The following is a 72,089-nucleotide window of genomic DNA, read 5'->3' as shown; positions in this document are numbered from 1 at the left end:
AAATGAGCGATATAAAATGTATGCATTATCATTCGCATTAAATAGAAATAGTCTCCATTGTGAATATTCTGAAATATATATATATGCATTCGTCATTGCATTCGTCTGCTGCTATCCTCACCACTCGATCCGAACTTGCTCCGTCTTGTTACTCTTCCCCATCGCACAACATCTTTGACATCGCAGATTCTTCTTATTTCAGAGTTTCTTATTCTCCCGCGAAGTGTTAGGTTAGAAGACTCTACGACCCATCGCAGGCCTAACACTTCGCGACAGAATAATTCTTCTATAATGGTGCATAGAGCACTGCATTATATCAATGTACCTAGTGTTTTCTTGGTGGATAATTACATTACGCAGTATGAGCATTTAATATGTTTTTAGAGACATATGTTTTTTTTTCTCTACAGACACACATATATTGATGATATAAAACTTACAGTTTATATAAGTTTTCTTGGCCGTATTTTTTTTAATTCAGGCAAGACGATCGATCCTTCGCTTTGGGTACCAGTTCAAGGTGATATAAAAAAAATCAGAGTAAAAATTTACAGACCGCCCTGGGAATCGAATCCAGAATTTAAAGCATGGTGGCCAAAATAAATAATAACTAAACTGTGTACGTGATCTTTGATTTCGTAGCAATATAACCCATTGAACAAATAATAATAATAATAATAATGTTGGATAATTTACATAGCGCAATTTTCGTAAAAAAAAACTACCTCAAGGGCGCCAAAGTGTTATGCTTGTATGTAAATTACAAAGAGATGTATGTAAATTGTAAAGAAATTGTGTAATAAATAATTTGAAATTACTTTTTTCATTGGATAGTATCAATAGAAAACAATTTTTTGTCAACACCTGTTATCAATTAAAACATGTGTAATTTTTCATAATTCTTAGTAAATTTAACATTAAAAATACTGAGAAATATACAGTAGAAGTTCTAATAACGAGCACCACCCGTAACAAATAATTCGCATAGCGAGCAAAAATTTATGTTAAAAAGTTGCTCCCTTAACGAGTGACATTTCGTAAAACGAGTTACAGAGATAGCGAAGTCCCTTTTCCACGACATTTACTTGTGAGCCGGGACTTCCAAGCCAGTCAAAACAAGAAATGTTTCGCTTAACGAGTGTTTGGATTAACGAGTAAGATTCTGGAACGAATTATGCGCGTTATGAGAGGTTCCACTGTATTATAATATATGGCATGTATTTCCTAAGGTATATTAAAAGTGTTCACTGTGAACTGTGTAATCGTGCTGTATAAAAAATAGAAACTCAGTCACGTAGAAGGTGCTTGTATATATACTCGTAGGTACGTATATTCTCAGAACCGTTTACACGAGGCAGTGATAATGTATAGTGCACTTTTTATGCTCCATACAAGACTGGCAATTATCTCTTTACAATTTTGCTCTAACCAATTTCTTAAACAGCACTCCACAATAGATTGCTCAACGAATTATATGCATAGTCGAGAAAAATACCATATCAATAGTTACGTTACCCGAAAAATAAGGTGAAATCATGATACAATAAAAACATATTTAATATTGTTATAAAAAACATTAGAATTTGATTTTTCAACTAGACATTACTTATAAAATATCTTATACTAATTACGCTGTGTCACTCCAATATAGAGACTAAGCCCTTGTCCTTGGAGAGGGACATTGTTACTCAACGATTATTGATTGTTATTAAGGATATAATAGTCTTATTTTTTATACTGTTTCATTATGTATTTTTTGTTTCAATTCCACAAGTATTTTTTTTCGGCATTTTTTTGTAGTTTTTTTTTTCAATTTTCTTTTAAATACACAGGGAAAGTTATTAAAATATTTGATTCCTTCTTCTTGGTATTGTATTTTATAATTCTAAAATTACTTTTATACACGAAAAAATGCTTTTTTAATGGTTTCTACATTGGTGACTTGAAATTTTTAAAATAATGTTTATTTTGGTCAAGTTTCATGACAGCTACTAAAATACTGTATATACACAAGCATCTTTAAATTGAGCATATTAGAAATGTGTGCTATCGCTTTTCTTTCTTATTTATTTAATAAGATTGAGCCATAGCAGCGCGTGACCGGGTACAATTAGTATTAATTGAAAGTATTTTTACCTGATTTTCCTGTAGATATCTATTTGAAATACGCCGGGATAAAATCTCGAATCACAACTAAATTGTTAAATTTAAGACATATAAACTAAATATACTATAAATCCTTGTACATAATAAGCAAGGAGAATTTTCAAGGCAAAGCAAATAAATTAAATAAAAATTAAAACAAATAAACAAACAAACAAATAAAAAACAAATAAATTAAATAAAAATTAATTTTGAAAAAATAAACCAGTTCTTAAAATAATACGAATTGCTACGAAAACTTCATGGTATTCAATGACCATTGAACATTCGTATGGCGTTCATACGAATCATACTTAAACCATAACTCACAAATAAGCAAAACTGTCACCTCAAAACCTTGAGCAGTTACGTATATTGAAAAAGTCGAGTGCGCCTCAAAACGGATCGAAGTGACAATAAAAAAACGAATCATATTCGAAAGGAAACGTGATAGAATATTTAATGACTTATTAATAGCGAAGTCATACGCGAGAGAAGTGATATTCCGTGACTAGAAAATCTATCGTACATAGTACTGAACTGAACACATTAGTATAATACATGGGTAGCAAACATTTTCAGTAGCCGGGCCAAATTTTAGAAATGAGATTTCCTACCGGGCTGTTAAACAAAAGTTATTTTATAAGGAACTTTTTGCTTATTTACACGTTAAGCCTCATTTAATGTTATACTTTTTCAAGATAAAAACAGAATCATTTGCGTATCAGGCATGTTGGCTTTGTTTTAAATTCCACGAAAAAATAGTTACTCTGTTACTCTTCGCTTTTTTAGTCAAACGTCTTTACTACTTGACGCCATTATGGGTCTTGAAATTGTCAGGATAGTGAAATAATCCAATATATGGGATATGATACGAACTACGAACGATGGAATGTTCTTTTAGTGGTTTTGTATAGACCTAAAGGAAAAATGTGTCATTTACTCCGCGGGCCGCAGGTTGTCCACCCTTGCATTAGTACTTGCGTTGTGTTACAATGTAGCGCTACTTTCATTTGAATCGCTAGAAATGTTGAAGAAATATTGGAACATTGCTTTGCTATTTTTATTAATTCACCACAATTCAATTTTCAATTCAATTTTATTCTAATTATCGTCCGATCTGAAATCTTCTTCTCCAGTTATAAACTCATATGAACTATTGTCAGCAATATTGTAACATATGACTGCAACATAACGAAAATAAAATAAAATTTGCTTCCAGCAAACACATTACAGCCTTTAGCGAATTCGGAAGAATCAAGAGTAAGTTTGAGGCCAAATACTTATGTACATGTCGTTTTTCAAGGGGTTTTTGCTCGAAGTTTCTAAAGCTGTTTTTTTTCAACTATTGTTGTTTTTCGCCTTTCATTTTTGTACATCTTTGGTTGTTTACAAAATATGGACATTATTTCTCATACAAGTCGCTACTTTGATGCGAAATAAACCCATCTTTTTGAAATACAAATTTTCACAGTTTTTATCTACATAAACATATATTTTTATGCACTTATAAGATTCATTCGGTCGACATTTCCTAAAACTTCACGTCATTTTACAAAAATTCGCTATAAATATAATAAATGAAATGAAATAATATAAGTAATAAATATTATAAAATAAAATAAATTTATCTATAAAAAATATAATAAATAAGGGTAATTTTGCATTTAGGCAACCAAATGAGACTATACCATTTGATCCAATTTTCTTTTTTTTCGTTCATTAATAAAACTTCCCCCAATTACATTCTCCTGTTAGGTCCACAACTTTCAGTTGTGTGTATAATTCTCATGTAAAAAACGCTGCTTCTTTTCTGAACAACGGTAGGTACTAAATTCTTCAAATGACTTTTTTATTATCAGAGATTGGATTGGAGTCCATATAATTATATTGTTATAATAATAAATAATAATGAATTGTTATTTACAGGATATTAAAAATTTTCATTTTATTCGTTTCCTTGATTATCATTAATCTGGAATGGAATACATAAGTAATATGTATATATTATTTGAGGGGTAGTCTATGTGAGTGTTGCTAAGGACTTACCCCATAGCAGTAGTCCTCGTATCCAGAAACAGGAAGTGAGAATCCCGACAGGCTGGCTGAGTCGTAAGGGCGGACGGCGGCGTACGGCGCCATGGGGTTACGGGACACACATTGCCCCATAAGAAGTTACTCCGGCCCTGAAAACACATGAAAATGCAATAATTTCACTTTTCAAAAACAACTAAAAAATTGCGTTTTTTCCCGACTGAAATGATTTCATGATTTCAATTATACTATTTTAGTTTTTTTAACTACGATGTTTTTTTGGTGATGAAGAGAAGTATAGAGTTGGTAAAAGAAGGATGAAAGTAGACTAAATGTAGGAGAAGAAGAAAATTGATATCTAATCATAAAGAAAGGAGAGTGTATACTGGGAACAGAGTAAATGGTGGACTGGAATCAGCTATAGCAAATAAAAACCTAACAGCGAAAGCTTAACTGGCAGTGTACATTGGAGTCCTAGTTCTAATTCTAATGTGTGAAAGTGAAGCGTCGAGTTGGCAAAAGATGGATGGAAGTGAACTTTGTCTGCAGCCGCTCTAAACAATAAATTAGTGCTACAGTGGTACCACCATCTCATGTTTTTAAGCCAGGATATGCGTTACTACAAACATATACAATTTTAAGAAGAATAATAAGGTCATGATCAAGTATTTTAGATATGTACTTGAAAGTGGTCAGGTCAAGAGTCGGAATAATCGGCGGGTAACATGTAAGATGTATGATTTTAGCTACGCATTTATTCAACAAAATTGATTTAAAGTTGAGAAAATAAAACTGATTTTCTATTGTTGCTGATAAGTACTTATATCGTACAATTGCAATCAAGTTGGTTGGTCGATTCTAGACATTTGGCAAACTTTCAGATCGTCTGGCAGATTGCAGTACTTGCCATGGCTTCACGATCCGTGAACATGGGAGTTTATATAGCAGCATACCGCATTATCATTGCACTACAAACTGCCTTCTCTCTCCAGAGATGCCATTTACTCATAACCAAACAAACCGTGTTTTTACAAAGTTATGTATAATCTTTGAAACTAGTGTTATTCAGGCACGATCAGGTATGCCAAATACTTGAAAGCGGTCAGGTTAGGAGTAGAAATCTTCAGGGTCTATAGAAAAATGAAGAAGAAAAAGAAAAAGATTTACACGGATGCAACAAATATATCAAAATTATGAGTCACACATTACTGAGCGCCGCACAGCGTTTGAGATTAATAACTCCTCCAATGCATCTCTGTTATCTTTTTTAATTAAAAAAATAGTAACATAAACTGGATACATTTATTTAGTTAAGAATTTTAAACGTTTTTTTTTTAATACAGAGACCTACCAAGCCACAATAAGTCAACGTGTTCTTATTCAAACTAGAAATTTATGATGAATATTTTTTTTTAAATTTTATGTTCATAAATTGTACATATTTATTTAAAGAACTATTTTTATTATATTAAAAAAAAATGCATAGCCGACAAGACACACAAGCCACCTTGTGTGTCTTGTTGGTAGAGTTCTTTTTACATTTTTATTTTATTTTTAACCATTTTAACCTAAAATTTTAATACACACAAAAAAGAAAGAAAAATTTAAGAATATAAACTATTTTACAATTTTCATAAAATTAACTGTTGATCATTTACCCATTCCTTTATTTTGCCTTTGTTCCATATTTTATTTTAACCTCTAACATCCGTCGGCAACAAATGAAATATGTTCAGAACGATATATTACAGTGCTCGACTCGCAAATTTATTGTTAATTCTTGGAACAATCTAGAAACAATATTATTTTTTGACATCTCAACAAAGATGAAGAAGAATATGGAAGTCTGGGCTTACAGGGCTTACAGGGCTTACGACCCTCATTGGCTGGTTTTAGTAATCACTTTACACACGTGTAACATTCACCGATTCTACACATGATTGACAACCACACTACTAAAATTCATGGAAGTTCTTTATATATTAACCAATATCGAAGCATTGTTCTTGAATCACTAGAATTTCACTAGAGACATCTATTGGCGAGATGAAAAGAAGCTTTTTATTGAGCAGAAACTCTTTTTTTGTATGTGAGGTCCGAATGCTGGATTAAAATCACATACATGAAAACGCCAGAAAATATCATTTTTAATATTATTATTTGAGCAGTTAATTTATTTACAACATTTTAAGTGTGTCCAAATACTTGTTCACATATCTGGATAAGTTGTATCTAGAAAGAAAACAAAACGCATATTGTTGCCACAGTAAATTTGTCGGAAAAAAGGCGAAAGTCCGCGTTCATTTACAATTTACAATACAAGCTACAAATTAATGTTTTTACTTGTGTTTGCTGGCAATTACACAAGTATGTAATTCATTCTAGAATATATTAGAATTTAAAAATAACTTCTGATGAAGCCATCACCGTGACAAGCCTATGCCCACGTCTTAATTATTAATCCGTATATTTTTAGAAGTATTTGATATTAAAAATCACAATTATTTTAAGAAATCGAGAAAGAGTTTTGAAGTGAAGCTTCTTAGACGGGGATTCGATAATCGAGAGTGAAATTTCAAGGACGCGTCACGTTTATTAGGCACTTTTCGTTACGTGGGAGAGAAGAAAGGTATAACGTAGAGAGACGGAAGAACTTTTTTACACATTTTTGAAATAACAAGGCTAAATACAAATTTGCTATTTGTCCGCCTCCGTAGTGTAATGGTCAGCACGCTCGGCTACCGTTCTGGACGTCCCGGGTTCGATTCCCAAGGGGGGTAAAATAAATATAAGTGATTTTTTCACTGTCATATTTATTCAATATTACCCTGGACTGGTACCTGAAGCGGAGGGCTGATCACCTTTCCTTCATGTGTAAACGATCAAGATAACACTGCGTTTATATGACGCAGTGCCCTATGCACCATTGGGGTGCGGATAAGGGTTTTATTATTATTATTATTAAATACAAAGAGAAAAAATCAGACAGTCGTTTTACAATGTGACATAGTAATTTGTAATTTGTAATTTTCTATATCCCTTACATAGTACAAAAGGGACTAGCACAAAGAGGTTTTGAATTTTTTTTATTTTTAAAAGTTTTTTTTAAAGGTGTGTTGAGTTGGTTTGGCCATGTGAATCGAATGAGTGAAGAAAGAACAGTAAAAACAAATTAAGAAGGCGAATATGGTCGGTAATAGAAGCAGAGGAAGACCGAGGAAAACTTGGCATGGTCAAAAGTATTTAAAAAAGTGTAAGTGGTCTGGAGTCGGAATAATAATTGCGGGAATGTATGAGGAGATGCATGAATGTGGGAGGCGAAGATTGTTTGCAAAGACAGACTGGTGTGGCGTTCTATGCACTCTGCCTAACCCTGCGGGGAAGCAGCGTGATAGTTAAAAAAATCCTGAATCGATTTTTTTTAAAGGAACCCCAACCCATACACCATATTATATTTTTATTTTAGTATATTTTTAACGGTATCGCCTGGAACATATGTATCTACCATGTAAATGTGGAGTTCAGTCTAAAATATTTACATATTTTTTTGTTATGAGCTAAAACTAAGTTACATAATTTATATGTATTTATTTAAACTATATATACTCATATACAGAAAATAAATAAGTACATTAGCGGGCTTATTGCTAAAAAGTAATATCTTCCAACCAACCAAAAACAGACTAGTGACATTGGTCATAACGTTTGATACCATATTTAGCTGTTTGCAATCAGAGGGTAGATAGTGCTTGAACATTAAAAAAATCATAAATTACAAAATGATGATAACGAGGAAGGCAAAGGAAAAAGGGAGTTTAGGGAAGGAGGTAGAGGGAAAAACTACGGAAGGGGATTTGATGGACAGTTAGGAATCTAATGATAGATAGTAATGACTCAGACGTTTCTCAAAAGATATTAGAAAAGGTGCATTACATGAAATTTCTATGGATACTGTTTAAAAAAAAGTATTTTCCAGAATTAAGTATTAAGTGTTTCCCGCCATAGATATACTCGTATTTAGGGATACAGAACTTGTTCATCCAGGGTCATTCAACATTAAGATTCTAATAAGGTCAATAAAAATAATTTCGTACTCACAAAATAAGCACCTTAGAAGGTTTCAGTAGCGCACTAAGACTTCACTATAAGTACTTCATAATTCCTTCAACTTAGGGGAAGCAATGTTTTGGTAAACGCGATGACCTCATGACCTGTGACCCGAGTTACTTATTTATTGTGAATTGAAGGAGGGATAATCAAGCTAGGACACAAAATGCAGAACACTCTTCTAGTGGAACGGAAGCGAGTGTTTGTCATAGGCTATGAAACTTAAAAAGTTGAATCCTGATTAGGGTCATGATAAGCGGTGTTGCATAAGCCATGGCTAGATTTCAGAGTCACTTGGACGTAAGGCAATTTTAAAAAAATACTGGAACAAAAGGTCTGCTGATGACAGTCAACAGTTCGCCTTCTCTTGAGGGGTTCAACGTGGTTTCCTCCCAGCAATAAGCAAATGCTGAGAAGTTCCTGATTGGCCCACACTAGATTATCCCTCTTGTTCCCAACACAGATTCAAATAAAAACATATTGAATTAGTTAGAAGAAACAAAAATCCACTAAATGAGCTACAATCCTTGTACATAATAAATGCAATTCTTATCTTAAAAAAGCACTAGAGATAATTGAAAAGATTAAGAAAAATTCTCTAATGATGGACATGTGGAGCGAATGGATAACGAGAGAATGACTAAAAAAGTGAATTTGGCACATGTGAACAGAACGAGGACAACCGAAAAAGACTCGACACTATAAGATAAAAAGTTTACGTAACTATTATTAGATGTATGGATTTGAAGGAAGCTAGGAGTGTACATATGTACGATATCGCTCACTCCTTTCAACAACGTCATGTATCAAAAATCGTCAATTTTCATTTGTGCATGTTTTCGGAATGCCCAGAAAATGTACTATATCCCAGCAAAAGCGGCATATTTTTAACTTAATATTTACCCGCTACAGGGCAGATAGTCTTGTTTTTGCATTTAGAAGAAAAGGTATTGTTTTTTTTTTTTTAATATACTTAATATTTTTCAAATGGAGAACAAACCTTCAGGTTTATACCTTAAAAGATCCGTTGCTCAGTAAAAAGTTCAATAAGTGCCTTGATATTTATTTTTAATACATGTTATTATATTCTTAAACTTTAAAAACGATCTCCTGAAAAATCAAGTTTTTTGTTATATGACGTTGTTGAAAGGAGTGAGCGATATGTTAGGGAAGAGTGTGGCGTTCCATCCTCTCTTCCTACTCCTTAATGTAACGACGTAATGGTAGTAGTATTGGTAGTCATATTTATTTACTTTTAAATAAATATGTCAAATGATTCGGAAAAACGAAAATACCGACATAATATAGGATACTATTGTTGCAAGTCAAAATCAATGCGTTTTATTTTATATTTACATATGTTAATTGTTCCCGGTCAAAATCTGATGACATTTATTTTGTAAGCTAGTTCTTGCCTATCAAATCAATATTATTTTTAAGGTAATTTTAAAGGTATTAGAGGAAAAGGTATAATATATATGTAACATAAATATAAAAGTGAAAAAAAAATATATAAATGTATATATACATATATATATATATATATATATATATATATATATATATATATATATATATATATATATATATATATATATATATATATATATATATATATATATATATATATATATATATATATATATATATATATATATATATATATATATATATATATATATATATATATATATATATATATATATATATATATATATATATATATATATATATACATATATACATATATACATATATACATATATACATATATACATATATACATATATATATATATATATATATATATATATATATATATATATATATATATATATATATATATATATATTATATATATATATATATATAAATATATAAATATATATATATATATATATGTATATATATATATATATATATATATATATATATATATATATATATATATATATATATTTATATATATATATATATATATATATATATATATATATATATATATATATATATATATTTATATATATATATATATATATATATATATATATATATATATATATATATATATATATATATATATATATATATATATATATAAATATTTATATATATATATATATATATATATATATATATATATATATATATATATATATATATATATATATATATATATATATATATATATATATATATATATATATATATATATATATATATATATATATATATATATATATATATATATATATATATATATATATATATATATATATATATATACCTAATAGGATACAGATGAGGCAAATGAGAAGTTCAAGATGAAAGAAATCACTACTATAAGGGAAAGGAAATGAAGGAGCAATAGTAGATGGAGAAGGAGAATAGCAGCAATGACTAGAGCACTCAGGCTTACATACCCGTACTCATGCAACGCAACTTCGGCATCTTTAATTTGTACTTCAGTAGCTTGAGGAAAACAAAAACGAAAACAAAAACAATATACACGGCTCCCGAAACTAATAGCAATCAAAATAAAATCCTAGGGTTTTCAAAAAATTTTAACGTAATTTTATTTTTTATTCATGCAGTTTATGCTTTATTTCGTGTGTTCAAGTAATGATCAAAGCATAACAAAGTGTGTGAATATAACCAATCGCACACATTTTTGAAGATGATACTTTTATTTACACTAACTATATTTATATCTTACCTTTGTCACAAAGAAATTCTTATACCTGATGAGATGTTTGCACAATTTGATTCACATTTTCCTTGTTTTATAACCATTTGTTTACTTTTATCACCACTCACAAGTTTTAATATTTTTAAACTAAACTACACGCACGGCCTGACGTAAACACACGCAAAACTAAACTGACTAAACTTCAAACTTCCAAACACCGACCACCTGTCACTCGGTTTGTTTGAAATGTGTATGAACCAAGTTACGACAAACGTATGTTTTTCTTATATCTCACATATAAACTTTACACATATAGAAAAAAGAATCAATCAAATCTATATAAATCTATACCTAACACATTAATAACTGTTTCCTTTTTACTCATAGCTTTAAATTTCATTTTATTATTCATTACCATCTCAGTACAGCATACAGCCTTTTCTTCAAAACGCGAGTTAAATTAACAGTATTTTAAAAAAGTACTGAATATATACGCTGTGTTTTTCGTTGTTTATACAAATGAAACGTTTTTTTTTACTAAGATGTAAAAATTACTCTTATATTTATCAAATACTTATTTTGAATGTATCTGTTAATGTTTTTATTTAATGTTTAGTGCCATCTATGGACATCATACTGCAGTTAGCAAAATACTTTTATGCAAATGAGAATCGAGTATGAATCTTACAGGATACATAAAAAATAATACATATATCGCTCACTCCTTTCAAGAACGTCATAAATCAAAATACTTGATTTTTCAGGAGACCGTTTTTAAAGTTTAAAAATATAATTCAATGTTTTAAAAATAAATATCTAGCCACTTATTGAACTTTTTACTACGCAACAGATCTTTTGAGGTTAAACCCGAAGATTTTTTCTCCATTTGAAAAATATTTAGTTTATTGCAAAAAATATTTAAACAATACCTTTTCTACAAAATGCAAAAACAACACTTTCTGCCATGTAGCGGGTAAATATTCAGTTAAAAATATGCTTCTTTTTCTGGGATATAGCACATTTTCTGGGCATTCCGAAAATATGCTCAACTGAAAATTAACGATTTTTGATTTATGACGTTCTTGAAAGGAGTGAGCGATATATGTATAAAAAGTATCCTAAAGTATAAATTTTATTTTTCATTTATTATCTAACCATAACATAAAAAGGTTATTTATAAAAAATAAAATTAAATAATTAAAAATAAAATAAATTACATAAAATATGAGTTAAGTTTTACTAACGTACATTATATAATTAATAAATTAATTCCTTGAACAATCATTATTATTATAATTAAATTACTTTTTTTTAATAAAAGAAACATATTTGCATTTTATTTGATATCTCAATTAAAATTAGGAAGAATATGGAAGCTTCTGTTTTTACAGGACTTACGATGCTTATTTACGGGCCTGTCATAGGCTGGTTAGGTGATCACTTTACACACGTGCAAAATTCACCAATTCTACCCATGATTGACAACCATTTCTTCTTCTTCTTCTTCTAACCCTTATCCGTTTCCAATGGTGCATATGGCACTACATCGTATTTACGCAGTATTATCTTGTTTGTTAACTACATGAAGGCAATATGACCACTCCTGCGCTTCAGTCCAGGGTAATATGAAATAGATATAAGAGCGTAAAATCACAAATATTTATTTTCAACCCTCCTGGGAATCGAACCCGGGACCTCTAGCACACGGTAGCGTAACACGCTAACCATCACACTACGGAATCGGACAACCACCACTCTCAAATTTTTGTAACTCCTAGATATATTGATATGGATATATGAATATAAAGATATTTATTGACACAGAAAAAATGAGTTCACAACAGCCATCTATGTTGGATCGAGAAAAGCTTTTATTAAGCAGAGACTCTTTTAATTTGTATGCAAGATTCGAACCAATATTCACGTATTTGAAAAAAAAATTAAAACATGATTTTCATTTTTTTATGTAGCTTATAATTTTACAAGATAATTTTATTATTAGATTTTTGAGTGTGTCCAAACAGTTGTTCACAAATCAGGATTATCTCCACTTATTTTTATTTATTACATTTTTGATTATTATTCATTACATTTTTGACATCTCAACATATTCATAGTCTTCTTCGTCTAAGTTGACTAACTAACTAACAAACTAACCATCACGCCGCTTCCCCGCAGGGGTAGGCCGAGGGAATCGAACACCACACCACTCTGTCTTTGCAAACATTCTTCGCCTCTTCCACATTCATACATATCTTCATACATACCCGACGATTATTACGACTCCTGACTCAGCCGCTTTCAAGTATTTGATATAGTTGATTGTACCAAGTTTTCCTCGGTCTTCCTCTGCTTCTTTTTCCAACTACACTCACCCCATAAATTTGTTTAACCATTCTTTCCTCACTCATACGTTCCACATGTCCTAACCATCTCAACACACTTATCTTAATTTTATCGATAATGCTTATCTCAGCCTTGCATTCTTTCCTTATTTCACCATTCCAATGATTCATCTTAGTTGAAATATCAAAAATGTAACAAATAACCCCTATGTGGAGATAATTCTGATTTTCAACAAGTATTTGGACACACTCAAAATATTGTCAGTCTCCATATTCGAACTACACATATAAGTATTATTTTTTTTTAATTTCACACATATTGATAGCAAAATCAAAAATGACTATCAATCAAAGCGAGGTTATAATTATTACCTTTGATTAATTTAATTGCATTATTTTAAAGGTTATTGATTATAATATTTATATTTATCTTCTTATCATTTCATACATCTGTTTTTAGTTAAGATATTAATCATCAAATAAGAGTATAAAATGAGACATATTACGACCAACCTGTCAGTACAGTATCTGTGTATTTCTGTAAAATGGTTTCATTTTCCGTATTGGTGATCTTGGCACTTGTCGCCTTCAGTGATGGTAAGTTGATGAAAACATAAAGTTTTTTTTTTTTAATTTAATGCGGTTACAATTTTTTTTAATAAAAGTAAAATATTTGTGTTTTTGTTATTTACAAAAAATACTTAAATTTCTTACTATTTCTGTGAGCCTAAGCGGCTCATTATTAGAAATAGGTATCAAATTGGCTCGAACCAAGAAACTCTCGACTCGACAGTCCGCGCCATTAACCACGGGACCACAACCCGACACTTATTATAATTTTATAATTTTAATTCATGGCCTAGACATTTTTACTTATTTCTTAAAATTAATAACGCAGTTCTCTCTAATAAAGAGACTAAACTCTTGTGCTTGGAGAAGGACTTACACTTATGATTTATTGTTTATGTTTGTTGGTAATATGATTTAATTTTGATATAATTATTTTTTATGTGTGTTTTTTTCTTCGATCAACATGTATATAATTTATTTTTTAACATTTAAATGTATTAATTTTATTTTAAATCTGTAGGAAGGTTTTTAAAGTACTTGGTTTTTATATTTAAAGTTCTGTTGGAATTATTTGGTATTGCGTTTTGGTATTGTAAAGTCATTTTGTTATCTCGATGATGAACTTTCTTTAAAATTTAAGTATTTTTCACCTTAAATAGTTGGAGAATTGCTGTGTACATAAACTGTATTATTTTATTTACTATATCAAACACTGGATTATTCAAGTGATCGCTTAAACCAGCCAAATGCCAGGTCATAAGCTTGTTGAGAAGCAACAAGCTTAATGCAAGTTGGGAAAAGGAGGGATAATCTAGTGTGGGCCAATCAAGAACTTCTCAGCATTTGCTGATCGCTAGGAGGAAACCATGTAAAACTCCTCAGGAGAAGCTGGACTGTCGTCAACAGGCCTTCCGTTCCACTAGAAGAGCGTACGACATTTCATGTCCTAACTTGGTTTATTGTACTAATGTCCTTCACTAGTTTTATCATGTATAATATCACCTCTCATAAGAGTTCCTTATGAATTAACATGGATCCGATGTCGGATTGGTCCTCACCCAGGCTCCTACAACGCACCTCCAGCTGTTGTCTTAGAAAGCTGAATTGAAGTACACTATTCCAACTGCATCCCATCAAACATATTCCAGTCCTATATCTATGAATCCTGAATATAAAACTGATCAACCTACCTTTACATAATCACGATCGTGTTAACAATACGTCGATTTGAAATAGTGTCCTATGCACTTGTGTGTGGATAGGGGTCATAAAATGATAATTAAAATAATAATTTAATTTGATATTGAATGTATCATGCCAGTGGTGCTCAAAGTACACTTGGAAACCAAGCTTGTTATATTACGTGTAGAGCTTAATATATAAAATTATTATATTATGATGGGCAGAAATATTTCAATCAAAATGACTGATAAGTGAACAAAATGAGACTCCTATCATACCAATGTTATGCGATACGCAAATCCTTTTCTGTTGTCATGTTTTGTGGAATATTCGACTAATAATATAATTTGAAATGATAAAATAACAACCACTTGCATAGTTTTTTCTACATATTTATTTATTTGACCAGTGGCCAGGTTTCGTCGTTACCAACACCATCAGACTGGTCTGACGATGTCAGTAAGGACGACACTCGGTCACTGGTCAAATAAAATATTTGTGAAAAAACTTTGTATTATAGTTTTATTTTATTATATAAAATGCAGTTCCACCGAGAAATGTCAGTACGAAACTTATATCTAAAACAATTTGAAATTTGGCGGTCACAAAACGAGTATTGGGTGTTTAAAATATTACTGAAATAAGGTCATTTAATTTAAATTAAAAAGAAAACACTTGTTTTTTACCATTTGAGTTATTATTATATTAAAATAAAAAAGTATTTTCTTTTAAATTTGTGTATGGAATGAATAAAAAAATTATTACCACAAAGTGAATGAAATAAATTAAATAAAAATAAAGAAACTGTAAACCTAATGTTTGATAAAATAATGAAAGTATTGAGAATGTGCAGAAATTGTAAAGTTTATACAAAAATCTACTCATTGTCATTAGAAATTTGATTTATTATTAGATTAAAACCAATATTTTTAGCTTTTCCACTTTTTTAAAAAAGTGGAAAAGCTAAAAATATTGGTTTTAATCTAATAATAAATTAAAAATGCAATTCCATCACGAAGTGTCAGTGGATAATATAAATCTATTAGAAATTTGTGTAAACATACATAGATAAAAGCCTGTCATTTGTATAAAAATAGATGAAAACATAGACACAATGGGTGATGTTAGGAACAACGGTAATTTACTAAAAATATGTTAATTTGAATACAAGAGGATAAGATACAGGGGGTGAGAAACGACCTAATCTCTTATTTTTTTTTAACTTTTCGCAAGAAAGTTGAATTTTAACAACAATTTTTAATACGAGTACATATGAAGTAAATATAATATTTTCTCCTTAAAAAAAACTTGCAAATAATATATGATAAGATCCAAAAACAGCTTGGGATACTGTTGTACGACTACATTATGCAACGAAGAGAAATAACGTCACAGAAAACTCGAAGGTCAAGTGTCTGTTCATAATTTTTGGCCAATAAAGATAAAGATCAACATGTACTTTGTTTAATCAGATAAACATTATTAAATAAATATATCATTTCATCATATTTTGTAATTTTTATAATGATTTCTGATAACTGATGAGTGATAGAAAGTACAAATACCAATTTAATGGTGAAATTCGTCATGTACAGAACGGTGGTCCAGATCTTAATTAACTAAATATTTGATAAATTAATAACTTTTCTTGAATGTTTTTCACAAATACTTTGTGGCACCTTTTATAAACTTTATAAAATAAAACAACACAATATTATGAGTATTTCAATGTTTTAGAATTTAGTACATAAACCCTGATGATGACAAGGTTCTTGTTGACACCGGTTGGATAAAGTGCACCAATCAAAAGTGGTTAAAACAAAGTTGTTTGATTTTATAAAATTAATAATTTTATTCTTAATAGTTTTTAATTATAATATTCTCAATACTATTAATATTTATAGCATTTACTTTGGGGTTAGTCATTTTAACTTATTTATTTTTTAACAAAAGTGTTAATAATATTAGTACATAACCACTCACCGAGATTTTTATGTCTACCGGTTTTGAGACGTACCCGTCTCTTCTTCAGGACAATCACTAACACAGCATGCATACACTACTACCCTTCACCACCATAGCACCTTTACACACTCAAAACTACACAAAATGTCTAACACATGCACCCGAAGACCAACATGCACTATAATTTTCAATACAGACATGCGTTACGAGCCGAGGTTAAGCGTTAAATGTGCAAAAGTTTTAATTGTTGATTTTCTTTATAATTGATTAGCTAACGAGTTCTACAAGGGGCGTATCGTCGGGGGCGGAGTGGCCCCCTCGGGGTTCGCCCCCTTCGCGGTGTCTCTGCGGACTGGCGTCGTCATCAAGAGCCACTTCTGCGGGGGCTCACTCATCACCAACAAGTTCGTGCTGACTGCCGCCCACTGCGTGGATGCTGTATACAATGCTGGAAGCGATGGAGAAGGATCCCTTTCCAGGTACAAGCACGCACACACGCACGCACACACGCACACACACGCGCACATCGCTCACTCCTTTCAAGAACGTCATAAATAAAAAAAACTTGATTTTTCAGGAAAACGTTTTAAAAGTTTAAATTTTTTTTACAATGTATTCAAAATAAATATCCAGCCACTTATTGAACTTTTCACTATTTAACAGATCTTTTTAGGTAAAACCTTAATTTTTTCCTCCATTTGAAAAATATTTAGTATATTTAAAAAAATAATTAAACAATATATTTTCTTCAAAATGCAAAAACAACACCTTCTGCCCTGTAGTGGGTAAATATTAAGTTAAAAATATGCCACTTTTGCTGGGTTATAGTACATTTTCTGGGCATTCCGAAAACATGTACAACTGAAAAATGACGATTTTTGATTTATGACGTTCTTGAAAGGAGTGAGCGACATGCGCGGTACATCCAAACATTATTCACCGATTGCTTTGCAATTTTGACACAACATTGCATTTTAACACACACCTTTTTCATCTACATAAATAAAAATGTAACAGATAGTTACAATATGCATGAAAAAAAAGTTCTAAATATGAATAAATTGTGATTTAAATAAATGTATACAAATAAAAATAAAAATAATAAAAAACTGGTCTGGGTGAATAATAAAAGATAATATTTTTTTTATTTATTTAATATATTTACATTTTTAAGTACAACATAATATATTTTCTAAATATTATTTTTTGACATCTCATCAAAGATGAAGAAGAATATGGAAGTCTGGGCATTTACGGGGCTGACGACCGTCATAGGCTGGTTTAAGTGAACACTTTACACACATGTAACATTCACCAATTCTACCCATTATTGACAACCACACTAGGTACTCAAATTCTTGGAAGTTCAATATATGTATATGAACCAATTTAGAAACCTTGTTCTTGAATCACTAGAACTTCACTAGAGACATCTATTGGTGAGATGTAAAGAAGCTTTTTACTAAGCAGAAACTCTTATATTAGTATGTGAGGTCCGAATCCTGGATTATAATGTTACACGTAAATCGATCACTTAAACCAGCCTCTGACGGTCGTCAGCCCCGTAAATGCCCGGACCTCCATATTCTTCTTCATCTTTAATGAGATGTCAAAAATAATATGAAAATAATTCCTGTAATTGGTGATAATCCAGATTTTGTGAACAATTTGGACACACTCAAAATGTTGTAAATCATTGAATTGTTTAAATCCTTCCAGCTTACTTCAGGTCCTGTCTGGAACACAGAACTACAACGACGGAGGCTTGAGAAGCACCGTAGTCAGGAACTTCACCCATCCCGCATGGGATTCTGACGCTATCAAGAATGACATTGGTGTATTAGAGCTGACAACTGCTCTGAGTCTGGGAGGAAGCACTGCCATTATTTTTCTGAACGCCGAATACATTGACGGAGGTACCGAAGTGACTGCTATTGGATGGGGATACGAATCAGTAAGTATATTATTCTCAATATTATTAATATTTAAGGCATTTACGTTGTGGTTAGTCATAATAACTTTTCATAAGTCAACTTTTATATTTTTTTACATAAATGTTAGTAATACAGTGAAACCTCTATCTATCGTTTTTAAAGGGACCTATTAAAATAAACTATGAATGCGGGATTAAGAAGTCAATACGCAAATAGATACGACCGAGTAAAGATACCGTCCTCCCAATCTGCAAAACCATTCGTAGGCTAAAATTCTAGGAAGAATACATGTTTCAGATGCAAATGTATTTATTTAAAAATAAATACAAACCTGAATAGAATTTTAAAAAATATTTTTGTTTTTTTAACTGTTTTATTTTCGTAAGTCAATAGTATATTTTCGGCTTCTGGTATCGATTACACAAGCTTTCGATAGTTTCCATCCCATACGTTGCCGTTGAATGTAAGAAAATTGGAAATAAGGATTAAAAAAAACAGACAAAATATATGAAATATGCAGCTTAATTTGAACGATAAATGGTGAAAGAGAAACGATCGATGAGGTTAAATTTAGTATGAAATTAAGTCAAGATAGAAGAAATAAAGGACACATCCGGGAAAACGATTATTCGAGTAACAATAGATAGAGGTTTCACTGTATTAGTATATAATAAGTCACCGAGATTTTTATGTCTACCGGTTTCGAGACGTACCACAAACAATAACCCGTCACTACTATAGCACTATTCACACACTTAAAACTACACAAAAATAGTGCAAGTTGGTCTTTGGGTCGACCAAAATCGCATGTGATAAACATTTTGTGTAGTTTTAAGTTTGTGAAAAGTGCTTTGGTAGTGACGGGCAGTATTGTTTGCAAGCTGTGTTAGTGATTGTACTAACGAAGAAACGGGTACGCCTCGAACTCGCCTTTTCACAAGCTTCTACGAGCTTGACTTGCTACTATTCATTATTTACTACCTACAGTAACACCTCGATATAATGGACCTCTATATAACAAACTTTGCATATAATGAACAAAAAATCCTGACAAATGCAAAAAATTTAAAAATGTCCCGTTAATATTATACATGCTTAAATTCCAGCCTGGCCGCATGTAAACTATTTTTAGTGGCAATGATAATCACAAATCATGTCTCATAACATCAAAAGTGCAAACAAAACTTGAATAATTTTTCAAAACAGGATTACCGAAAGCGCGTTAATATCAAACAGCAAAGACACTTCATGGTGAGTGTCTGAAGATAATAAATAGAATTTTGTTTGTATTTTGGGTTATTTATTTATATCTAAATATTATTTATTTACATCTCACCAATAGGTGTCTCTAGTGAAGTTCTAGTGATTCAAGAACAAGGTTTCTAAATTGGTTCATATATTTAGAACTTCCAAGAATTTGAGTAGTGTGGTTGTCAATAATGGGTAGAATTGGTGAATGTTACACGTGTGTAAAGTGGCCACTTAAACCAGCCGATGACAGTCGTCAGCCCCGTAAATGCCCAGACTTCCATATTCTTCTTCATCTTTGATGAGATGTCAAAAAATAATAACTGTATTATAGTTATTTACCGTCTTACTGCGTTTTCGTAATTGAGGGAATTCTCAAGTCAAAGCCAATTGAATAAATGACATGAGATATTAACATATTGCAGTACCCTAACGGCTCCTATACTAACCTACTGAAGTTCCTGGTTACCAACACCCTGAGCCACGAGGAATGTGTGGAGAGAAGGGATGAAGCGGCTCTCACCATTCCTTACTACCCCGAGATCTCCGCTGGAGAACTGTGTACTCTCAAAGAAGTGGGAGAGGCCGTCTGCAGCGTGAGCATACTGTTACCATTTTCTCTTCAGATTTAGCAATCATAATCTAAACTTCACACGATTAAAAAAGAGCTGAATTTTTTACATGAACTGAAGTGAATATTTCTTTAGCGGTAGTTTTAGAGGAGGTATTACATATTTCACATATCGCTCACTCCTTTCAAGAACGTCATATATAAAAAATCCACAATATTCAATTGTGCATGTTTTCGGCATGCCCAGAAAATGTACTATATCCCAGCAAAAGCGGCATATTTTTAACTTAATATTTACATAGCAGAAAGTGTTGTTTTTGCATTTTAAAGAAAATTTATTGTTTAATTATTTTTTTTAAATATACTTAATATTTTCAAATGGAGAAAAAAACCTTCAGGTTTTACCTAAAAAGATCTGTTGCATAGTAAAAAGTTCATTGAGTGGCTAGTAATTTATTTTTAATACATTGTATTATATTTTTGAACTTTAAAAACGAAAAATCTACTGAAATCAAGATTTAATATTTATGAAGTTCTTGATAGGAGTGAGCGATATGTAATAAAGGGTCCGCCAAATAACTTTTTTTTTTGAAAATGCTATAAAAAAAAAACTACTGAATATTTTCTCAAATTTCTTTTTTTATTTATAAGTACAATCCTTCCGGTTAATAATGGAAAATAATTTCATTCAAATGGCTGCCTCGGCTGGCCATGCAGTAGCCTACACGATCGGTCCAATTTTTAAGCACATTATCGATTGTGTGCAGCTGTATTTCACCAATGGCTTCACGAATATTGTCCTTTAAAGCGTCAATTGTCTCTGGCTTGTCGGCGTAACATTTATCTTTGAGGGCACCCCACAAATAATAGTCCAACGGTGTCAAATCGCAGCTCCGAGGTGGCCAAACGACATCAGCTCTGCGGCTGATAATGCGATCTTCAAAAACAGGGCGCAAAACATCGAGTGTAGCTTCGGCTGTGTGGCACGTAGCGTCGTCCTGTTGAAACCAAATGTTGCCAATATCCTCCTCTTCAATTTTTGTGAACAAAAATCCGTTCAACATGGCCCGATAACGATCGCCATTGACTGTAACGGCCACTCCTTGCTCATTTTCAAAGAAAAATGGCCCAATTATGCCTCTGGACCAAAATCCGCACCAAACAGTGACTCGTTTTGGGTGTACCGGCTTTTCAATGTATGCGTGCGGGTTTTCTGTGCCCCAAATACGACAATTTTGCTTGTTTACATACCCGCCAAGATCAAAATGAGCTTCATCCGAAAAGATGATTTTTTTGGCAAAATCGGCATCTTCTGTAAGTCGATCGCAGGCCCACTCAGCGAAGCGAAAACGCATTGGATGGTCAGTTGGCTTCAACTCCTGAACCAATTGGACTTTGTATGGCGTCATACCAAGGTCTTTATGCAAAATTCGTCTCAATGATGTCTCCGAAATGTTCAATTGTTGAGAACGACGGTGAATTGATGTTGATGGCGCTTCACGCACACTTTCTGCCACAACATCGATATTCTCGGGTGTACGCACTGTTTTTGGCTTTTCACGCTTTGGTTTATCGATGAGGATGCCAGTTTCTTTCACTTTTTTCACAAGATAACGAACATACGGAGCTGACGGTGCTTCTCTTCTTCCAAAAACCGTACGCAATTTTCGCACACATTCTGCAACATTACCATGATTTTCAAAGTAATGTCGCAATATTTCCCAGCGTTGTTCAAGCGTATACACAACCATATTCGCTCAGCGGAAGGATAAAACTAATTATCTGTCAAATCAGACATGAGCTAAGTGTTACCATTCACGAAATAAGCACTAGTTGAAAAAAAAAACTTTAGATGGCGGACCCTATAGTTTAAATAGGCAATTATTGCGCCACACCATTATTTGAAAATTGTTTCCAAGTAAAATACATTATTTGATAAATATCTTCCTCCGTCTTTCTACAATAATCTATTATGTGTGAATGTCACTACAATCTCTAGTGTTTTCATTAATCTTTACAATATAACGTTTTAGGTAACAAGGAAGAAATGCTATCTCTTACTTTCTACAGCTATAAAGCATGTGGTAATAAGACCACTAATGTTATCGAAATTGTTATCAGTTATAACATTTTCTCTTAGCACTTTCTTTCGCTTACAAAAAAGTAGTAAGGTGTATGGAAATGCAAAAGTAATTGCACTTTATGCCATAATAATCTTTAAAAATATAGTATTTAAAAGGATATTGAATTATTTAAGATTATCACGACATAAAGTGCAATTTTTGTAATTAATTATCTTACAAAACAAAACCACCAACATACGTCTTGTCATTGTTACACAATCAAGGTTTATTTGAATTTTTCTTATTAATCAAATTTGTTTTCAATGAAAAGATCAATTTAAAATTGAGAACATGTGTGGAATAGCAATTTTTACCATCCATAAAATGTAATTACATATTATCTCATATGGTTATTATATGTATACAATCGCAACATATAGACCGGGATTTTTAAAGCACTTATCTGAGAATGTACTTTTTAATGATTAGTCATATTCCATAACTGATTCTCATTTCAGGGTGATTCTGGAAGCGCTCTCTTTAATGACGGTGGACTTGTCGGTATAGTATCCTGGGGACTGCCGTGTGCCAGGGGAGCTCCCGATGTGTTCACCAGATATTCCGCTTACGACGCATGGGTCGACTCCATCTTGGTTTAATTTATAAAGTAACATCTTAAATTGAATAACCTGCACTGATTAATTATAATAAAAAGATTTTTTGATTTTCTTAAATATTTATTGGTCTTTTATTTGTGATTTTTCGATAATCTGAAGCTACATAGCCTTGTTATAGATTATGCTGTCATCTGCTTCTTTTTGGTGGGTGATTCAGACAATACATATTACTGTTCAATGTTCAAGTTAACACAACGTTTGTGGGAAACGCTTAAAAGCGTCTTTTACGTCAGTACATTAAAGACGATTCGACCAACAGTTGGTAGAGAGTTGGAGACCCTTATGGGCGTTCTATTTGCTTACCTTTGGTAGAGCGTGAGAGACACCAAAAAAACATTGTACAGATCGGAATTGGGTTTGTGATTACTTATGATTAGTATACAGAGGGTCGGGCGAGTCGAGGGTAGTATACTAGACTGAGTATAATTAGGGTCAGGGTTGATGTAAAACCACCTGACAAAAATGTGTTAATAGCTTACACTATACGTAGGTACTTAACAACGTAATTAGTGTTGTCAATAAGCAGAAAATACAATACAAAACTATCAAGTGTTTCATCATAGGACAAGGAGTACCACTTTTTGACAATGTGTACATGTGTAGTTCCCATATCCTTCAAATGCTCACTCTTTCATGTGCGAAATCACAAGCACAACACTAATCAAAACGGTAAAGTGTATATATGTAATGACAAATAATGGCACATCACCGTGAAACCTCTTTGTTTGTCGAATTTAATTATTAATATATGTGTTGTAAAATTAGTCATGTTTTGTACATATATGTAATTTTTATCACAATGTGGCCGCGCAATCAGGTGTTCGACTCAAGCTAACCTCGTAAAGAACAAGAAGCTGGAACAATGTGTGTAGATGTTTTCTCCAATGATGAAAGGTTGTGTAAGAGCTCTATGCGGACTCTCAAATTCAAGAAAATATTGTCTAATAGGGTATTTTCACTCGGGAGGAATATTGGATTGGACATACTTTAATTAAAAACGATTTTGCTAGATTTGCTTTTTGAAATGAGTAAAACATTTTAATGAATTGGCAAAATATTGCATAATTACTCATATGTATGGAAAGTTGGTAGCAATCATGTTAAAACTAGTGTGTACAATACAAATAAATTCTACAGAAACAGGTTCTCTGATTTACATTTTTTCAGGCAAAACAACTTATAACATATCGGACTTGGTGATGTTATGTAATACAGTACATATAAGTGTTTCTTGAAATTAAATACTTTGTATGTCCCTTATTTTTTCAATAATAAAAAAATCTAAATTGCCTGTTAGAGCACTACGCACAATATGGTGTGTATTAGTGGTCCCTAAGGTTTTGATTGATAAGTTCAGGGAGTTTAAAAAAAAATACAATAAATGATATTGGATAAGTTATTTTTTAAATTGAGTGCTACCTCCCTCGCCTTTCGGTTCTATATACATATGTACTATAATGAATTATTAATACAATAAAGATCTTTTGTATTTTTTATTATTCATACACGATGTACCATCTTTTGAGACTGGGAATGGACTTATTGTAGTTCTTATTCGAAAAGCTTTCTGGGACATTTGAGACCAGATTAATGATGAATAAGGTTTCACTATATTATAAGAAATAATAAGACATTTTTATTTATTTATAAAATGATTTATATTTCATAATGCCTCGAATTACTTTGACTTAATGGAATTTCTTTAAGTAGACAGGCCCGATACACTTCGTATGGAATTTCATTTTCATGTATCTTTTAAATAGGAATAGTTCATCAGACATGACGCATTGTTGTCACAGAATATCCAGCATAATTACGGACTAATGCATTCAATACAATATTACTTAATAACACAATAAAGCCTTAAAATTAGGAATCATTCTAATTGTTTAATCTGAAGGTTTCTCCGGTTCCACTTTTGCATTGGTGGCAGCTATGTCCATTTTATCCGAATCCGTGTGTTCATTTCTTTTCAATTCCTCGGTTCTTAAAAATTATAAAGAAAATATGTAAATAACGAGAGAGAAAATTATAATTGAGGTTATTAATTTGAAAAAAGCTTACTTTGCAGACTCCGTCTTTATCTTGAGTTCAGAATCCTCATACAAATTGGTGTGAATCACTGATTGTACTTTTATTTCAATATCCTTAAGTGCATTGAAAAATATTTTTGTGCACATCTGCAAAAAAGGATAACAATTATGAATGAGCAAAATATGATAAAAGTGAACTCTGGCACCTGTCATTGACTGTTCTTTCATGTGATTGACTGTTCTATATGATCCGCAGTAAAACCAAGTCAGACATTCCCACTTTAGGCAATATGTAATGGGAAAACGGTAAGTGTTTATTAAGGTGGAGACTGACCGGAGCATTTCGTCGTAACATAACATCTTAACATCGTAATATCTCTCGCGGCGACCATCAGCGAGCATCCGAAACTATGGATGGAGCACTCGGTTCGCTAACTGCCTGAATGCTTTCATCGTAACATGTTACGTTACGACGAAAAGCTCCCGTCAGTCTTCACCCTAAGGTGTTAGTTGGCAACATTGCGGATGTTACGAGTCTTCCAGATTTTCTTGTAGATTACTTGCATAATCAGCTACCCCAGTACATAATGAGCGGCAAGGACAAAAGTGTTTTTGTGAAAAACACATCCACGTGAATTATATTTACACAGCAAAAATGTCTGTATTTTTATGATTGAACTTTATTGTTTATGTTATAAAAGTCAATCAATTGATCACTTTTCTGTATTAGTCATATTTCCAGGTCAGTTCGGTATTTTGTTTCAATGTATAACGGTGATTAACCACTTAACTGTCAAATTTTGGCGAGAATATTTTCCGGTGCAAGAAATCGTCACCAACAAATCAAAACAAGACTGCCTCCTGGACACTGCTCGGGTTAGTCCATAAAAAAAATACATATTTAAATATATTTGGCTCAAGCAAATCAATACCAGAAGTAAGAATACGATTTTCCCGAGCAGCACTAGGACTCATCATTACAATGCAAACTCCTCGCCAGAGTAACGCTCGGGCTAAACTGGGAACTGGTCAAAGGAAGTAAAAATTCTCGGGGTTGGTAGAAAAGACACTTTCTCCTTTTAGAATGACTTATCAATGAGACACACAAAATTTAAACTTACCGAACTTTTAGTCAGTTGCGATTGTGCCTCTAATAATTTAGACTTGCTCTCGCTCAAGTCAGAGTTGAGTGTGCTGGTGACCTGAGCCGATTTGTTTTGTTTCTCTATCAGTTTAGAATTCTCAGCCTTGAGTTCTACGAGTCGTGTCTCCGTATCGAGACGAGCCTGTTCACTCCTCTTCAACTGGTTCAGTAGTTTCTCAACGTCCAGGAGGCTGCCCTTATAACACACCATAGGATCTAGGAAATGCGATATACAACGTTAACACTTTCTTTGCGGTCTACATGAATAGGCGATTTGATTAACAAGGTTTGAATAAGCTAAAATAGTTGAATCGAAATTTATGAATCATATAAACCTATGTAAATTTCCCCCATCCTTACATCACTCGGGTTTTCACACAAATTTTTAATCATCTGCTCTGAACTTACTATCATTTTCTTCGATTTTGGCCTTTTTCTTGGGTGGTTCGGATGTATAACTTTGTGCCACTTCATCCTTGAACACGGGTAAAAGTCTTTTATTTCCGGCGGCTAATTCCGACAAGTCTGTATCTTGCATTTCTATCGGTACTTCAGGTACTTTCTCCACTTCCATCGCTTCTTCATCTTTAGGCTTGTCGGTGAGATTTCTGGAAAATAAACCGAGGATAAAATAGTGGAAGAGCACTCGTTTCCAATATACACATTGAACTAGCTAACACATTATTTCCGGGAAACGCTTAAAAGCGTCTTTTACATCCTACATATTGGTAGAGTGGGAAACACTTATAAGCGTCATACTTTTGGTAGAGCGCGAGACGCCAAAAAACATTGTACAGATCGGAATATTGAAGAAAAAAATATAAATTTGCATTTATGTTGTTTTCGCCCAACAACAATGCATTAAGAAAATATAAAAATGTATTTTTAATATTAATTTTTTTCAGAATTTTTCCCCATAAACACATTCTTGTAAAATTATTAAGATTTACTTGATCTTCTTCAAATAAACAACTTAAATGATCTGAAAATATGTATTATAAATTCCATTGTTTATAAGGATGGTTGCTTTATTTGATTATGACCATTTTACCTGTAATAGAAAGAGTCCCGGGTGACCACTTTGGCGACGAGTCTCCGTACTTGGGCTCTGGAAAGGTTCAGGCCGAGGGTGTAGAGCAGCTCCTCTATGTCCTTCTCGAAGATGTAGCCGCAGTGGGTGGTGTCAAAGTACACGAAGGACAGCAGCAGCGGGGCATCCTTGGTGACCAGCTTCAGTTTTTCCTTCCTCTCCTTTCTGTCACTGGCAATGGACTTCTTGTCCATGCTGTTCTCATCTTCACCCACCGGCGTCCCTTCCTGTTGATTCAATCAATTTCAAAGATGAAGTTGTCTCTACAATTCCAACACTATAGTTATGAGTAAAAAGTAAATTGTCTGCCTCCGTAGTGTAATCGTCAGCACGCTCGGCTGCCGTACTGGAGGTCCCAGGTTCGATTCCCAGGGGGGATCAAATAAATATAAGTGACCTTTTTACTCTAATACAACCCTGGACTGGTACCTGAAGCGGAGGGCTGATCACCTTGCCTTCGTGCAATTAACGATCAAGTTAACACTGCATCACTACGATATAGTGCCCTATGCACCATTGGGCGCGAATAAGGGTTAAAAAAGAAAAAAAAAAGAAAAAAAGTAAATTTAAAAAAAGCAATAAAATTCAAGCAGTCCCTAATATCTATGATCTGACATTTATAGATATCCGAGAAGTCCACAACACTAAATATATACACAACACTTTGATTGTCATAAACTTGATTTTGTAGTTCAAATTCTAGTAATTTATTATTCTTTAGTAATCCAACATGATTGGTCGCCTATTTTCTTAACCTTTCCGGGAGCATTGTAATTGATGTTCGACTTTCTCTTGGGAGTGGGTTCTTTTAACATAGATTTTTTTTCATGTAATCTATGTATTACGAAGATAGAAATTATGTAAAAAAAACAAAAAAACACCTTGTTGAAATATTTTAAAATTATTGATGTTCGACTTTCTCTTAGGAGTGGGTTCATTCAACATAGAATTTTTTTTCACGCAATCTATGTATTATGACGATAGATATTATGTAAAAAAAAAAAAAAAATACATTGTTGAAATATTTTTTAATTACGACATAATTATATCCACAGACATAATTGCTATACAAGTTACATCATAACAACTAACAGACGGATGTCAGCATTCATTACCCCTTTCCAGTCCCCCAAAATTAAAAAAAAAATCTAGGTAGATAGTTACATTTATATTGGAAAAAAATCTTTTGTCCTCTGCTCCACATACTGTTATAATAGATACGAGTGACAAAAAATGTAAGCTTAGAATTCAAATAAATAATACTAATGATGAAAAAAATGTCAAATAACATCACACATGGGACCTAAAATGTAAGCTTAGAACTCAAATAAATAGTACTAATGATGAAAAAAATGTCAAATAACATCACACATGGGACCTAAGAGGAAAAAATCCATGTCGAAAGAGATTCGACATTGGACCAGTAAGGGTTAACGTCGATACTCCTTTGAGGAAAATTCACACCAACGTTCATTTACGTTCATACTCCCGGCAAGGTTAAACGACCCCATATTTCACGAATTGAAAATTTGTTACTCAGATGAAATATAATTGAAGTTTTACCCTCTTGTCATCTCTCTTCTTGTCGACCTTTTTATCATCTTCGGGCTTCTTATCCGTTTCCTTGCTTTCCCCCCTCTTCTTTGTATCTCCATCTTTCTCCTTCTTCTCGTCTTTATCTTTCTTTTCCTCCTTAGGTTTATCGGGCAGCACATAGAGGGCCTTGTAGATGTTGAATCCGAAATCTCGCATCAACATTTCGTTGAAAAGTTCCGCAAACAATGAAACCTTACAAAACACAAGTCTTTATTACAATTATTACATAGAGTCGTACATGCATTTTATGAAAGTAGTGTTATATAAATTACATAAAAGTATTAACACATTGTAGTCGGGCACTTCGAACAATAGACTCTAGCTTATATCGGGCATTTTTCGCGATTAGCGCAAAAATATATCGCTTTCTTAAAATTGACACAATTTCTAAACCAAATAATATTTTCGATTGAAATTTTCAAAGAAATCATAAATGACATTTGATCATCAAAAACAAATTATAATCATAATTTTTAATTAAGTATTCCGTATTTCACAATTTTAGAAGCATTGTAAACTCTAAAAAATAGTCTTCCCCTCCGAGGTATCATTCCCTATACAATGCTAATATATTTAAATAATAAAATACCAAAGAGTAAACAAAACAGTGCGAGCGGTATGAAAATTAGTCCAATACGTGAAATAACTCAAACTAAACTGGAGATTGAGATTGCATAAAAACATTAGAATTCTGGCGATGCCTTTACAAGCGACACACTAGCCAATCCGGACAAGGCATCTCAAATAACTTCAACAGACTGTCGCCTAGCACCCAGGTAGCAGATTACCTTTCAAGACGTTTTATTTCACGCTGATAACAAACCCGTATATTGCCGTTTCCCGCCGATAACCGACAGTCGACAAAAACGGCATTTGCCGTGTCCCGCAGTTGACCGACAGTCCGCAAAAACGGCAAATGCCGTGTCCCGACGACAACGTGTTAATATCTAAATTATAAATTTTTCCAACTTTTTATAATGAGTACAAAAATATTCTCACTTTTTTTTGTTATTTAAATTTTATGTATTTGATAATTATGGCGGTATAAACAAAAACTAAATTAAGGTTATTTGTGTCCAGTTTTTACCCTATATATGAAACGCCATAAATCATAACAATTACCTTAAACTATCCGAGTTTGGTAAAAAAAAAAAGGGACAATAAGTCTTGATTTTGGTATTTTTGTTTGCGGGAAACGCTTAAAGTGTATTTTACGTACTGTTGGTAGAGAGCAGGAGACGCTTATAAGCGTTCTATTTGCTTACTTTTGGTAGAATGTGAGTTGCCAAAAAACATTATACAGATCGGAATTGGGTTTGTTTTCGAATGGTGAAAAAAGGAAGGAATGCAAAGCTGAGACAAGCATTATCGATAAAATTTAGAAAGGTGTGTTGAGATGGTTTGGACATGTAGAAAGAATGAGTGAGGAAAGAACGGTAAAACAAATTTATGAGGCGACTGTAATTGGAAAAAGGAGCAGAGTAAGACCGAGAAAAACTTGGCACGATCAAGTATGCCAAATACTTGAAAGTGGTCAGGTTAGGAGTCGAAACAATCGGCGGGTATGTATGAGGAGATGCATGAACGTGGAAGAGGCGAAGAATGTTTGCAAGGACAAGGAGTGGTGTGGCGTTCTATTCTCTCTGCCTACCCCTGCGGTAAAGCGGCGTGATGGTTAGTTAGTTTTTTATTGTGTTTAATATACTGTGGGTCGGGCAGCAGACTGTCTGAGCATAATTAGAGTCAGGGTTGATGAATAAACTGCCCAACAACAATGTGTTAACATCGATTTAAACAGAAATAACATAATCTTAAAATGGAGTGTGTTCTTCGCACATTGCTGGAGATGTGACTAACCTCGAAGGAATGCTCTTTAGAATCCTCCTGCCTGTAGTCCAGGAGAAGGGAGAGGGTCATGACGGTGCAGTCGAACTTGCCCGACTTGGCGGTGCGGGAGGGGTGCACCAAGAGGTGGGGGGACTCCGGGATGGAAGCCACAGCCTTCTTTATTTGCTTTTCCTTCTCCAGCAACTTCTGCTTATCTTCATCCTGCGTAAACCAAAGCATTGCAATCTTAATATAGGAGTGAGAAACATCGAAAAACTGTTAAGTTACAACTAAACGTTTTATTTTTTTTATTTTTATATTTTTATTTATTTTGCAGTCACCCAGTGAAAGGATGTTTCTGCCAGTGTCAAGTATTATGTTTATTTACAAACAAAATAATAACAATTAGTACAAAATTTCATAGTTTAAATGCATTTAGCTTTATCATTTTAGAAATATGACTGCAATTCTAGAATTAGGTTCAGTGGGGGGAGATGGATTCCTGTCTGTGTTAAGCTATTTAGAAAGTTCTCCTTCTCTGTTGTGAGCGGATACACATTATCTAGAATGATGTAAAATCAAGACTAATTTATGTTGAGTAATATTGTCTGTCTCCGAGTTGTAATGGTTAGTGTGTTTAGCAACCGTGCTGGTCCCGAGTTTGATTCCCAGGGGGGATGAAAATGAATATAAGTGATTTTACAGTCTAATATTTATTTAATATTATCCTGGACTGGCCACTGAAGCAGAGGAGTGTAATGGACCTGCTATTCGCCTTAGAATTTAGTACATAAATATCCCATAGACTGATAACCGACATAATATTGATTCTATAACAGGTCGAATTCCACTTGTAGCTACGTGCAAGTCATCTTGTGACCATGTTTAATTAGTATCCTTATCAATCTATGGATAGATATATAAACCTGCCACCCACTGTAACACCAGGGACAGTTAAAGACAGTTATCTAAAAGCGATTCACGCCACTCGTTACGGTAGTCAAAAGTTGCAAGCTTACGCAATATCAACTTTGAATAATAAAGTTATTCGTTGCATCCAGTGCGTATTATTGACGCGAGTCCCCCTTCCATTCCTGACAATAGGACCTCAGCGTTCTGGAATTGGTCCCATAGCGCTCCCGTTGCGGACCAATACAGGAGTGATCACCTTCATATAAGTAACGACCAAGATAATGCGTCAATATGATGCAGTGCCCTATGCACAATTCGGTGCGGATAAGGGTTGGAAGAAGAATAATAAAAATTAAAAATAAATAAGTCATGTGAAATGCGGGAAATCAAAAAAACAAACTTATTACTGAATACAATATATTTATGATAGTAAGGGCGTTTGTGCGCTACACTGAATTTTACCGTCCGGCAGTCCGGTTTTGAAAATGAATGCGACTACTACAGTTAAGCTTGATCAAATTTACCAGCAACGTGTTTTTTTTTTAAAGGAATAACCCGCAATGCGTCTATTTTAGATGCTTGTTTGCAGATAGGATAGTAAGGAAAGGGAAGGTAAATGTGAAAAATACATCACAAACACAAAGACCAATTGAAAATAAATCTTTCTTGAATTAATTTTGCAATTGGCGGGAATCTAACCCGCGACGCCAGTTTCGCAGCCGAGCGTCTACCCAACTAGCACCTGTCGACCTTTCACGCACCGATCCGAAGAAAGATGAACCAAAGCACAAGCCAATCATCGTTTTAAAACGCTAACTGATGTGCCGGAGGGTAAAATTCCGTGTAGTGCACAAACGCCCTAAAACAATGTTACCTTGAGTTCTTCCGCTACAATGGGCTCATCTTCTATAGTGATGACCTCGCCGAATTCAGTATCCCCGTCTTCTTCCACTTCCAGTTCCACCCCGGACATATCTTTGGCCTCTTCCCTCGCCAGGACCTTCGTCATCCGAGCTATCAGTTGAGACTTGAGACCTGATGTAATCATTTGAGTGAATATTAAAGAGATGTAAATTATTTACAACATTTTGAGTGTGTCCAAATACTTGTTCACAAAATCTGGATTATCTCCAATTACAGGAGTTAATTTTAAATTATTTTTACATCTCACCAATAGATGTCTCTAGTGAAGTTCTAGTGATTCAAGTACAAGGTTTCTAAATTGGTTCATATATATAGAACTTCCAAGAATTTGAGTAGTGTGGTTGTCAATAATGGGTAGAATTGGTGAATGTTACACGTGTGCAAGATGGCCACTTAAACCAGCCAATGACGGTCATCAGCCCTGTAAATGCCCAGACTTCCATATTCTTCTTCATCTTTGATGAGATGTCAAAAAATAATATGAGAAATGAATACATGAATACAGCCATTGCTGTTAAATTGTTAGTGTTTTTTTATTACATATTAGGGAAACAGAAAAAATCACTCAGTGCCAGGTCTGGACTATTCGGTGGCTATGTGAAAATCCCTTAAGCCAATTCCCTCCCTCAGCTGTGGTATCTGGTGGTATCCTCTAGTGATAGTAACCACTCTAGTCATACGAACATATATGATACGTATGCTATATTATCGCCTGAACACAACAACCCATATCCCGTGTATTCAGGTACAAATTTTTTTTACCACAGAAACGTTGGTGATATGTCATATTGTTCTTCGAACATCAATACGTCTTACGGCGCATTTAGTTTTTCCACACAAATAATCGCCGACTACCTTATTTGCAGAATATGTCAAGATCATGTTGATTGATATATTACATTCAATATAAAATGCATTAGTGAAAATATTCAATACAATATTATTACAAACAAATTTATCTGATAACATCTTATGTTGAGAACCAAAGGCCATAAAAATGGTCATAGATGGGATAATTGTTTGAAAATTTTGTCTGGTGAATTGTTAAGTATTTTTATATGAGAAATCTTATGAAAAAAACCCAATGATTTTTTACCCACTTTTTTAATAACAACCCAAAAGTAGGCTGGTTACTACCCCTTTTTTTTCAGCAAAATTCCCTGAGATTCCCAGAAAACTGTAACCATGACCTTCCAAGCTGATGGTGTAGAATTTTTTTAGTGCTGTGTGCTAATTCAGTGACAATTCATGGACATCTGCTTACTTTCATGGTCAAAGTGATAAACCCAATAAAATCACACAAATTGAAATGTAGGGATGTGTTGAAATAAATTCATGTTAACTGTTGACAATAATATTAATAATGTGACATACAAAAAAAATAATTAAGTAACATGTAAATAACAATGTAATTGATTATAATGATTTACGATAGGTAAAAATATCAATTGTTAATTTTTGCTTCTTTTTATAATTATTTTTCAAATCAGGGCTTTTAAAAATAAAAATAAAACCGCTAGAGGAACCGAAAGTTTGTATGTTTTTAGAATTAGGGGAAAATTAAATGTTGTGAACAAAATGAAAGTAATTGTTGTTCTGAATTGTAATTCGACATTTTCAAAGATTTTAAAGAAAACAAAAAATGCAAAAAGCTCAAAGCCAGTGGTATGATGGAAAATGAGTAAAATTTTCATCAAAAATACATACCTTTGTTGCTTATATTCCTAGCCCATAGTTCCCTTTTGAGATCTTGCACGGACATGACTTTAGGGTCGAGTTCAGAGTACGGTGTGGGCTCTTTCTTGCCAACTTCCGGTACGACAGTTTTTTCCGCCTGAAAACACAAAAAGCGTTGAGAATAGGGCCCGAAGAGAGAGAGACGGTAAAATCATCAAATTCTGCATAAACTGTGGGTTAAGCCAACAAGCGCGAGTTCATTCACAACAGTAAAGAATATAAAAATAAGGTATGATTGGGGGGGCGAAGCGGGTTGAGTAGTTTCTGCCTGCTTGATGCGAGTATGTGGGTGGGCCGGTCCTCGTAAACTGGTCCTGGGAGGTGAATACAAACAGTGAAGGTCAGTGCCTGGTCCGGCGGCGGCTTGGCGGCGGTGTAGAGCGGGCGCAGCGCGTCCCACTCCAGGCGGGTTGGCAGGCAGCTCCACACATCGGGAACATATACCACCACGGTCTCTACGCGCGCCGGCACCACGCGCCCGCGCCGCACGCTCTCCCCGCGCCGGTAGTAGAGCTCCACAAAGCGGTACCTGCGTGATGGGGAAGCAACAATCATTACTGCCGGGCCGCGCCAACACCACTCACTATCCCTACATCGCTACTCTACGACACCGCACCACGTCGGACATAGCCGCAATACCGCTCGTGAAACAGCCCTTACGGCCAACGTTCCCGTAACTCGTGCCGGTACACATTTAGCCGACTGTAATAAACAGATGCTGTAACAAGCTTCCGGGGCGTGCTCTAAGGGGAGCCCCTTTGTGTTCGCTGCCGGATCGCAGCCACCAGTTTTAAACGCGCCCTCAAACCAGCTCGCACACTATTCAATTTGGTTACAGTATCCGCAACATTTAAGTCACAGTTTGCTACACGAGTATCCGCTTTTAGAAAAACAGAAGCGTATCTACAAAAAAAAATTATGACAGATTATGACAATCAATGATCGAAGAAAACACTATTAAACTATTGATGTAGTATCCCCTTATCACAAATAAACATACTTCAGCGCACATCCAAAGTTATATTTCGGCTAATCTGCATAAAGATCCTTTAATTAAATAACAACATTAATTAAAATAAAATTCAGCCTCCATTATAATTATTTTCCAACTAAAATTTCGGAATTCCGTCGCGACATTCAGAATTTCATGACTATCTAATAAATTTAAAATGTCATTAATCGATTCGGCAGTTACTTTGTGGTAAAATCTATCCATTTTTAATACAAGTTTTACCAAGTAAACACCACTATTTATTAAAATCTACTGTGTTTCTACACATGTTTTGATGTATTCCACATGAAACATTGAAAATGATGCGGAATGCATCGAAACACATGTCACAATAGATTTTAAGAAATAAAGGGTATTTACTAAGTAAAACTGGTGACTGGAATCTAATTAAAAGAACGAATAGTAATAAGACACAGTGTAAAAGGAGAAAGGTCCTTACCATTGGGTGCAGTTAGACAAGTCTATTCCGGTATGCGCTTTACAAGTCCTGATGGCAGTTTTGATAAGGACTGTGGGATCCGACTCGGGGTTGGCTCCGTCCATAGAAGGACTCCACGGCCCGCCTATGGCCATTGTCTCGTTCTTCCCTCTCAGCCCGACTAGGAAGTTGATCAGTCTAGTCGGGTGAATGAATTCCCTCTCGTATTGGTCTTTGGTCTTCTCCTCGGTAGTGAGGGCGCAGCATTTGCGATACACTTCTTCCAGAGTGGGCATACTCAATAACATAACCTACAACAAAATTAAATACATTTAACACATTGTTATCGGGACACGTATAAAAACGATTTTTTCCTACTTTTGCGTAGGAAGCGGGAGACATATAAATATATAAAGTTTTTAATCATTTTGTTAGTTGTTAGCGGGACACATATCGCTAACTCCTTTCAAGAACGTCATAAATCAAAAATTGTCAATTTTCAGTTGTGCATGTTTTCGGGATGCCCAGAAAATGTACTATATCCCAGAAAAAGAGGCATATTTTTAACGTTATATTTACCCGCTGCAGACGATTTACAAACAAATTAATAATTTTTGCAAAATATGTAACGCTCCTGGTACTAACTAGCGCACAGATCATCCCGACAACACGAGCGAGATATTTTTTTTATGACAATAGTTCCAGGAGGATATAATTATTTTCTCTATAACTTACTTTGGCACTAAATAAGTAGTCCACATCAGTCGGCTCCAACACCGTGTCGTTGACTATGGGGTTGTCAACCTCCTTGGGCATGACGTGAAAGTAGCAGGGCTTGTTCAGGGAGAAGGGGGAGTTGGGGGGGAAGGCGTCGATCCACCGGAATTGGGTGTTGAAGAAGTCTGACGGGATGTACAGGTTTACGTAGCGTCGCCTTATTTCCAACACATCCGCTTCAGGTCTGAAATGATACATGTATTAATTAAGACAAATTGTCGCTGCATATGTAATAAAAAAATTTGATAAAAAATAATTAATATACAGTATGTAAAAAAAAAGGAGTGATTAAAGCTACACTGAATTACATATATCGCTCACTCCTTTCAAGAACGTCATAAATAAAAAAAACTTGATTATTCATGAGAATGTTTTTAAGTTGAAAAATATAATACAATGTATTAAAAATAAATATCAAGCCACTTATTGAACTTTTTACTGTGCAACTGATCTTTTTAGTTAAAACCTGAACGTTTTTTTTCCACTTGAAAAATATTAAGAATATTTAAAAAAATAATTAAACAATTCCTTTTCTTCAAAATGCAAAAACAACACTTTCTGCCCTGTAGCGGGTAAATATTAAGTTAAAAATATGACGCTTTTGCTGGGATATAGTACATTTTCTGGGCATTCCAAAAACATGCACAACTGAAAATCGACAATTTTTTATTTATGACATACTTGAAAAGAGTGAGCGATATGTATGTATACTATACGCAGATATATTCAGAAAGAATCTTACATACAACATTTTGAGTGTGTCCAAATACTTGCTTACAAATCAGGATTATCTCCAATTAAGAGTTATTTTTTTTTTAAAATTTGACATCTCAATATAGATAGATGAAGAATAACATGGAGGTCTGGGCATTCACTGGGCATAAGCTGGTTTAAGTGATCACTTTACACACATGTAACATTCACCAATTCAACCCATGATTGTCACACTACTCAATCACACTACTCAAAGAGCCGGAGACACTTATAAGCATTCTATTTGCTTACTTTTAGTGGAGCGCTAGTCGCCAAAAAACATTTTACAGATCGGAGTTCGATTTGTGGTTACTTGTGGTTAGTATGCAACCTTAATTAGTATACTAAATAGTCGGGGTTAATGAAAAAATCGCCCAACAACATTTTTTTACTGAAATGCGGAATGCAATAAGAAAATATATATTTTGGAAAGACTCACATATCGAGCGCTATTTTAGGAACTTGAACCAAATATCTGGCGACTGGTCTTGTCCTTTTCCTTTGCTTGGAAGGACTGCGGGTCTTCTCTTTCTCCTCACTCGCCGGAGTTTTCTCCGCAACAGATTTATCTTTATCTCGATCATTGCGTTTCCTGTTGCGGTCAACATCATCGTCAACCTGAAATTCAATTATTATACACATTCTATTATAAAATATAGAAAACTTGCGTGCGACCTATCATGACAAATGGAATTGAAAGCAGAGCGAATACCAGTAAAAAAAAACGCGTTTAGTGTCAGAAATGAAGACTCTAAGAAGCATATCTGGCAAAAGTCTACAAGACAGAATAAGGAACAACAGGATAAGGGAAACATACGAGATTGAAGACATCGTTAGATGGGGAAGGAAACAAAGGAGACGGTACACGCATGTGAAGAGAATGGAACCATCCAGACTCCCCCACATCAAGTATGAATACAACAAACATTGTTTTCATAATTCTGTAGAAAAAAAGGTGTTTTTTTTCTGTTTCTCGGAAAATAACCCGTGGGTGAGATTGTTAAATATTGATACCTAAAACCCGACTATCAAAATACAGTCGCAAGAAGATAGAAACAAGATTATAATGGAAGCAGGTTACCTTTCTAGAAGTATTGGTTCTCGGTCTTCCTCGATCTACCCGCGGAGACTGTTTCCTGTCCCTGTTCCCTCGGGGTATGTTGGAGAAACTTCCATTGTGAGCGTCACTGGGTGGAGGAACAGCGTTGTAACCACTGTTGGTCATGCCGAAGGTCTTCTTCCCTGTATCTCTCGAAGCAGGAGCACCCTTGGTGGACAAGACTTGTATGCGGGTAGCGTTCCATTTAAATGGCATGTTACTGTTGAACGACGCTTCAACGAGAACTCTGTCGCCGACAGTCGGATGAGACCCTTTAACGCACGCACTGGTTTGAAAAAATACATCTTCATCCACAAAACCGAAATCATTGTGCGCTTTTGTTACAGTGCCCGTAAATACTCTTTGCTTAGGAGAATTATTATTTGACCCTTGGCTCTGATTCACGGCCGCGTGGTTGCTGAAAGCATTGGGATTCAAAGCCCTGGGAGTAGGGTAACTGACTACTTGCTGCGAAAACATTTGCCCTTGGTTGAGAGAAGACATTCCCACGGTGTTTGACTGCATCTGCATTCCCAATGCCATATTTTGTTGTGACAAAAGGTTGGGCTGGTAAACAGATTGAGATTGTTGGTACTGCATCATTCCGGGTTGCGACAGGCCGCTGATTGTGTTTTGACCCAATATTTGTTGCTGTTGTTGCATACCGGGTATCGCCTGAGCTGCCGAATTCCTGGCCCACGGTGGATTTTTTGGAGTACCATACTGCTGCATGTTACTCATCGTTAAGTTTGATAAAATTATCTGGAGGTTATTTCAATATTACAATGATTTAATCCTAATTGATATAAAAGCCACAAAACAAAAACCGGCAAATGTCTAGTACCGAAAAACAAGCGATTACGAAATAAAATGGCGGTTTCCGGATCAAGGACACATATTTGGCTAAGTAAGTACTTCATTTTATGTTGGTACCTGTCTATAAAAATTCTGTTATTTTTTGCATCAATTTGTAACAAACGCGCTCGGTGTAATTATCAAAAATGATAAATTGGGTTTGAACATTTTTTTCTCTACAAATATTTGTTTGTTTGTGACTACCGATATTTTTTCTTCTGTTTTATGTATCAATTTCTTTCAATATTACTCTTACGTAGATATACTTAGAATAAATTAAATTAAAATAAATTTAAAAAAAAAGAAAAACAAATTCATTCGACAATCATTCGAAGAAATTGGTAACCATGTGTTGAATAATTAAACGAAGATATTGGTTAAATTTAATAATGATTTAATAATAACAAAAAAAATAGATTTCAATTTGTCCTCTAAAGCAAATTTTAGTGTTTTTTTTATCCTCGAATACTCTTATTTATTTTTAATCACGATTATTTAAATATCTTTATATGATAAATTTATAAATTAAAGTAAAACTAAAAGTTACAATGTCTACAAATTGTGACAACGGATAAAACAAAAAATATCGTTTTAAAAATTGTAAAGGTCGCCAAGAAACTGGATGACTACGAAATTATGTTGTGATAGTCAAATAATGGTATGAATACATTATACATACATAATAAATAACTTTAATATTATATAACTTAGAATTTGAATATCAGAAATGGTAACACAGTAGTCATATGTTTATTTCTCGATTACGTGAAAACGCGCAACAGGTCAACAATAATTAAATAAATAATATTTAGTAGTACCTCTATGCTAAAAATTATTTTCTTCCTGAATCTCAAAATATACGTGTAATATTTTGGTGAAAAATAATATTACAAAAGGACATAACATTTATTCGAGAAGCAGTAAGTATTGTATACATTTCTTTTTTTTTTAAACGACCAACTTATTGATTTATTTATTGGGGGGGGGGGGGGGGGGAATCTGTATATAAATTATTTGAATGAATATAAATTACATACATAAAAAAAGCTTTATGCTACGATTATAGGACGACACGTTTTATATTATATTATATAATATAGCGAGTATATTTAAAAGTAATACACATTTTATTTTAAAAAATCAAATCATGTCTTCCTGTTATATTTATGTAGTACTTACTTTCACAGTCCATTATACTTGCTATTGAAATCGGTATTATTTATACCTTTATAGCAAATATCAATCAGTGATATTGATAATACCCCAGATACGTATTATATAAGAATTTAAAAAATACGTTTCTTATGTCAGCATGTATAAAATCATTATTTTTGTGAGCATTTTTTAATTGTGTTTTTGAATTAGCCGCCGTTGTTTGTAAACTTTATTTGTAAAGCGTCATCTCTTATTTGATTTCCGTAGTTCCAGTTTTCCATTTCCTGTGCCATGGCCTTAGCAGTTCTCGCCCGACAAGCGCGTTCCATATCTTCCCAGAGTGCGGCCGCCATTGTTACCGGCAACCGGTATACTTTCAGTGTCAATACATTTCGCGAATTTGCTACTAAGATGGCTTTGCCCCGAGTGTTTTTCGACATGACAGCTGACGGCCAGCCTGTCGGAAGGATCGTAATGGAGGTAATTCGATAGATATATTATTTTCAGTGTACTCTGTCAAAAACCGATTCGCCCATTCAATTCGCACGCTGGTCGATGTATCCCATCCTTACTATGCTAATTAATCTCGAGAGAATTTGTAACCGTAATCTACATCTTTTTCTTATTTTGTACGTTTTTTAAATGAAAGTCACGTAATGATACGGCGATTTTAAAATATCATCCACGTGCGGCGAGCGCCAGAATATTTTCGTTGTAAAACTGCTATTCATACCGATTGGATGACCAACCGGCTTATGCTACATACTGCAGTTTAAAAAAATATATTGTTTACGGAGACGTTTGAATCGATATGTAAATGTTTTGTGGTGTTGTGTATGACGATTTTTTAAATTTTTGTTCCTTTTGTTACCAGTTGCGCGCGGACGTGGTGCCCAAGACAGCGGAAAACTTCCGCGCCCTGTGCACGGGGGAGAAGGGCTTCGGCTACAAGGGCTCGACCTTCCACCGCGTCATCCCCAACTTCATGTGCCAGGGAGGTGACTTCACCAACCACAACGGCACCGGCGGCAAGTCCATCTACGGCGAGAAGTTCGAGGACGAGAACTTCAAGCTGAAGCACACCGGGCCCGGGATCATGTCCATGGCCAACGCCGGCGCCAACACCAACGGATCGCAGTTCTTCATCACGACCGCCAAGACGACCTGGCTGGACAAGAAGCACGTCGTGTTCGGGGAAGTGGTGGAAGGAATGGACGTCGTGAAGAAGATCGAGTCCTACGGCACGCAGCCCGGCAGGACGACCAAGAAAATCGTCGTCGCCGACTCCGGTCAACTTAACTAATTTTAATCTACCAAAAATATAAGTATACATAACACCACGAATACCTTCCTTTGTTTTTATAACATCGCGTATGAAGAATGTTTTAACGCATTTATATTATTTTTGCCTTACGTCATTCCATTCTCATGTAGCGAGGTACCCCATTTTTAAGAATGTTCAATAATATAGTAATAAACGAGTTTGCAATTTTGAATGTTCTCTTCCTTATAAAATAAAGAAACAAAGTCAACTTGGGCGTTTTTATTTATATTGTGTTGGTGTAGTCCTTATTTGCAGTGGACGTGAGTGTGCGATAAAAAAACTCGCTTTGCGAGTTTGTATGGCGATGGATGTTTATAGCGCGTGTGAATATGTATGATGACGCGTGCATACGGAGTGTAGTTTGTACTAGGATTTGATTTGCATGCATTAGATTCCTAATTAAATGGTAGCCGTTCAACGATTTATTTATGTCTGTGTTGGTAGTAATCTAATATGGACGTTATGACGCTCGCGATAAGTACGTTTTTCCTGTGCACTTTAGCTAAATGGCCATTGTGGATGTGTGTGTTAGGTGTGGAGTGTGGAAAATTCCGATAGATTGAACCTGTTCCTGAAGCTAACGCCATCTCTTGCGGAGGGAAGCGACAAACTGGTTTATTTGGATGGAAATGGTTTGCGTCCAAGATAAGTTATTCACAGATGTCCCTGCTGGTAACGTTACAAATTTGGTACCTTTCGTTGATATTTTTTTGCAGTGCTACCGACTGTTCGTGGGATAAAAAAAAATAAAACGAAATTTTAAGGATGTTTAACCTCTGTAAAAGTAGCCGATAAAAATACATAAAGTTAGTGTTTATATTTTTGCTACTGGGGTAAACACGCAACCCAGTTTATGTGAAGACAGATAATTCGGATTCTACAATTTATACCCATACATATATTTGACATGAATCACCAGATTTTTCATTGTAGGGGGTTCAACGTTTTATGTTCTACTATTACAAATATTTATCAAAAAGATCTAAATCAATTGATAAGTTGTTAATTATAATTTTTATAAACGGTTAGCCATGGATAGCTACATGAACAACCCCAGTTACCATCATTTTCTTGTTTCTTGAGATTTTGTATTTATTTTGTATTGTATCAGTATGGTTTGATTTTGTACAATTGTTTTGTGGTCCTCCGTACAAAAAAACGAGCAGAAATGTTTTAATTTGTTTTTTTTTTACTCTTAACCATTTACCCATTCTCTTATTTTGCCTTTGGTCCATTTTTTGTTCGCCCTCTTACCTTCTCCGGCAATAAATTAAAAATAATATTGTACGGAAGTGTTCATTTCGACTTAGTTGCCTTCGTTAGTAATATACAGTAAACCCCCCACAATGTTTAGTTTGGTACATCATTTTTGGAGGGAACGTTAAAGGGGGGTTAAGTTTGAAATTGTATTTTTTATATTTTCACCAACTTTATGACTAAAATGACTCATTATTTTGTTGAAATACAATTTAAAAACATTTAGCACCTATAACGTTCGCTCCGATAACACGGTACCTATTTCTACGTTAGAATTAAGTAAATGTTGGTCTGCCTCCGTGGTGTAATGGTTAGAGTGTTTAGCTACCTTGCAGGAGGTCCCGAGTTTAATTCCCAGTGGGGGTGAAAATAAATATTAGTGATTTTACAATACAATATTTATTCGATATTAAGTAACGATCAAGATAACACTGCATCAATACGATGCCGTGCCCTATGCAACATTGGGTGTGGGTAAGGGTGAGAAGAAGTGGTAATGGGTACAAAATAAAACAACAATTAAACACCAATTAATATTTTATTTCAAATATGTTTCAACTTTACTTTTTAACGTTTTAAAACATCAAAGTGACCTGCATCTTCTAATGTCTATATAATAATAGTACGTAACACCAATAATATAATATTTTTTATTTATTATTAAATAAATACAAATTATCCATTTTACGTTCTCTTAATTTAAACGTTTTAAGCGTATAGACTCCCACATTATTAGGTTTTATTTTAATTTTCCAAGAGAACAACATTTTTTAGGGTCACTACACACCAATTGGAGGACAGCCATGACTAGTCAATATATTGTATAATATGTAATAATATTTTTTTAAATATACTATTTACAATTTAATTCATGGAATTGGCATCTTTATTATAAACACTTTTTTTACCTAAGCTATTTTTTATGAAAAATAAATCCAAGAGCGTAATTCAATATATACACTTACACACATGAAAAACTAAGGGATGCGGTTTGATGGACAGTTAGGATTCTAATGATGGATAGTAATATATATTATATTATTAACATGAAAAAAATATAGACGTGGTATATTGGGTTACAGATATACAAACGTATGTGTAGAATTAATTTGTCGTTATAAAATTATGTACTTTTCTTGTTACAGTTCTAAAATAAAAATAAGTGATTTTGCAATTCAATATAATTTACTAGTTATTTACACTGTACAGTTAACGCGTTAACTATCCATTGTAATCGACCACAAGGTTCTTTTCAACGAAGTCCATTTCATAAAGACAGGATGTATTACTTCAAACCAGCGGTTTTCAAGTTTTTTGCCAATGGAACCATTTTGAAGAAGTAAATATTTGATGGAGCCCTAAAAAAAACTAACCTGGTTTTATGTTCACCATTTGATTATAATCATTTCATGAAAATTATATAAAAATAGGTTAATTATACATAGGCTTGCCAGATTCCTGAAATGTTTGACTGGGACACCAGAATGCCCACAGCCTACAGCACAGTGAAATAAATGATAATGTTAGTATCCTAAATAATCTTTTACAGTTAATTATTATTAGACTTTTTTGTCATGTATGATAAAATTAAATTTTTACCATTTTACCAGTAAACCAGCCGGGACACCGCGATTTTGTCTGAAAACCGGGAAATCTGGCAATCCTAATTATACATTACTGACTTCTAAAACAGTATACAAAACAACGCTCAATAATATGTACAATACACAAAATATCACTGTACAGATTCCATTGTAAATTAATAAAATTGTTTCCATATAATGGGTGGTATGAATTTATGTTACATGTTGTCGCGGAGCCCTCACAGAGGCTTTGTGGCGCTCCAGGACTCCACGGAGCACACTTTGAGAACTACTGCTTTAAACAACATACCGTTTAATGTATACCAAATATTAAATAAAAAATGCTATTATTTAATTGAAAATATTAAAAGAAATCATACATTTTGTATAGTATTTATTAAGATTGAAGGGTTTTAAAGTCTATTTTGTACCTAAAATATTATTCACATGTATGAGCCATACTAACTACATATACTGTATTATGAGTTTATTGGATAAATAGGTATGTATACCATATAACTTTTTTCACATTATTATATAAGTAATTTATTAACACGTAAATTTTATTAATTACACAGGTAAGTGCTAAAAAATACAATAATAAATAAATAAATTATAATCGTCTTCCATTTTTATTTTTTTAAATATATATTTACAAAATAACTATAAAATATGTGGGGTTCTTATCTATCAGGCATAAATAAATAGTCGAACGATTATTTACATGGGATTGTCGTTACATTACACTAATATAATATACTCTACATACTAATACGTAATTTATATGGTTCAAATGGTCTGGCTAAAAACACAAAATACCTGCCTCGATAAAACCTTTATCTTACACCCTCAGTCCATAATCGCCGTATATAAAAACTTTAAACGAAATTCGCTAAACACACAAATTTACCCATTTTTCTCTACAATGAAAGCAGGTAGAATATTATTTTTAAAGGAAAGTTGATAATCCCTATTGCGTGTTAATTTAGGTGTATCCTTTTTATTAGAAACATATCAATGAGTATTTTTTTAAATACAATTTTGGTATAGGTACAACGGGGCTTTTTTTAAACACAATATGTCCCGGAATTCAATTCATATCAAGCTTTTTACTAAAAAAATAAATTTAAATATCATTTAAATATCCATTAAAATACCATATTTTATAATTTAGACGAATTATATAAATATAGATTGTTATTACGTAAGCATAAACATTGTTTCGATTTAGAAAATTAACAAAAAAAATGTCCTTGAAAAAAGGTGCCGGAACACCGCGTTACATGAAAAATAGCCCTGGGTACACATATACAAATTATAGTCCTGCTATATACATATCGCTCACTCCTTTCAAGAACGTCATTAATCAAAAATCGTAAATTTTCAGTTGTGGATGTTTTCGGAATGCCCAAAAAATGTACTATATCCCAGCAAAAGAGGCATATTTTTAACTTGATATTTACCAGCTACAGGGCAGAAAGTGTTGTGTTTGCATTTTGAAGAAAAGGTATTATTTAATTATTTTTTAAAATATACTAAATATTTTTCAAATGGACAAAAAACCTTCAGGTTTTACTTAAAAAGATCTGTTGCATAGTAAAAAGTTCAATAAGTGGCTTGATATTTATTTTTAATACATTGTATTGTATTTTTAAACTTTAAAAATGTTCTCCAGCAAAATCAAGTTCTTTGATTTAAGACGTTCTTGAAAGGAGTGAGCGATATGTAGTTTCTTTTTTGTACACATAAAATAAGTATTATAAATATACTTAATGTTACATCGAATTTTACATAAAACAATTATTGTTAGTGAAATAGAGGTCCATTACTTCGAAATGTCGCTTACGAGCAAGTCATCTCAACTTCTCTAGATAACATTTACGTAACATCGTATGCAACTATGCATTATGTATGATGAGAATACGTTCTGGTATTCGAATGTTACTCAAGTTATCAAGTGAGTTAAACCCATTTATCATAGCTGTAGTAGATTCAAAGAATTTTGTTCGTAAGACTAATAAATTATTTATTGAAAAGAATGTAAAGAAATTGAACCACATCGTTTATTTTTTTGACATCTCAACATAGATGAAGAAGAATATGGAAGTCTGGGCATTTACAGGACTTACGACAGTCTTAGGCTGGTTTAAGTGATCAGTTTAGACGCTTGTAACATTTACCAATTCTACCCATGATTGACAACCACACTGGTAAGATTCTTGAAGCTTCTAGATATATTGATCAAACTTTTTTTTTCATTAAAACCCTTATCCGCACCCTATGGTGCATAGGGAACTGCATCATATAAACGCAGTGCAATCTTGATCATTAACACCCGAAGGAAAGGTGATCAGCCCTCCGCTTCAGGTACCAGTCCAGGGTTATATTGAATAAATATTTTAAAAAAAATCACTAATATTTATTTGACCCCCCGCTGGAAATCGAACCCGGGACCTCCAGTATGGTAGCCGAGTGTACTGACCATTACACGCTCGGCTACCGTTCTGGAGGTCCCGGGTTCGATTCCCAAGGGGGGTAAAAAAAATATAAGTGATTTTTTCACTGTAGTATTTATTCAATATTACCATGGACTGGTACCTGAAGCGGAGGGCTGATCACCTTTCCTTCATGTGTAAACGATTAAGATAACACTGTGTTAATATGACACAGTGCCCTATGCACCATTGGGGTGCGGATAAGGGTTTTATTATTATTATTTTATTATTTATTATTCATTACTTTCAATAATTTGTGTAATTATCTTTTTACCTCTTGTTAGAATTAAATGGATAACATGATAAAAATAAATTAATTATCAATCAGAAACAACATAATAAAATACACGAAATAGATTTTTCTTCCAGATTTATAAATAAGGCAATGGAAAACCTGATCGCAACATTTGCTTCTGTAATTTAAAATGAGAAGAAAATCTCCAAATAATAAAAGAAAATCTATTTGGATTTTTGTAATTTTATTTACTGTATGAATTATTGAAGACACCAAGGGACTGGCAATATTAAGGGATTATAAATGTAATGTAGGTATATTATAATAAAAATAACAACATTTTGGCCTCCTGGTCTGGTTTTTTTTATCGTTTTAGAATCGGTCGTTTTTGTATTGCGGATTTATTAAATAGATTGCAATGGCCAACGGAAAAAATGATTGTATTAATTACTGAATACTTAGAAATAAATTCAAAGTTTGTATGCTTATTATATACGTTGTATCTTCTTGTGAATTTTTTTATTATTATGATAATGTTCCTATTTTTTAAATCTTTATTAAATTTGGTTTTAAATATAATATATCATTCGAGTATTTTCTTTTCATATTTTACTCAAATCAAAAACAAAATTAATTGATTTTTCATCATATGTAGTACCTACATATTGATGAAAAAAAGTATTACTATCGCAATATCTTTATTACATATCTTTTTCGTTTATTTAAATTTGGCATAATATTAAAGTGTGTACGCATTAAATTCTAATATGTATTTGTAATGTGTGTCGCCTATTTTCAAAATCCGCCAGATCCAATTTTATAAGATTTTAAAATGAATATATTATCGGGATGCCAATTTTTATTGTTGGAAATATATAAAAGTATTCTTAAAATACTTAAAAATAGCGTTGTATTTCAAATTCCGATATAAATTCATGAAACTTGCCTTCTGACCCATATCGGCCAAACAGAGAGCGGAGATAGGTCAAAAATTAAGGTGACGTCATTATAGGTTTGTGTCTTGTGTTTTTTTTAATAATGTAAAACTTTCCGAAAATTGGGAACATTCTCTATTTTATAATATTTCATCCAAAGATGGAAAATTTTGGAAGAATTTTGCATTTTTTGTAAAATCGACTAATATGGATCTGTCGGATTTTGAAAGAAGGTGACACATGTATACGTTATTTCCAAAAATTAATTCTAACTGAATAAGGTATGGCCATTTCAATTGTAATCTTAGCCAAGAGAATGGAAGACAAAGAACGTCTAATTTATCTGTAGAGTTATGAAGTTAGTTTAATTCTTGATCATTCTACAGAACTTCAGAAGAATCCAGAAATCGTTATTTCACTCAATTATCGGTGCATCAAGAACTAAGTAAATGGATATACAATATACATTGTTATTTTTAGTTATAAATTATGAAGAATAAAAGTGTTGAGAGTAACAGATAAAATTCTATACGTTTATGGTCCTTCTAGCCGGATATGGTCAACGTATTTTTCGAATCTTTTCAGTTCTGTAATTATGAAATATTTTCCAACCGTTGAAAGACGCTGTTAAAAGTCAAGTCAAAGTAATTTTCCTCTTTATTTACTAACACCTGGAAAGGTACTACTACATAATATCATAAAGTTAATAGTTTTATAATCGCTAACACACAAAGAATTTGTCCAATTAATTTTTAGGGAACTGGTGTTATATACCTACATATGTGTTATGATAGTTTAACATTTAAACACCAATTTATACAATACAATACAATAAAATCTACACAAAGTTATTGACATTTTTAAAATAAGTAAACATAATATTTTACAGAACGAGCTTTTAGAATTAGCGCCTTTTAATAACCATGCAACATATGTAATATCGCTCACTCCTTTCAAGAACGTCATAAATCAAAATTCGTAAATTTTCGGTTGTGCATGTTTTCGGAATGCCGAGAAAATTTACTATATCCCAGCAGAAGCGGCATATTTTTAACTTAATATTTACCCGCCACAGGGCAGAAAGTGTTGTTTTGCATTTTGAAGAAAAGGTATTGTTTAATTATTTTTTAAAATAAACTAAATATTTTTTAAATGGAGAAAAAACCTTCAGGTTTTACTTAAAAAGATCTGTTGCACAGTAAAAAGTTCAGTAAGTGGTTTGATATTTATTTTTAATACATTGTATTATATTTTTAAACTTTAAAAACGTTCTCCTGAAAAACCGAGTTTTTTTTATTTATGACGTTCTTGAAAGGAGTGAGCGATATGTAATATGTCAAGAAAATCTTAATGTTTTTGATTTTCTATTTTATATTTTAAAATTCAATAATTTACAAAAAAGCATGCAAAATAATGGTTAAACATACATTTTGCATGTTGAGCATAGTATATAATTTTTTAATTTTAAAACTTTTAAAATAAGTTTCAATGTGTTTTCACATAACAAATATACGAGATATCTAAAGTTATTTACAATTAATGTACAAAATAATACAATAATTAAATCTTACTGTAAGTACAAGGGAGTAAATTGTAATTTTACGGAATAATAGATAGGTACAAGTAATAAAACTAATACATGGATAATTGGAACATAATTTGTGTACTTAGTTTTAACCAACGTCAATTAGTGAGATAATTCCAGTCAACTTTCCAATAACGATTCTCACACACGCCATTCGGCTATTTTATTAATATCTGTTCGTATTCATAGTGTTTAGTACTATTCCAGTCTCAAATTACTATCAATATATATAATCTTTACCCACTTTACCCGCGACACTATTTTTATAAAAAGGAATGAGGATAGAATTATTATAATTAAGAGGAAAGAAATTCGTATATATATATATATATATATATATATATATATATATATATATATATATATATATATATATATATATATATATATATATATATATATATATATATATATATATATATATATATATATATATATATATATATATATATATATATATATATATATATATATATATATATATATATATATATATATATATATATATATATATATATATATATATATATATATATATATATATATATATATATATATATATATATATATATATATATATATATATATATATATATATATATATATATATATATATATATATATATATATATATATATATATATATATATATATATATATATATATATATATATATATATATATATATATATATATATATATATATATATATATATATATATATATATATATATATATATATATATATATATATATATATATATATATATATATATATATATATATATATATATATATATATATATATATATATGTATATATATATATATATATATATATATATATATATATATATATATATATATATATATATATAATAAAAGTCTATAAAAAGTTACGAACTTAAGGCAATACGATAACTTATTTGACAAAGAGATCTAAAGAGATCTTTAAGAGTAGAACAAAGCGAAGTATCGCAAGTTTCGGTGGAATCTTCCTCCTCTGACTTGCCGGAGTACCAGCTGCTGCCCTGCGGGGGGCGCTCCATCTTCACCTTCGGGATGGCTCCCTGCGAGGGGGCCGGCCCGCCGGAGGGCGCGGGCGGCTGCTGCGTGGTCGGTGGAGCCTCGGGCCCCCCGGACTGCCGCAGGAACACCTCGATAGCGCTGCCCAGCACCTGCGCGTCCACTATGGACCCGGTCGGCTTGTCCCACACGACCTTCGGCACGGGGGACAGCTTCTCCGCCTTCCTGGCCGACGCCGACCGCTGACCGTCCCTGAAGAAGGACGCCGTCAGTCGGGCGTCCGCTTGGCTGGCGTCGCTTTTCTTGCTGGCGAGGGTCTGATGGCGTTTCGTGAACCAACTCGAGGGACTTACGGCGGCGCGCTCATTATTTCCTCGGTTGCGGTTCACTCCTTGCAGGACCGACGCGTCGAAACTATTCGAGCGACTGTTTTTGAGCTTGTTCCTTCGGCTTTCTAGAGTACTGCCCCTTTTGAGGGGATCGGTTTTCGCCGGCGGAGGTTTGTCCTCGCAGCGGTTTATCTCCGTGGCGGACGAGGTCAGCGAGGTAAGGATCGAGATGAGGTCGGTGTTCGAGCACACTATGCCGCCGACGCGTTCGTGCGCTCTGGGGGGGATCGGGGGAGGCCCGGGGGGCTGCTCGGAGGCCCGGCGGCGGCTGGGGATGGTGGGCAGCACGGGCGGGGCGCAGCCCACGAAGTCCGAGTAGCGGCGGCCGTGCGTGTAGCGCTGCGGCGCGCGGCCGTCCGCCTCGTCCAGCGGCTGCACCTCGCACACGCGCTCGTCCGAGGTGTTCCACAGCTTCATGCGGACTTTGCGCGCCGTGACGATGTCGTCCATGATGTCCAGCTGCAGGTTGTGCGAGGAGCCGCGGCGGTCCGTGGCGGGCGGGCCGGCGCGGGCGCGGCCGGGCACGGCGGCCACGGACTCGCGCCGCCCGCGGCCGAACAGCGCGGGCGGCACGCGCGAGATGGTGACCACGGAGTGGCGCCGCCCGCCGGGCTGCGGCGCGGGCGCGGCGGACAGCGTGGCCAGGAAGGCGGCCTCCCGCGGGGACGGGCCGCTGCCCTCGCCGCCGCGCTCGGACAGGCGGCGCACCTGCGAGGCCGTGATGCCCGACGTGCACGCCGGCGTGGGCAGCGAGTGCTTGCGCACCTCGCGCGACTCCCGCCACGGGCTCAGCAGGTAGGGGTTCTGCGGGGAGTCGATGTCCAGGCTGCGCCTCGGCGAGGAGTGCTCGGAGCGCGGCTCGTCCTCGTCGAGGCAGCCGGACTCCTCCACGACGATGAGCGGCTCCTGGCCGATACTGGACATCGGGGTGAGGGAGGCTCGCCTCATCCTGCCTGTAACGGGAACAAAATATTGTACGTTAATAAATACTACTACTACATACTACTACCATCACGCCGTTTCTCCGCAGGGGAAGGCAGAGAGGATGGAACGCCACACTCTTCTGTCCTGACATACACTCCTCGCCTCCTTCACATCCATACATCTAGTCTTACATGCCCTCCGATTACGCAGACTTTTGACACCGCCGGATTTTAGGTTCGGATTGATCTGATCGTGCCAAGTCTTTTTCGGTCGTCCTCGTTCTGTTTTGCCTCTCACATTCGCCACATATATTTTCACGTTAGTAAATATTGAATAATAAATTAATAAAATACACAAAAACAGAATTGAGTTTCATTTTATAAACTAATTTCAAATCTAAAACCATTCTAGGGGAATGTTCGGAGGCCTAGATTTTACATCAGTAATTAAAATAGCACCATCTATGATGAAGGTATGTATGTAAGTATTTCATTGTAGAAATGTTGTTTCCAGCAGTGCTACGGGATATACGGCCTTGTGAACAAAAACTATGTCTGCAGCTAGTTTTGTGAAAGCTTTGTGCCGTATTAGGGGTTGTAATCCGGGTTTATATATGAAAACGTGATTTCCATGTAAATACATAAAGTATTAGTGTCGAGTTTTAACCAATTTATTTATTTATTAGTTGAATGAAATATTTGCTTTCAGTAAATCGGTATGACACTACTGTAATACTATCTTTTTGTCTGAAATCGATATTATTACTATTTTATGCAATGTTTTATAATATTTTTATTTATTTCTTATATAAAAACATAAGTTTACAATTTTTTTATTTTATTATTTTTAAAAATTTTGCACGAGATCATATTTTTCATATTTATATTATATTTACTATTCATTATTTTTTAAAATAAATTAAACACTTGAATATACCACATTAATTAAAAAAAAACAATTTGTCATTCCACTAAGTTAATGCCGAATCAATAAATAATTTATTATTCATATTATATTTTATGTCTTAGAGCATTGTCAGTAAAAATATTGATACAACATTTTGAGTGTGTCCAAATACTTGTTCACAAAATCTGGATTATCTCCAATTACAGGATTTATTTTCATATTATTTTTTAACATCTCATCAAAGATGAAGAAGAATATGGAAGTCTGGGCATTTACGGGGCTGACGACCGTCATAGGCTGGTTTAAGTGATCACTTTACTTCTTTACATCTCACCAATAGATGTCTCTAGTGATGTTCTAGTGATTCAAGAACAATGTTTCAATATTAGTTCATATATATAGAACTTCCAAGAATTTGAGTAGTGTGGTTGTCAATAATGGGTATTCATTGGGTTCAATTGGTGAATGTTACACGTGTGTAAAGTAATCACTTAAACCAGCCTATGACGGTCGTCAGCCCCGTAAATGCCCAGACTTCCATATTCTTCTTCATCTTTGATGAGATGATAAAAAATAATATAAAAATATTGATAGCAGATTTTTTATTTGTATTACACAGAGTGTATATTTGTCATTTCAAGTCAACAGAAAAATAAAATAATAAGTAAATAGTTTTATAGTATTTTTTTCACTTTTATTTTGTTTGATAAAGCGACCGGGTTTTGTCGTTACGTACATGACGTTGGTAACGATTAAATCCAGTCGCTGGAAATAATCAATAATAAAATAAAATTACAGAATTTTTTTTATCAGGTTCTCTGCGTCGTATGTGCCATTTAGTTCCCAGGATTTAATTAAACTAAAGTAGAACTATTATTTTTTGACATCTCATCAAAGATGAAGAAGAATATGGAAGTCTGGGCATTTACGGGGCTGACGACCGTCATAGGCTGGTTTAAGTGATCACTTTACACACGTGTAACATTCACCAATTGTACCCATTATTGACAACCACACTACTCGAATTCTTGGAAGTTCTATATATATGAACCAATTTAGAAACCTTGTTCTTGAATCACTAGAACTTCACTAGAGACATCTATTGATGAGATGTAAAGAAGCTTTTTACTAAGCAGAAACTCTTATATTAGTATGTGAGGTCCGAATCCTGGATTATAATCACACACATGAGAAACGCCAGAAAATTCCATATTCTTCTTCATCTTTGATGAGATGCCAAAAAATAATATGAAAATAGCTCCTGTAATTGGAGATAATCCAGATTTTGTGAACAAGTATTTGGACACACTCAAAATGTTAAGTAGAACTAAGTGTCCGGTCGTGGTCCCGTGATTAGTGTCGCAGACTCTTGAGTCCAGAGTTATTGGGTTCGAACTTACTCTCATTTTCGACGATTTATGTCTGTATTGTAAAGTATCATAGCCGAGTTAAAAAACAAGCTCTATAATTGAATATTTACCATTTTGTATAGGGACTAAAATTTAATATTTAATTACTTTGTATCTCTAAATTAGTGATATTTTAGATAACACTAGTCAAAAACAGGATGTTTCGTTTCCCGTACCATTTAGCAAGTGGCGTTTGCGAAATAATGACGACATCATTGCCCCTTTAAAGTACAAACCTTAACCAAAAATGATTGACGTAGGGTTAGAAGTTCGAGTAGGACATGAATATATTTATGATAGGAACATAATCCTTGCTAAATTAAAGTCTACCAAAGCTATCCATTACAAATTGGCTATATACACATGTTACCAAACCAGCATGACACCATTTAACCTCAATCAAGTAAGGTTCTGACGGTTTTCAGGGAGGCTCACTACGTCATCATAAATATAGTACCACATATATCTTATCATTATAAACAACATTTTGAGTGTGACCAAATACTTGTCCATAAATCTGGATTATCTCCAATTATTGGAGTTATTTTTAACATTATTTTTCGTCATCTCAACAAAGATGAAGAAGAATATGGAAGGAATAAGAATGATCAAAGTGATAAGTGTTAAGTACACAGTGTTACATTCACCAATTCTACCCACGATTGCCAACCACACTATAAAAATTTATGTATACGTATATGATCCAATTTTGAAACATTGTACAAGAATCATTAGAATTTTCATTAGAGACATCTATTGGGTAGATGATAGAAGCTTTTATACTAAGCAGAAACTCTTATATTTGTATGTGAGGTCCGAACGATTATAATCACATATATGAGAAACACTAGAAAATATCCTTTTCATTTTTTTATTTTAGCTTATAATTTAAAAAACACTTATCCATATATTGTAGGTATATTACGCTCTCTCCTTATCTTCCATTACCATACCACAAAGTTAACAATGCCTTTAATATACAAAATGTATTACGTTATACCCACAATCATTACCCGAATTAATAGATCAAGTAAATAATGCAACGAAAAGTTTTTTTTATGAAACCAAAGAGATTAGGCCAATACCCGCCTCCTGTATACCATTTTTATTTAGTTTATTAGTTTAATGAGAAATATTTGTGTTTTTAATTATTTATTGAACCATATCAGCTCCCTAGGTGGAGCATATGGAGTCCACAAACTGTCTCCAGGCTTTTCTGTCGGCTGCCAGCTCCCTTGCATCCTCCCAAGTCAGATCCGCGGCCCGAAGTTCTGACGAGAACTGCCGACAATTATCAGCAGTGGTCGTCTTGGGCGGCGCGAACCTGATGCCTTGTAAAAGAGGCAAGCTTGATTAAAACTCTCAGGAGGCATGCAGAGTACCTACATGGCCAAGCCAACTGAATCGCCTTTTCTTGACGACAGTTATGACAAAAGTACTTCAATATCATACTATTTCTATGAGCCTAAGCGGCTCATTTTTAAAAACAGGTATCAAATTTGTACTAGAGTGAGTTCGAACTCAGAAACTCTGACTCAAGAGTCCGCGTTACTAGCCACTGGACCACAACCCAACTCTATATTACGAAAGTCATTACCACCAGACCGAGAAATAGCCATCTCATCATTAACTACTTGATCTAGAGTACCCAGATGGCGCTGTCATAATACATAAATATTATATGACTCCGGTGAGGGTCTTTCATTGATTGATAAGCTAAACAGGTACACGGCTGTCCAAACTCAAAACACAGTAAGGGACATTTTTTAAGTAGTACGTTTTTTTGTTGCATTTTTGGACTAATTAGATTCTACTTAGTCCAAAAATGCAAAAAAACGTAATACAAAAAAATGTCCCATACTGTGTTTTAAGTTTGGACAGATGTACACACATATGGGGCGCAAAATAAATGTATCTTCAATCTATGTTTTGTGGAACCATTCGTGTCCAGAGTAACTAGTTCATCGAAAGGGTCGAGAGTTTAGGGGTGTAAATTACAGAAAATGGCGGTATTCATAAGGATATACATATACCTTTAACCCTTTGCACCACTTATAAAGATGACATAATTTGTTCATATGGTACAACACACTGTTAAATTTTTGACATATTTTTATTACAATAAAATTAAGACGTATTTGATGATATATCAAATGTATTATATGTAGTTATGTGGTAATATATGTATTTGATGATAAATCATAGTAAAAGACATGACTGACAACTTGGAAAGGAAATAGAGGAAAAATAGTAGGAAGAAATCAGAGAAAAGAAGTCAAGGCCTGAGAATTCGGGCTTTAGAACCCCGTATTTGTAAACAAATTTCAGAAATCTGGATTCATTAAGAGTGAAATATGGCACCTTACAAGGGCCCAGAGCAGCCGTGTACTGAGCTCTGAGAATAGGTGTCTGCGGAGAATTTTAGGCGTGCGGTGGTTTAACTTTGTGAGGAATGAAGAGATAAGGCGTAGGACGCAGCAAATCTTGGTTACAACTGTCGTCAAGAAAAGGCGATTCAGTTGGCTTGGCCATGTACTCCGCATGCCTCCTGAGAGCCTTAATCAAGCTTGCCTCTTTTACAAGGCATCAGGTTCGCGCCGCCCAGGACGACCACTGCTGACAATTCGTCGGCAGTTCTCGTCAGAACTTCGGGACCCGGATCTGACTTGGGAGGATGCAAGGGAGCTGGCAGCCGACAGAAAAGCCTGGAGACAGTTTGTGGACTCCATATGTTCCACCTAGGGAGCGGATATGGTTTAATAAGAGTGAATGAGTGAAATAGTGAAATAAGGAAGGAGTGCAAAGCTGAGAAAAGCATTATCGATAAAATTAAGAAAGATGTGTTGAGATGGTTTGGACATGTAGAACGAACGAGTGAGGAAAGAGCGGTAAAACAAATTTATGAGGCAAATGTGATTGGGAAAAGGAGCAAAGGAAGACCGAGAAAAACATGGCACGATCAGGTATGCCAAATACTTGAAAGTGGTCAGGTTAGGAGTCGTAACAATTAGCGGGTATGTATGAGGAGATGCATGAACGTGGAACAGGCGAAGAATGTTTGCAAAGACAGAGTGGTGTGGCGTTCTATTCTCTCTGCCTACCCCTGCGGGGAAGCGGCGTGATGGTTAGTTAGTTAGTATACTTGTAAATAAATTTCAGTAATTTGGATTCATTAAGAGAGAAAGAGTTGTTTGAGGGTAATATTGGAGGAAGTTATTAATGTATACTACGATATTATCAGTTCCGTTATAACTCATTTGAATATCTCCGAACTCTCAACTAAAAGATAAACAAAATATAATTTTGTTTATAACCAATGGATAATATGTTTACAATTTAATCGACTTGAGATTCGAGGCTCGATTTCCCACTCTTTTAGAACTTTCTACCACGATATTTGAGTACTCGGAATTAATATAAACAACTAAAATTTTGTATTTGAATGTATGAGTCACCTACTTTCAAAATCCGCCTGATCCAATTTTATAAGATTTAAAAATATATACTCTGTCGGAATGCCAATTGTGGGTTTCATTGTTTAAAATAATTATATACTTGAAAACCCTACTAATAAGATTTTATGAAAACTACAAATATTTATTTTCACCCCACCCTTGGGAATCAAATTCGGACCTCCAGCACAGTAGCTGAACACGCTAACCATTACACCACGGCATACATAAAACCTCCTATTAGATTCTTATTCTTTTTCCTGGTTACATCCCAACTTATCGTCTTTGTAGACTGCCGGGGTCAGCTCTCCTCAGCCTCAGGTTGTAGGTCCTTCTGTTATGGACAACGTCACCTAGGCCATGCCTCGTCCATAAAGCACATCGAACAGTGACTTTTGATGGATGGAAGGACGTCTCGACAAAGGCTTCTGAGTTTTGTCCACTCCAAATCCGGCAATTCTGCTTATTGACATAACTTAAAAATGTGCCTCATCGGTGGACAAAGTTTTGTTTCGAAAAACGGAATCAAGCTGAATAGTGTTTTCAAAATAAATTTGCTCAATTTGCAAGCGCTATTCTGACGTCAGTCTATTCATGGTGAAATGGCAAAACGTACTGACTACAAATCAACTGTCAACTGTCAAATTGACAGTCTGTAGAAATATTGTTGCCAGTTCAAAAACTAAACCTAAAAAAACACCCTATATTAAAATATTATACAGACTAGAATTTCATTCAGACTAGAATTTTGTCCGCCTCCATGGTATAGTGTTAGCGCGCTAGGCTACCACGCTGGAGGTCCCGGGTTCGATTTCCAAGAGGGCCAAAATAAATTTTAATGATTTTTCAGTCTAATATTCATTTAATATGACCCTGGACTAGTACCTGAAGCGGGAGGCTGATCACCTTTCCTTCGTGTATTTAACGATCAAGATAACACTGTTTCTATGCGATACAGTGCCCTATGCATCATTGGGTGTGGATAAGGGTTAGAAGTAGTGACAGGCGCCGTAGTGTAGTTGGGTAGATGCTCGACTGCGAAACTGGCGTGGCGGGTTCGATTCCCGCCAATCGCGAAATGAATTCAAGAAAAAAATATTTTTAATTAGTCTGGGTGTTTGTGATGTATTTTTCACATTTACCTTTCCTATCCTTACTGTCCTACCTGTAGACAAGCATCTAAAATAGACGCTTTGCTGGTTATTCCTTTAAAAAAAAAAGAATTTCAAGTATTGGCATCACACGGTACGAAATATAATAATAAGACTAAAAATTGAAACAGATGAACTTCCTCTGTTATTTATCTTAACAAATAATAATAAGTCCCAGTACTATTGCATCGTCACGAAGTTAGCTGAAAGTATTGGACGAACAATAAAATCAAAAGCCGGAACAAAATGGATAAATTGATCGCGAGTACTTTCGCAACGAAATAAAAGTTTTATAGGACATCCCCGGCGCTATTTGAAGTTTATAATTTGTTCGCCTCCGGGCTTTGTTCACTAATAAATTACCCGATACGCGCCATGGTTGAAAAAACATTAACAATTTATTGGTGTAGCTCGACCTTTGTTATTTAGCAATGTTTTTATTTATGCTGAAACATTTTTAATTGATGTAATGTATTTTACTTTTTGATGATCCATTAGGTCTAGGTTTAATTGTTTTTAAAATAATCGACCAAGACAAAATATAATTGGCATCTTTTCTTGCTTGGTGTGCACGGAGCTTTTTTTAAACAAAAGAGGTCCTGGAACTCAATTCATGTCAGGGTTTTTACTAAAACTATTCATATATTCAAATATTAATTACGATACCATATTTTATCGTTTTGACGAATAACATAAATTAAGAGAGTAATCACGTAAGCGCAAACATTTTTTCGTCTAATTGATTTTGTATAATACAGTAATAATTTGATCATTAATACTGAAACGTTTTATAATGTTTTATTTCTTCTTTTTCACAAGCAATATCTACTCACTAATTTTGGACAGCTGTGTAAGGTACAAAAACTATCGCCTTAAAGCAATAAGCTCGCTAACGTATATATTTTCCATACAAATTTAGTTGATGGATAAATCAATAATTTCATTTCTTTTGAACATGAAAACCACTCTTTTAATATGCAGGTATTACATTTTTTATTTTATAAAAATGTAAAACATTTTCATGAGTTGAATTAATTAATCACATAAAAACTAACTAACTAACTAACCATCACGCCGCTTCCCCGCAGGGGTAGGCAGAGAGAATACAACGCCACACCACTCTATCCTTGCAAACATTCTTCGCCCCTTCCACGTTCATGCATCTCCTCATACATACCCGCCGATTGTTTCGACTCCTAACCTGACCACTTTCAAGTATTTGGCATACTTGATCGTGCCATATAAAAGACGATAAAAGCGAACAGCTGAAGACTAGTCTGATTAAATTGAGTGTCATATGATAAATATATATGGATATAGAATTTTAAAATAGAACCAAATATTTCATTTTACCTGTACCGAGATTTTACGTCGGTAAATTAAAGAGAAAAAACGGTTTATTAAAATATAATCACTTGTTTCATAAAAAAATATTGAATTATAATGTACACTCAAATACTTTATATTAGTTTTCTTAGGACAAGAATATTAGTTAGCCTTTGCTTCAAAAATATATAATTTTTTCCTTAAAAAATACTTTTAGCTTTTTCATAAAAACATGTTTACAAATAGTAAAGTACGGTGTCATGTTTTTCTAAGGAACTTATGATAAAATAAATCCTAATAATAAATCATGATAAAATAAATGCTAATAATTGATATCTCAACACAGGTAAGAAACATCTATCGTTTTTAAACACCGTAAAATACTGAAAATGATGTGGTATGCATCGAAACACGTGTCACGATTTTAAGAAATGTTAGTAATTGCCAAGTAAAACAAAAATTAAGAATGGATAGATATTACTACAAAGTAACTTCCGAATAAACTATAAATTTTACAAGCCTACAAATTTTATTAACCATCGAATATAAAATTGAAAATGTATCCAAAGATAATAATTTGCTTTGAAATAAATGAGAGTCAAAGCATGCAGAAGGAATAAATTAAGGTTCAATCAGCCCAAAGTGTGCTACACGCTTAAATCATATTAATATACGATTTTATAAAAACTGTATTTCGTTACATAATTCCAGAAATTGATTTCCACATTTCTACGATAGAAAACGTCGAGAAAAGGCACAGTTTTTCCTGGAAAAAATGTAAGAAAGCCTTCAGATAAAGCCACTAGGAAAAATATTACGTAAAAGAAAATTAATAATAATATTGCAACCTATTTTCTCAGAGGTCTAACAAAAGGAATTCTCGCTAGAATAAAGACAGACTGGTGAATTAATATGACAGCTATCATTTTCCGTTTTATTTCTTTATTTATGGCGAAATAATAGTGTTTTCAATTAATGCTCGTTTGTTAGAAGGTCTGGCAGACCTTTTTCGTACTTTTGTCAATATCGTTTTACGTAAACATCTGAACTGGGATATTTTATTATTAAAATATACCCATTTTATCACATCAAGTACAGAATAAAATAACAACCATAAAGTTTTTTCCAAATAAATTTTATTTGATCAACGACCGGGTTTCGTCCTAACTGAAATCATCAGACTGGTCTGAAAACACTCTTTACTGTGCAAAACTACCTTAAAAATTTATACCGTTTCAAATGCGTCTATTAAAAAAACACAAATTTTAAGTTCTGAAACTCTTGTCCCTAATGCTTAACACGTAGTAACCTCTAAACTAAAACTTTTAGAGCGTAATGGTATTTGGCAGGCATAAAACTATGAACAAAAGTTGCTTTTGTAGATTTAGAATTGTTTGAGTAGAAAATATATTAGTACAAGCTTTTCCCATGTTTTTTCGTTCGATCCTCCATAATCTCTTGCAAACTTTTCCTGATAAATTTCAAACGTTAAATTCTTAGTGCGTACAACGTTGTTACTCACAACATTTTAAGTGTGTCCAAATACTTGTTCATAAATCAGGGTTTCTCCACGTAGAAATTATTTTACATTTTTAACATCTCAACATAGATGAAGAAGGAAATGGAAGTCTGGACATTTACAGAGCTATGACCTGTCATAATATTATATATATATATATATATATATATATATATATATATATATATATATATATATATATATATATATAAATATATATATATATATATATATATATATATAAATATATATATATTTATATATATATATATATATATATATATATATATATATATATATATATATATATATATATATATATATATATATATATATATATTAATTTCATTGTATAAATAAAATGTTGTAAAACATATATGGCTGACTAAGTATTTCACCCACCACTTACTCAAGCTGGAATAAAGAGTTAATTTTTTTTTTTTATATATATATATGTATATATATATATATATATATATATATATATATATATATATATATATATATATATATATATATATATATATATATATATATATATATATATATATATATATATATATATATATATATATATATATATATATATATATAGATATATAAAATGTTATATTAAGTGATTTTTTACATAAGTGTAACATGCACTATTGTATTCATCATTGGTAACCACACTACTCAAATTAATTCACTAATGTATTTTTCACTTAACCAGCCAATGGCATGTCTTAAGCCCTGTAAACGTTGTTTCTTTTTAATTACACTAAGATGAATGTGTGATAAAAAATGATGTGTCCGCCTCCATAACGTAATGGTCAGAAAGCTCACCTGCCTTCCTGGAGGTCCCGGGTTAGATTCCCAAGGGGGGTCAAATAATATAAGAGTTTTTTTACTGTTACGTTTATTTAATACTACCCGGGATTGCTTTCTGAAGCGAAGGGCTGATCACCTTTCCTTCATGTGTTAACGATCAAGATAACACTGCGTTTGTATGATGCAGTGCCCTATGCACCATGGGGTGCGGATAAGGGTAAGAAGATGAATATAAGGATGGGGGTAGGAGAAACGAGAGTTTATTACGAAGATCCAAAAAATTTACACTAAATGATTTTTGGGCTGACCCGGATTCGAACGTATGACACCAGTTCCGACGATCAGCGTCTGCCCAAATGTGCCACAGCAATTGATCTGTAAGCTTTGCATCATTTCCTTAGTTTCAGAATAAAAGGAAATTATCCCTCACAGGGTATAGTCCAATTCTCTGAGCGTGATACATATTTAAAGGAATTAATGATATGGGGTATGCTCGCTAACAACCGAGAAATTCATGTAATGGAATGAAAGCACCCCCATTAGGGTTCAAGTTCCCGTTTCCAGCGCTTTCAGCTGTAGTTCCGTTTCCTGCAGCGGACGGTTTCGGTGGCAAGGGATTTACGGCTCTTTGGTCTTTAGGGAGAATAAAACTTTAAGTACGAAGTACCTTAATGCCGATAAAAAGCTTGGAATTTAATGTCCGTCGTCGTCCATAAACGCAAGGCTTATAAAAATAATTTTTGTTCATAATCTAAGTGCTTGGGGTTTTTTAATGCTTTTATATACTTTCTACGGTATTTTTTAAAGTTTTTTTTTTAACATTATAATTCTTAACATCATCTACACCCAATGGTGCATACGGCACTGCATCAAATTGATGCAATGCCAAGTTGATCGCTAACTATATGAAACCTTTGGTAGCTATACGTAGTAATCAGTACACCGTGGTAGCGTCTTTATATACGTAACATTCACCATTCTACAAATGATTTCTCTCTCCAACCCTTATCCACACCCAATGGTGCATAGGGCACTGCATCGTTTTGACGCAATGTTATCTTGATTGCTAATTATAAGAAGGCAAGGTGATCCCTCCTGCGTTTCAGGGATCAGTCTAGAGTAATATTAAATAAATATTAAAGTGTAAAATCACTAATATTTATTATCACCCCTTCTGGGAATCAAACCTGGGACCTCCAGCACGGTAGCTTAACACGCTGACCATTACACAACGGAGGCGGACTAACACTTGATTTACTACCACACTATTCAAATTTCGTGAAGGTTTTAAGAAGGTCTCTGTGAAATAAAAACACACTCAAAAAAGAAAGATGTGTTGAGATGGTTTGAGATGTTAATCGAATGAGTGGTAAAAAAAACTGTAAAACAAATTTATGTTGGAAACAGTTGGAAATAAGAGCAGAAGAAAAACGAGGGAGACATGGCATGATCAAGTTTTTAAAATACTTTAAAGTGGTCTGGTCTAGATCAGGAATAATAGGCGGGTACGTGTGAGGATATGCGTGAATCTGGAAAAGGCGAAGATTGTTTGCAAAGACAAATTAATGTAGCTACAACATTTTGAGTGTGTACAAATACTTGTTCACAAAATCTGGATTATCTCCAATTCAGGAGTTATTTTCATATTATTTTTTGACATCTCATAAAAGATGAAGAAGAATATGGAAATCTGGGCATTTACGGGGCTGACGACCGTCATAGGCTGGTTTAAGTGATCACTTTACACACGTGTAACATTCACCAATTCAACCCATTATTGACAACCACACTACTCAAATTCTTGGAAGTTCTATATATATGAACCAATTTTAAAACCTTTTTCTTGAATCACTAGAACTTCACTAGAGACATCTATTGGTGAATGTTACACGTGCGTAAAGTGATCACTTAAACCAGCCTATGACGGTCGTCAGCACTGTAAATGCCCAGATTTCCATATTCTTCTTCATCTTTGATGAGATGTCAAAAAATAATAATTATGTAATGTAGCGTTCTATTCTTTCTGCTTACCCCTGCTAGAAGCGGCGTGATGGTTAGTTAGTTCGAAAATTCCACCGTTACACAGAAAGTCGAGATATTTCTTCGTTCAGCAAATTATTTCGCTATTATACATTTTTAAACATCTGTTTAAAAGTTTTAAGTTTTCAATTTGAAGTTCTAAATTTGTATTAACCCTTTCCGGTCCTATGTCGAATGTTATTCGACTTCGTCTTTATTCCGGTGAGTCCAATGTCGAATGTCATTCGACATTCTTTTCTTCATCAGTTTAGTGTTAAAATACAAGCAAACATATTTTTTTCTCACTCGTATTTAGTGTAAAATGTAATAATAAGAGACAAGATTGTATACATTCAAAATTAAAATAAATTTTTAACACAAGTGTAATTTTATTTAAAAAAACTTGGATGTATTGTTTAACTCTGTAATGCTGTAAAAACTATTGTGGACCTGGTGGAATTATTTAAAAAAAAAATTGGACCGGAAGGGGTTAAAGGCAGTTGAAGTTGGATAATAACTACTCGGATTGCACAGAAAGAGTACACTTGTAACGGAACCATCCGGAGAAGTCGTTATAAAGCGCATCATATTCTGCTATTCCAACAAAGGATTTCAGAAAGTTTCATTTTCAGTATTGTTTAGAAAAGGCAAAGGAAGTTTTTACAAATCACTCACTCCTTTCAACAACGTCATATATCAAAAAACTTTTAATAAGATGTATTAAAAATAAATATCAAGCCTTTATAAAATTAAAAAACTTTGTTTTAACCACTTTTTTATTATAAGTACACTTTAACCTACCGATTTCGACAAGAACCTTGTCATCATCAGGGTTTATAAAATTCTAAAACATTTAAAACATTAAAAAACTCATGATTAATTACATTCCCATATAAAAAACTTCCACACACTCCGTAAAAAATCCCAAATGTTATTTTTATTATGCATTGCGTAGCAACCCCAAATAACAATTAATGGAATCGCCCAAAAACAATATGAAGCCGCGCACGCACGTGGAAGGTTAAAGTGTACTAATAATAAAAAAGTGGTTAGTTCAAAGTTGTTTAATTTTATAAAGTTTATAAAATGTGCCACAAAAATATCAAGCCTCAAAAAATATCATTGAACTTTTTACTGTGCAACAGATCTTTTTAGGTAAAACCTGAATGTTTTTTCTCTATTTAAAAAATATATAGTATATTTAAAAAAATAATTAAACAATTACCTTTTCTTCAAAATGCAAAAAACAACACTTTGTGCCTGTTGCGGGTAACTATTATACTAAAAATATGCCGCTTTTGCTGGGATATAGTACATTTTCTGGGCATTCCGAAAACATGCACAACTGAGAATTGAGAATTTTTTATATATGACGTTGTTGAAAGGAGTGAGCGAAATGTATGATGATTTATAACATATATGTTATTTAACTTGTATCCTGCAAACATGAGTATGAGAGTGGTGGATGCAAAGGAAAAGTAGATTGTTAAAAATAGTACTTTGCCTAGGAAGAGTAAAACTCATACTGAAAATACTAGTAAAAGTTAATGAAAAAAAGGTAAATTTTGCTGTAGAAAGAGTAAACGTATTTTTCGATGAGAGTTGCGTTTAGTATTTATCTTGCTTATTATGTACAAGGTTAAAAGATCATTAAGAGGATTTTTGTTTTTTCTTCCTTAAAAAATGTTTTATTTTAATCTGTGTTGGGAACTGGAGAGATTATCTAGTGTGGGCCAATCAGGAACTACTCAGCAATTTCTTATTGCTGGGAGAAAACAATGAAAAACTCCTCAGGAGAAGCTGGACTGTTGACTGTCGTCAGCAGACCTTCCGTTCCCCTAAAAGTGGGTTCGGCATTTTGTATCCTAGCTTGGTTTATAGTAATGACAATTATAATAAATTTGGATAATTTATATACCGCCGTTTTCGTAAAATACTCCCTAAAAAACCAATGTGTTTTACTATTTTTATCATGTACACAACTAGGAAGAATTAACTATATGTGCTGTGGGATAAAGAAAAGTTGATTTAAACGACAACGTTGGTTTCCAAATAAAACTGCGCGTGGTTAAGTAAGGCAAAAAGTAAACTTTTACTTACACAGGATAGTAAGAGTATACTTTCCCTAAGTGTAGTCTTCTCTGGCCAGTAGGTAAATGTTGGTCAAAATTCACCACTTTTCACCATTAATCAATGATTACTGAAATTACCAGTAATAATCGACTATGCCTAGAGCCTTTTTCCGCCATTTTGTCCGCCTCCGTAGTGTAATGGTCAGCACGCTCGGCTACCGTTCTAGAGGTCCCGAGTTCAATTCCCAGAGGGGGGTTCAAAAAAGTGATTTTTTCACTCTAATATTTCTGTAATATTACCCTGGACTGGTACCTGAAGCGAAGGGCTGATCACCTTTCCTTCATGTGCAAACGATCCAGATAACACTGCGTTTATATGACGCAGTGCCCTATGCACCATTGGGGTGCGGATAAGGGTTTATTACATATTATACCAAGAGCAGAGTCAACTCTGACTGGATCTACTTTTCCTGTTACATATAATTTATATGATTAAATATGTAATACACAAATGTTACTGATGTGGACTTATGCTGAATAACATATGTAAAAGAATTGATTTGATTAAATATCGTTATCGAATCGAAGGAAGTCGCCATTCGTAGCAATAGTACGGTACTTTATGTTTACTCTTTGTTACTTTTGATTTGGTGAACTATGTAGTTGTCAAGTCATAACCTTTGTTTTACGACAGCAAGTCAATGTTTTTTAGTAGTAATAAATAGGAATACAAATTCTGGAACACGCGTTATCGCTTTCCAGTTACCATTCGGTTAAAATAGGCTATTACTGGTATTTTCAGCTTTAAATGCTTAGCGTGTGTACACTGTAAACCTTATTAGTTATTAAAATATGCCGAAAAACAGATGTTTCTGAAATATTGATTCAGATGATTTCAATATTCAATATTGAAATTACATAAAATCTGAGAGTAATTTTAATTAAAAATGTTTAAATGAAAATGTTGTTTGCGATAAACAAGAACTTATCTACGAAAATCAAATTTGATTTCATTTAATGACTTAATTTAATAAACACAAAAAATTAATGAATCTTAAGATAAGTTACAAACACGAAATTACTAAAAAAAATCACGTGTTTTTTAAACTTCTAAATTGCTTAAAAAAAATCAGTGTGATAAAAAAACGTGACTAATACAAAATACGGGGATTTACAATCTAATTATAGATGCTGTGCTAAGGGTTGTATTTTCGTAATAATTTGACAAGGGTGTAATTTGTCACGACATATTCAATTTTTATTAAAGAGTCTCTCTTTCAACACGACACCCACTTCTGTTTTAAGTTTAAAAGGTTTTATTTAGTAACCTAGTAATTAAGATAAAATTAAATAAAAAAAAACGAGAAATAAGAAAATCTATTAATAAATTGTCATAATTATCTAAGACGTAACTCTTTTTTTAAATCAAATATAAAACTTGGCATGTAAGTGTAGTATTCTTTTTGAAGGCATACTTAATAATTTGTATTAATCAGTCTTGATAAAGAAGCGGTTAGCTTCGAAACCGGTAGACATTATAATTAAGTTATAATAAAATATTAAAATTGATTTTTAAACAAAGTTACATTTTAATTATAAAATGGAGAATCACAAAGTAAGAGCTTAAAATGTAAATTATACCTAAATAATTCAACCATGTGAAAGAAGAATTCCTTTCACAAAGAAGGCTTCAATTTAGACAAATGATATACGGTATGCAGAGCTCATAAATTCACTGTTATTTGATACTATTACAATTCATAATACTAGTGCATCGCGAAGTATACCGTAGTAAGTTTTATGTATCTTTCTGAACATGGTTTGTCATTACGTTCCTCTCTAAAGCTCTTCATAATAGATACGTTTCCGGTATGTACCTTATTCGTTTTCTGTGCATATCGCTATACTATGGAATGAACTACTTTTATGTGAAAATTGCTTCCTCTATTAACTTTCGAGGTGCATCTACTCACAAACGGAATATTAAATTTTCCTCTAAACGCTTACCCCTAGATAAAAAGTGCTAACACTTTAATAACAAAATGTTATAGTGCAAATATGATTTCCGTTATTAGCATCGAGAACTCTCTTAGGATCGAGTATGCTCTGCCGCAAATTGATTCCTTTTTGTTTACAATTTTTTTTTTCAATATGTCTTGCTTTACTACTTTTATTTTATTTTCACTCTACAGACGATACGTATAAATATATATATATATATATATATATATATATATATATATATATATATATATATATATATATATATATATATATATATATATATATATATATATATATATATATATATATATATATATATATATATATATATATATATATATATATATATATATATATATATATATATATATTTCTGGTTTTCAATATAATTTAAGACACGATTGATAGTCCACTGCGCTTCTCATAACTTGCCTTGAATGATCAAATTGACATTAAAACAATGTGACGAAATTCTTTATGCACATATTATGTACTGATAGCTGTTTCTGAGCATTGGCAAAGTGTATTGAAATACAAGAATCCAGTTTTTTACTACTTTTAAGAAATTGTAGTCGCAATTCTGTATAAATAAAAAAAAAACTAATTAAATAAAATTCTTTATAAAATACATCTACCAGTCTTTTTTAAGCTGGCGTTGTTAATGTTTAAGTTAGGTTGTTAATGTTTTTTGGCAATAAGTTTGTCAATATTTGAGTCGCACAAAATTATTTAAAAAAACAATTAACAGTAATGTTATCGTTTTCGATAAAATGTATTCGTAGATTATGAGAAGTAAATATTTCAGAAACAAAAATTCTGAATAATTTATACAGTGCATACATTAATCAAGATGAACAAAAGAAACATATCTGAGTTGAATTGTAAAAAATAACACTTTTAATGGTGTATTATTTTTTTTTAAAGTGAAAACTGTTACTCAAATTGCCATTCGATTGTCTGTGCGATACGCATTTGGGTCTAGAAAAGCATCAAATGCAATATTTTCTTCTTCGATATAATATTGAAGATAGCTTTCCCCATTTGCATTTTTGCAGCTAGTACAAAATCATACGCGAGACACGAAACAACGTGTTAATATACATCATCTGTATCGAAAAGCAAGCTCGTAAAATATTATTTTTTGACCTAGATACGTAACTTTATTGACGTAAAAATAACATTTTGAATTTTCATAGTAATGATACGCCCTAATACACTAAATCTGTTAAAATTTTAACCCTATAATATAAAATTTACTTTAAAAAAAATTAGCTATAGGGGTTGGTACCGTTCCCTTAGTAAATGTATATCAAGAGGTCATGCACGGGAGAACAGAGGTTTTAAGAGACATAATGGAAGCATAGGAAATGGGGAATATATTTTGTTCCTTTCTTTTTTTTGATATGGGGGCTAGACCAAAAAAGTTGGGAGTCTGTAGATTAAACGGATCCTTCTTTCTCTATCTTCCTATTACATCCATTTTTATATTAAGTTACCATAGATTTGAACCGCATACTAGAGATGAGTCAAATGGGTAACAGTTACTTTTTCGGTTACCCAATCGAAATATTATTGATATCGAATTGTCATTTATATTATGTTGACACTAGAAATACGTTATATTCAACTAAAATTATGCACTGATTGGCGAGAATAAATTTAAATATATTTTTTTGACATCTCAATTCGCCTGGACTAAACTCTTGTCGAATAGCTAGAATTACTCAACCAAATTTGTGTTTATTGATTGGCGTGATTAGATCTAAATGATCGTATAAAAAACCGAATTGCGACTTCTAAACGAAGTCATTATTAAACTCGATCGCCAGTCTACTAAAATAAATAACTCCTATAATTGGAGATAATCCAGATTTGTGAACAAGTATTTAGATACACTCAAAATATCATAGACGAAATTTAAATGATCGAATTCAATTAACGAACATCAGTCACTTTATATAGTTCTTAATTTAAGTTTTATTTGGTAAATACCATTATTTCTCAAAATCTATTGTGACACGTGTATCGATGTATTGTATCATGACAGTACCTACATAAAAGCTTACAACAGCCATTTATGTGGATTGAGAAAGCTTTTTGTTTGGCAGAGACCCATTTATTTTGGATGTTTGAAAGATCATTTCAACATACTGCAAAACGCCTGTAAACATTATTTTTTAAGCCTTAAATGTGACCAGTTATTAAATACCGTATAAAACCCTCTAAATTAAAACTTATTACCAAAATATCGCTTTAAAATTATTATAGTTAGAATTCATTCCTTTATATCGTTAAAAAAATTATGTATAAAGATCAGCATATTAAATTTTAGTCTCTTTTTTTATAGATAACCAGTTATTATTTTATATATTTTCTTTAGAACTATTCTTATCGCTTTATTTTGTACACCAGTTATTGAATACAGTATAAAACCCTCTAAATTACAACTTTTTACCAAAATGTGCTTTAAAATTATTATGATTAGAATTCATTCCTCTTTTAAAAATCTTGTTAATAAAATGCTATCAAATATGTTCATCTTTCATTATTACACGAAGAAGTGTGAGTCTTTTTTATGTTAATTAAAAATGTCGACACAAAAACTCTATTGAATTCGAGGATAGGGTGGTTTCTGAGATACGAATATTTAAATAACGTAGAGATTTTCTCCACCCGGCGACGCAGGTATGACCGAGAGAAGTTTTCCTTTGAGTATGGCGTCCTGCCCCTCATGAAAAGATCGTTCCCTCTGGCAGACCAAGGACGTGCAATGTCATTTTAAACTTTCAGTACAGTCTGTTGACACTAGT

At 33.4% G+C, this 72,089-nt stretch overlaps 4 protein-coding genes across 4 annotated transcripts; 2 read left to right on the top strand and 2 right to left on the bottom strand.

The window, feature by feature from the left end:
* The first annotated feature begins 16,183 nt into the window (after positions 1-16,183).
* On the top strand, positions 16,184-23,584 carry LOC148306278 (chymotrypsin-1-like). The gene is made up of 5 exons (XM_088265355.1): positions 16,184-16,205; positions 17,306-17,513; positions 18,754-18,988; positions 20,642-20,812; positions 23,369-23,584. The coding sequence occupies exons 1-5, from the start codon at positions 16,184-16,186 to the stop codon at positions 23,507-23,509; spliced, it is 777 nt and encodes a 258-aa protein (XP_088121481.1). The 3' UTR covers positions 23,510-23,584.
* Positions 23,585-25,160: 1,576 nt separating this feature from the next.
* On the bottom strand, positions 25,161-39,711 carry LOC148306277 (cell division cycle and apoptosis regulator protein 1-like). The gene is made up of 14 exons (XM_088265356.1): positions 38,832-39,711; positions 38,190-38,368; positions 36,956-37,181; positions 36,242-36,531; positions 35,139-35,319; positions 34,761-34,887; positions 33,004-33,164; positions 31,248-31,439; positions 29,358-29,582; positions 27,756-28,021; positions 27,113-27,312; positions 26,682-26,920; positions 25,592-25,707; positions 25,161-25,513 (listed from the first exon to the last, which is right to left on the bottom strand). The coding sequence occupies exons 1-14, from the start codon at positions 39,588-39,590 to the stop codon at positions 25,417-25,419; spliced, it is 3,258 nt and encodes a 1,085-aa protein (XP_088121482.1). The 5' UTR covers positions 39,591-39,711; the 3' UTR covers positions 25,161-25,416.
* A 1,434-nt stretch (positions 39,712-41,145) lies between these two features.
* LOC148306276 (peptidyl-prolyl cis-trans isomerase) lies at positions 41,146-42,391 on the top strand. Its single transcript, XM_088265354.1, has 2 exons — positions 41,146-41,339; positions 41,734-42,391. Exons 1-2 carry the CDS (start codon positions 41,151-41,153, stop codon positions 42,160-42,162), a joined length of 618 nt encoding a protein of 205 aa, XP_088121480.1. The 5' UTR covers positions 41,146-41,150; the 3' UTR covers positions 42,163-42,391.
* Positions 42,392-51,168: 8,777 nt separating this feature from the next.
* LOC148306275 (uncharacterized) lies at positions 51,169-52,635 on the bottom strand. The gene has a single exon (XM_088265359.1). It carries the CDS (start codon positions 52,633-52,635, stop codon positions 51,169-51,171), a length of 1,467 nt encoding a protein of 488 aa, XP_088121485.1.
* Between the last annotated feature and the right edge of the window lie 19,454 nt (positions 52,636-72,089).

The sequence above is a fragment of the Brachycentrus maculatus genome, unplaced genomic scaffold (assembly GCF_059751285.1).
Source record: "Brachycentrus maculatus isolate JH-2025_06_01 unplaced genomic scaffold, ASM5975128v1 h1tg000245l, whole genome shotgun sequence".
Lineage (NCBI taxonomy): Eukaryota > Metazoa > Arthropoda > Insecta > Trichoptera > Brachycentridae > Brachycentrus > Brachycentrus maculatus.
Note: the sequence above shows the minus strand (reverse complement) of the source record. Positions and strands in the feature narration are given on the sequence as shown.

Coding starts and splice junctions, on each gene's coding strand:
- LOC148306278 (XM_088265355.1), top strand. CDS start 16,184: ATGGGTGATGTTAGGAACAACG. Junction 16,206..17,305: donor GGGTGATGTTAGGAACAACG/GTAATTTACTAA, acceptor ATAATTGATTAG/CTAACGAGTTCTACAAGGGG. Junction 17,514..18,753: donor GGAGAAGGATCCCTTTCCAG/GTACAAGCACGC, acceptor AAATCCTTCCAG/CTTACTTCAGGTCCTGTCTG.
- LOC148306277 (XM_088265356.1), bottom strand. CDS start 39,590: ATGAGTAACATGCAGCAGTATGGTACTCCAAAAAATCCACCGTGGGCC. Junction 38,369..38,831: donor GAACCAATACTTCTAGAAAG/GTAACCTGCTTC, acceptor ATTGAATTTCAG/GTTGACGATGATGTTGACCG. Junction 37,182..38,189: donor CCTAAAATAGCGCTCGATAT/GTGAGTCTTTCC, acceptor GTATCATTTCAG/ACCTGAAGCGGATGTGTTGG.
- LOC148306276 (XM_088265354.1), top strand. CDS start 41,151: ATGGCCTTAGCAGTTCTCGCCCGACAAGCGCGTTCCATATCTTCCCAG. Junction 41,340..41,733: donor TCGGAAGGATCGTAATGGAG/GTAATTCGATAG, acceptor TTTTGTTACCAG/TTGCGCGCGGACGTGGTGCC.
- LOC148306275 (XM_088265359.1), bottom strand. CDS start 52,635: ATGAGGCGAGCCTCCCTCACCCCGATGTCCAGTATCGGCCAGGAGCCG.